The 72,089-nt window shown below is 38.5% G+C and overlaps 1 protein-coding gene and 1 long non-coding RNA gene across 7 annotated transcripts; one reads left to right on the top strand and one right to left on the bottom strand.

Annotated features, from left to right (window-relative positions):
• Window positions 1-13,136: 13,136 nt before the first annotated feature.
• Window positions 13,137-56,314, top strand: LOC141597001 (MADS-box transcription factor 23-like). Of its 4 annotated transcripts, none has more exons than XM_074417286.1 (10): window positions 13,137-13,322; window positions 13,508-13,724; window positions 47,356-47,434; window positions 50,679-50,792; window positions 53,861-53,922; window positions 55,245-55,344; window positions 55,422-55,463; window positions 55,552-55,635; window positions 55,751-55,908; window positions 56,025-56,314. In XM_074417286.1, the coding sequence occupies exons 2-10, from the start codon at window positions 13,543-13,545 to the stop codon at window positions 56,038-56,040; spliced, it is 837 nt and encodes a 278-aa protein (XP_074273387.1). In that variant the 5' UTR covers window positions 13,137-13,322; window positions 13,508-13,542; the 3' UTR covers window positions 56,041-56,314. The 4 variants fall into 4 exon arrangements, with proteins under 4 accessions (XP_074273387.1, XP_074273389.1, XP_074273388.1 ...); XM_074417287.1 differs by lacking the exon at window positions 13,137-13,322 and adding an exon at window positions 13,331-13,402; XM_074417288.1 differs by lacking the exon at window positions 50,679-50,792.
• LOC141597003 (uncharacterized) lies at window positions 48,846-61,139 on the bottom strand. Of its 3 annotated transcripts, none has more exons than XR_012522658.1 (3): window positions 60,707-61,130; window positions 53,853-54,013; window positions 48,846-50,960 (listed from the first exon to the last, which is right to left on the bottom strand). It is a non-coding gene; the product is annotated as an uncharacterized LOC141597003 (long non-coding RNA). The 3 variants fall into 3 exon arrangements; XR_012522657.1 differs by having other exon boundaries at window positions 48,846-54,013; window positions 60,707-60,769; window positions 60,959-61,130; XR_012522656.1 differs by having other exon boundaries at window positions 48,846-54,013; window positions 60,707-61,139.
• Between the last annotated feature and the right edge of the window lie 10,950 nt (window positions 61,140-72,089).

The raw sequence follows: 72,089 nt of genomic DNA, 5'->3' as shown, positions 1-72,089 counted from the left end.
AAACTAGGGCGTGATGCCACTCCCGCAAGTGACTCCACTCAGCCGAGAACGCATCTCGAGAACCAGAGACAAACAATCACAATCACAATACAATATAACAACCGTCTGAATCAATCAACAACACTAACTACAGCACAATCACCACACGTTATGTAAGTAATACTGAGTAGGGAAACCCTACATGGAAAGCACAACAATCAGACGATCTCACAGCTGTTATCAAAAAGCTTCCTCTACGAATCCTCCTCCTAATATACAAACACATAATCACTACCAATCATACAAACAACAAAACCCCCAAATCCCCCAAACTAAGCTTTAACCAACTTTAAAAAAACATCATAAAAATGGTATATAGGTCTTACCCTCGACGCAAGGATCACAACGGTATAAAGGAAAGTGAAATCCGACCTTCCAAGCTCCGGGATTTGCCAACAATGCGATTAAAGCTAATGACGTAGTTTGCTTTCTCTTCTCACAGTGATTAGGTTTTGAAAAGTGATTTAAGAACAATGACGGAAGTATTATATACTCTAATCGCATTATTAACAACACCTGAGAAAACAGCCCCCGTAAACCGGCTACTCGATCGAGTAGCTAAGGTACACAATCGAGTGCCCCCTTACTCGATCGAGTACCCACGTTACTCGATCGAGTACCCAACAGGTCAGAAACTATTTTAATACGCAACACGCTCTTACTCGACAGAGTAAGGCCTACTCGATAGAGTACCCCAAGACTCATAAATACGTAGTATTACAGTCTTCCCTCCTTAAAAAGAACTTCGTCCCCGAAGTTCAAACCACAACAAAACAAAGACACACATTACGCATGCCCGACTCAACGACCAAAACAAACTCAACATAAAACATGTTACCAACCCAAACTCAACCCGACTCAACGACAACAACTATACCGACACAACATAAGAAGGGTATAAAACTCATAAAAACTCTTTGCGATCATCTCCTACCCCCCCTAAAAGAAACAAGGTTATGTCCCCGTAACCACACATACCTGATCAAAAAGGAAAGGGTAACGCTCTATCATGGCATCCTCTGCCTCCCATGTAGCTTCCTCAGTCTCGTGGTTAGACCAAAGGATCTTAAGCAAGACTGTCTCGCCACTCCTAGTCTTCCTAACCTTCCTGGTCAAGAATCGCTTAGGTACCTCAAGATATGATAAAGACTCATCTAGCTCTAAGCTCTCTGCCTCTAACACATGTGACGGGTCACTCACATACTTCCGCAGATGCGATACATGAAACACATTATGCACTCTCTCTAACGCAATTGCCCGGTAAAGCCGCGATAAGCAACCTTCCCAACTCGCTCTAAGATCTCATAAGGTCCGATGAACTTCGACTCACTTGCCTTTCTTCCCAAATCTCATAACCCCACGCATAGGAGACACTTTCAGAAGAACCTTATCCCCAACCTGAAACTCTATATCCCGGCGATGTAGATCTGCATAACTATTTTGCCTATCCTGAGCTGCTCTCATCCGTTCCTTGATCATCTTAATCTGTTCAACCATCTCATGTACCATCTCTGGTCCTAGAACCACTGCCTCAGCACTATCGTCCCAACAAATCGGACTCCTGCATCTCCTCCCATATAAAGCCTCAAACGGTGCCATGCCAATACTAGTGTGATAGTTGTTGTTGTAAGAAAACTATATCAAATCCAACCTCTGTTCCCAGCTACCACCAAAGTCCATCACACAAGCCCGTAACATATCCTCAAGAGTTTTGATTGTTCTCTCAGTCTGACCGTCTGTCGCAGGATGAAAAGCTGTACTCATCTTCAACGTTGTTCCCAAAGATTCCTGCAACTCTTTCCAAAACCTAGAGATAAATCTCGCATCTCTGTCAGACACTATGTCCTTAGGGACTCCATGTAACTTAAGCACATTCTTCCTATAGGCCATAGCTAATTGTGCTTTAGTCCATGTATCTTTCATTGGCACAAAGTGAGCTGACTTGGTCAGTCAATCCATTATTACCCATATCATGTTGTTACCATGTTGACTCTTTAGCAAACCCACGATAAAATCCATAGAAATGGATTCCCACTTCTACTCAGGTACCTCTAAAGACTGAATCTTACCTTGTGGTCGTCGCTGTTCCCCTTTAACTCTCTGGCATGTCAAACAACGGGCCACAAACTCTGCTGTTTCTTTCTTCATCCCAGGCCACCAAAACGTGTTCTTCAAATCCTTGTATAGCTTGTCACCACCTGGATGTACTGAATATGGTGTACAATGTGCCTCTGTCATGATTGTCTTTTTCGGCTCCTCATCATTAGGGACACACCACCTACCATTGAACCTCAAACTAACATCTGTATGAATGGAGAATCGAGACACTCTCCCTTTCTCTACTCCAGCTCTCCACTCAAACATCTTAGGATCCAAAGCCTGTTTACCATGAATATCCTCATAAAGATCAGGCTGTACTGTCAAATCTCCCACAACATCTCCTCTTTGCATCATATGTATACCAAACTTCCCCACCTCATCTCTCAACCTCATAAAAGATAGAGCTGTACACAAAGATTATACACTCTTCCTACTCAAAGCATCTGCAACAACATTGGCTTTCCCTTCATGGTAGATGATATCCATGTCATAATTGCCAATCAGCTCCATCCACCTCCTCTGTCTCATGTTCAAATCCTTTTGAGTGAAGATGTACTTGAGACTCTTGTGATCTGAAAATACCTTAAAGGTCGCCCCATAAAGGTAATGTCTCCAAATATTGAGAGCAAACACTACTGCACCCAACTCTAGATCATGTGTAGGGTAATTCTCCTCATACGGCTTCAATTGCCTAGAAGCATAGGCAATCACCTTACCGTTCTGCATCAACACACATCCCAACCCATTCTTTAAGGCATCTGTATAAACCTCAAAGTTCTCGATCCCTTCAGGCAATGCTAAGATAGGAGCTGTGGTCAAACGCTCCTTTAATGTTTGGAACGCCTTCTCATAACTCTCATCCCAACGAAACCTGATTTCTTTCCTCATCAAAGTTGTCATAGGTCTAGCTATCTTGGAGAAATCTTTCACGAACCGTCTGTAATATCCAGCTAAACTCGAGAAACTCCTAATCTCAGCAACATTCTTTGGTGCTTCCCACTTTGTCACTGCCTCAATCTTCGCCGGATCCACAGCTACTCCCTCCTTAGAGATCACATGCCCCAGAAAAGCAACTTTCTCTAGCCAGAACTCACACTTGGACAGCTTAGCATACAACTCATGCTCCCTCAGAGTCTGCAACACAATCCTCAGATGCTCCTCATGCTCCTCCTTAGTCTTAGAGTAGACTAAGATGTCATCGATAAACACCACCACGAACTTGTCCAAAAACTGTCTGAAGATTTTGTTCATCAAATCCATAAACACAGCCGGTACATTAGATAACCCAAACGGCATCACCACGTACTCATAATGACCATACCTCGATGTGAAAGCGGTCTTTGGTATGTCCATCTCTCTAATCTTCACCTGATGGTATCCCGACCTCAAATCAATCTTGGAAAAGACTGATGCACCACTTAACTGATCAAACAGGTCATCTATCCTTGGCAAATAATACTTATTCTTCACTGTCACTCGGTTCAGCTCTCTGTAATCTATGCACAACCTCAAACTCCCATCTTTCTTCTTCACGAAAAGAACTGGTGCTCCCCACGGCGATACACTAGGTCTAATGTATCCCTTCTCTATCAGATCATCTAACTGTTTCCTGAGCTCCTCCATCTCTTTAGGACCCATCCATTACGGTGCCTTAAAGATTGGCCTCGTCCCCGGTTTCAACTCAACGGTGAAATCTATCTCCCTCTTCGGTGGCAACCCCGGAATCTCCTCTGGAAAAACATCTGCGAACTCTCCCACCACCGGTATCTGATCAACTATCGGACTCTCTATCCGGTCATCTCTCACATGGCACAAGATCAAAGGGCACCCCTTCCTCAGATAAGACTTCAAGGTGACAGCTGCAATCAACTTAACTTTGGGTTTGACTAGAAACCCACGATAAGACACACTAACACCCTTAGGCCCTCTCAAAGACACTTTCTTTTGATGACAGTCTATCTTAGCTTTATACTTTCCTAACCAATCCATCCCGACTATCATCTCAAAACCGTCAAAAGGAAACTCTAGCAAGTCTACGAGTAGATCAACTTGCCCAACTATCATAGATACATCTCTAAACAACCTCCCACATGATACGGACTCACCCGAAGGTATAAAAAATTTCTCACTTACAGACTCATATACCCTCAAACCCAACCGTTTAACATGACTCGAAGATACAAACGACTGAGACGCCCCCGAATCAAACAAAACAAAGGTATGAATACCGTTAACAAGAAAAGTACCGGTGATAACATGTGCATCCTCCTCACCGCTTTCTTGTCCATCATGAACAACTTTCCACCGGTCTTCCGTCCACCTCCCCGAACAAGATCTTGGTGATGTGGTCGGCTTAGCACCCGACCCCTGATTGTTGTTGTTGTTCGTAGCTGGTTTCTGATAAGAATTACCGCCATTGCGGTTACCTCCACCCTGATAGCTCTGACTTCCCCGGTTAGACCATGACCCACCTGGTCTGTTGCTCGCATAACTCTGTGCAGGTCCTTGATAATAGCTCCCCCGAGCCGACCCCTGAAAAGCTCCTGGTGCACTCGTGCACTCATGTCTCTTGTGGCCTACACCGCCACAGCCATAGCAGGTCATCCCCCAACTACCACTACCACTCACACGGCCACGCCCATAGGAAGCCCCAGTACTGAATCCTGACCCAGAAGAAAACCCCTTAGCTTGATTGTGGTTGCCTTTCTTTTGACTAGATTGGCCTCCACCCTCACTCTCAGCTTTTCTTTTCTCACTCACTCTCTCCTGAGCCATCTCAACCAGCCTCTCAGCTCTCCCATCCCTCTCATAAGCTTCCTTAACATCGGTAAGGACTCCCACGGGTAACTTATCCATAATCTTGGGTGTCAACCCTCTCTCAAACCTCAGCGCCAGGTTCTCCTCACTCAAACCCATATCCTCAGCATACCTAGACTTCTCATTAAACTGCTTGTAATACTCAGCAACTGACATATCAGATGTCATCTTAAACCCATCAAACTCCTCTCTCAGCTTACTCCTCACATGTTCCGGTACAAACTCCTTCCTCATAGCTCTCTGAAACTCGTCCCAAAGTATAGCAGGTAAGCCCTGGTTCGCATACATCTCCCTAGCACTCACCTTCACCGTATCCCACCACTTGTCAGCTGCGTCCCTCAGGTAGAACGCAGCTTGTTCTACTCTCATCTCATCAGGACAATGAACCAGGTCTAGAATATTCTCCATCTCACGATGCCAGTTGTCAAGAAGGTTTGGTTCCCCGGTTCCCGTGTACTCTTTTGGGTTAAACCTCGCTATATAGAGACTGATCTTAGAGTGATCAACCTCCTTATCCTTATTCACTTTCTTTAAGGCCTCAGTGAGAGCATCTTGGTGCTCCAACATCTTAACGATATCATCCATATTCATGGTCTCAGCTCTCGCATAATACGCGTTTCTCTTGGGCGGCATCTTGAAACTATATAAGAAAGGGTAGACATAAACATACGCACTAAAACCTCAAAACACGAAAACAGGCTGCCCAGAACACACTCGATCGAGTGCCCAAACCTACTCGATCGAGTAAGAGGCTACTCGATCGAGTGCCCAACATACTCGATCGAGTGCCTCGACTCCAGAACCCAAACAGACCTTCTGACCTCTAACATACTCGACCGAGTAGCCCGGCTACTCGATCGAGTGACCCCCTACTCGATCGAGTGCCCGAGGTACTCGATAGAGTGCCCCAAAAACACGATTCTGGATTCAAAATCGTCAAATACCCACTCGATCGAGTTAAACCCACTCGACCGAGTATCTCACCTACTCGATCGAGTACCCACCTACTCGATCGAGTCATGCTGACTCGCATAAACTACCCGCATGTTATCTCACATCTCCCAATATACTAAGCAACATTATAAACGCAACATGTGATATAGCTAAGCATGCAATTCTACCAAGCTTTTCATATAATCAACGAAATAGTTATGTCATATTATCAAACGCCACATAGTAATCATCCAACATGCTTTTCTATTCCAACAACAGTTGTATATACTTCACCAATCTTTCATTCATAAACTCAACCTCCTACTCCAAACATCCAACAATTACGACATACTTCATCACATCCATACACAAGCTAACAAACAACACATACGACTTGACATACACCTCCCCCATGTGACCGGTTCAAAATTGTAGGGCGATTTCGCGACTTTAGGACGTCTCCCAAGCCTTTGCATTAGCTCCTACAACCTTTACCCCGGATTCATTTTAATTGACTCCCTATATTCATTAGGTTCAGTGGTTACAGGTTTCAGGATCGTTGCTCTGATACCATTTTGTAACACCCTCATACTCCAAGTACCTTACCAGGACCACCCAGGTATAAGGATGTTACCATCTTGGTTACCCGACGCAATGATAATCAAATAAACAATAATGAAACAACGTTTAAATAGAAATACTTTAGTGAAAGGTTACAATCTCAAAACCAAAACCAAAAGTACGAATACATGTTCTCAAACTAACTGTCTACTGATTTAACTGAAATGTTTATGAAAACTACTAAGCTACAGCGGAAGACTCCTATCATCAGACCGTGGCACATCCCAACTATCCCAAGACTCAACTCATACCTGCTCAATATCTCGCTCACCATCCCCGAATGGATCACCGCAGTTTTAAAACAATAAACGGGGTCGATTATTTTACATAATTTATATAACCAACAATACAGTAACCAATACAGCTCAAACAATCATACACAATCATCCACTCCACTCCATCTCCGTCATCGACTATCCACTGGACCAGCCCTGCCAGTGGGGGACCGCAGCCGTACCCACCAAATCCCGCTCAACATACCGAGCGATAATCCTGTCCCATTAATGTGCACATCCCCTTCCGTGGCGGGTTCCACGAAGGGAAAAACTAGGGCGTGATGCCACTCCCGCAAGTGACTCCACTCAGCCGAGAACGCATCTCGAGAACCAGAGACAAACAATCACAATCACAATACAATATCACAACCGTCTGAATCAATCAACAACACTAACTACAGCACAATCACCACACGTTATGTAAGTAATACTGAGTAGGGAAACCCTACCGGAAAGCACAACAATCGGACGATCTCACAAACAAGTTATCAAAAAGCTTCCTCTACGAATCCTCCTCCTAATATACAAACACATAATCACTACCAATCATACAAACAACAAAACCCCCAAATCCCCCAAACTAGGGTTTAACCAACTTTAAAGAAACATCATAAAAATGGTATATAGGTCTTACCCTCGACGCAAGGATCACAACGGTATAAAGGAAAGTGAAATCCGACCTTCCAAGCTCCGAGATTTGTCAACAATGCGATTAAAGCTAATGACGTAGTTTGCTTTCTCTTCTCACAGTGATTAGGTTTTGAAAAGTGATTTAAGAACAATGACGGAAGTATTATATACTCTAATCGCATTATTAACAAAACCCGAGAAAACAGCCCCCGTAAACCGGCTACTCGATCGAGTAGCTAAGGTACTCGATCGAGTGCTCCCTTACTCGATCGAGTACCCATGTTACTCGATCGAGTACCCAACAGGTCAGAAACTATTTTAATCCGCAACACGCCCTTACTCGACAGAGTAAGGCCTACTCGATAGAGTACCCCAAGACTCATAAATACGTAGTATTACACCAGACTTCATCCCCTTTATTAAAAATATTTTCTCAACAAAACTTGTCCCTCCTTCCATCAACCAAACCATTATCTCCCTTATCCCTAAGATCCCTTCTCCTCAAAAAATCACGAACTTCCGACCCATTAGCCTTTGGAACACCACTTATAAGATGATAACAAAAGTTATTGTTAGCCGTCTTAAGCCTCACATGCATAACCTCATCTCCCCTAACCAAGGAAGCTCCATCCCTGGTCGAGGGACTGATTCCAACTATATCATTGCTTCGGAGATTCTCCATTCCATGCACTTCTCCAAGAGTAATTTGGGTTGGTTTGCCCTTAAACTTGACCTTGAAAAGGCCTTCGACAGACTTGAGTGGGATTTTATTAGAACCTGCCTCTCTGCGGCCAACATCGACCCTGACACTATCTCCCTTATCATGAGCTGTATCACTACGGTCTCCGCTCAGGTTAACCTTAATGGTTCCGCTCTTGACAATTTTCTACCCTCCAGGGGTATCCGCCAAGGCGACCCCCTTTCTCCCTACATCTTCATTATTTGTATGGAGGCCCTCTCCCGTCTCATACATCAGTCTTGCCATGACAATGATTGGACCCCTTACCCCCTCGGGAAAGGGGGAGCCACTTTCTCCCATCTTCTCTTTGCGGATGACATCCTCGTCTTCGGAAGAGCTTCTGAGAAAAATCTTTGTGCCCTCCAAGATACCATTCTTTCCTTCTGCTCCTCCTCGGGCCAAAAAATAAACTGCTTTAAAAGCAAAATCATTTTCTCTAGGCACGCCTCCCCTTCAGATGTCCATCTCTTTGAGGAAGCCTTAGGCATCAAAAAACCAACAACCTTGGTACCTACCTCGGCTATCCTCTCCACGGTAAAAAACCTAAAAGAGCTGATCTCCACTTCATCCTCGACAACATCCAAACCAAACTTGCCAATTGGAAATCCCGCTTCCTCTCTAAAGCTGGGAGAATCTGTCTCATCAAATCCACCCTCAATGCCATACCCAGTCACACTATGCAGTGCATTCGTCTCCCCTCCTCCATTCTTCGCGACATTGATAAAATCACAAGAAGCTTTCTTTGGTCTAGCCAATCTTCTAGGAAACTCCATCTTGCCAATTAGGACCTTGTTACCCCCCCCCCTCCTCCTTTGGTGGACTGGGTATTAAGGCCGCCAAGCCGCACAATGATTCCGTTTCCGCTAAATTGAGCTGGAAAGTCCTCCTTGACAAGTCCTCCCTTGCCGCCAAAGCCTTACACAGTAAATACCTCACCCCCCGTCCTCGCTCCTTCTCCTATGGCTCCCATATTTGGAAAAATGTGGGAATTGGGTGGAGATTTCTCAAGAATCACCTCACCTGGTCTATTGGTGATGGCTCCACTATTCGGTTGTGGGATGATCCTTGGACCAGCCTGGGGCCTCTCCGGGCCGCCATCACTGGCCCACTTAGCTTTACTTCCTCTACCGCGAGACTCTGCACCATTATTACTAATGGTACGTGGTCTTTTGACTCCCTTGACTTCGAACTCCCTGACCATATTACCCAAGTCATTCTCTCACTCCTTATCCCCTCCTCTCCTAGATGTGACATCCTCTCCACCTCCCTTGCCCCCAAAGGCAAGTTCTCTGTTGGGGACACTTACCATCACCTCTCTGGACCCCCAACCAACCCCTTACCACCCAGCCCCTCCCTCCCCTCCGACTTGTCCTGGTTGTGGGATCTTCATACTCAGCCAAGAATCAAAGTTTTCCTTTGGCTCGTGTGGTGGAACAAATTACCGCACAAGGCTTCCCTCTTTGCCAGAAACATCATCTTTAGTCCTTCTTGCTCTCTCACACGATCCCTCCCTCCCTGAAACATCTCTTCACGTCCTCCGTGATTGCAGCTTTGCCTCTGATTTTTAGGCCTCACTTAATGTCCCAAACTCTTTCTTCTCCCCTGACCTTCACTCCTGGATCTTCGATAACTGTAATTCCCCTTCCCCTAGCTGGAACACCCTTTTCACTTTTGCCACCTGGCGCCTTTGGCTAACGCGCTGTGACCTGACCTTCTCCTCTCCTAACCCTCGCCCATTTTCTTCTTTCTATGCCTCTATTTTCTCCCAAGCCTTTACCTGGACTAGAGCCAATGACCACACCCCCCATTGCCCCCTGCACCGTTACCGCCCCCCTTGATGCCTTTAGCTTTCCTATTAGCTGGGCCCCTCCGCCGCTGGGTTGGCTCAAAGCCAACGTTGATGCGGCCCTTTCTCCCTCTTCTTGTTTAGCCACCAGGGGGTGTGTCATTAGAGACCGCTTCGGTCTTGGGTTTTAGGTTGGTCACTCCGCTTCCCTGGGAGCGACCCTTTCCTGTGTGAAGTGCTTGCCATCCGTGATGGGCTTTTACGTTCTAGTGTCCTTGTGAACAATGTCTTGATTGCGTCTGATTGTCTGGATGCCGTTAACTCTATCTTGCGCTCATCGCCCTTGTGGTCCTTATACTAACATCATCCTTGAGTGTAGGGCCCTCTTGCAGAACTCACCCCATTTGAAGCTGATTTTTGAGAAGAGGACTGCTAACCGTGTGGCGGATGCTATTGCTCATCACTCCGTCCATGATATTAGTTCCCTTTTAGGCTGTTTTGAGTGGGCTCTTGCCCCTCTTTTTGTTGTTGAACTTTGTACTAGTGTCTCTGTTTTGGCCTCTGAGCCTCTATCCCCCGACCCGCTCCCGTGATGTACTCTAAACGCTTTTCTATTTTTTAATGCATGTTCCCTTCATCCAAAAAAAAAAAAAGATTACAACTTGTGTAATCTAATTATAGTTATTGGGTCTAATTTATTTGCAACTCGCAAATTGTTTAAGTTATTAGTAGTACAATAAAACCCATGCTACTTTAGTCATTTTCAAGTTCCAACAGTACGAAGACATCAAAGTGACATGTTATTTCCAGATAGCCGTTGAACAGTACCCACTTGTAAACTTAATTTTGCAGAAAAAACAGTTGAAGAAGAAAAAAGTAACTTATCTGAAAGTATCAAATTTAGGGTTGCTGTACTCACACTTTCCAGATATTCCTGTTTTGGAAACCTTAATAGCCCTAAATTGGAAATATTACCTCGTTTTAGCATTCCAACTCTTTAATACTGACACTTTCACAAGTTTCCTTAATATAGTCTGCTTTTATCAAGATAATATGTCGGCCAATACCTTTAATCCCTCAATACCTTTAATTTGCGCATTATTTTTAAATTGCTTTTACAAAGTTGCCAATAAATATACTCCAAATCTCTAACCAAAGTTTGAGTTGCCAATAGATATGTATGGATATAAGTCTAAAATGCTCCAAATGCTACTTCAAAACGTTCAATTTATTCTCGGGCAAAAGTTGTTAGATTATTATGATCCAAAACATTCCATAATACTAAGTCAAAGTTAGTTTGATAGTTTTAGTTAGTGGAGAAGGGTAGTTCACATATGGAGCTAAGGTTATACGGGGGATTGATCCCACTTATTCCTAATTCTTAGTTTATGGTTATGTAGGTTGTACGCCTATAAATAGGCAAAATTAATTTATTAGTAATTGAGCAAGTTTATCGTAAAACTTCTCCCTTTTCTCTCAATTATATATTCCCCTTAGAAATTCTACAAAATTGTTATCAACCTTTTTTTACTCTACCTTCTTTTTTATATCTCCTTTTCTATTTTCTTGACTGGGTCTCTCACAATTGATTACCAAACAGGGCCTATAAGAGCAATAGCAATAGAAGAATTTTATATAAAGTTCTTTCTATGTCATGTCATATTACGTCAATTTCAATACTTAAGAACTTTTGTTTACAATGGAAGAACTTAATATAAAAGTTCTTAAATGAAATTTACTTAAAAATAGACAATGTTGAAGTGTTTTTCACATTTTACAAAGCTAATTTATTGATTATACATATTCCCATATTTAAAAACTTGGTTCTTATTTTAGAACTTTATTCTTAAAAATAAGAACAACTTTTCAATGCAATAGAAGAACTTTAAAAACAAAGTTCTTAGTGATAACCCCAATATTAAGAACTACTATTGCTATTGCTCTAAAGTATTATATTTTTGCCTCATTCATTTGCCCTTTTGACTGCACACAATATATATTAATTAATCAATTGTGATATGGTAAGGAAGAAGGTTATCCATAGCAACCCTAACTCATTCTTCGGTATATGATGTCATACAACCTTCACCAAATCCGGCCATTAGTGTATGTTACAAGTCAATTTATTTACTTTGTATTACTCTCTCTTTACATACAATTATTTGCTCTGAGTTGCATAAATTTACTCAACACAAGTAACATATAAGGCAGGGTCATTTTCTTTTATTTGCTAACTAACATTATTCGTTTTCCTTTTGTTGACAGGAGTATATGCTATACTGATAGATAGGAAAATCTCTATTAGATACAACTATAAAAGTAAGAACGAGGTAAGAAATGTCATAAGGAATAAGGATAAAGAAGTTGGCTTGCTCATGGTTTAAATGAGAAAAGTAGCTCATCGCAGTGGCGAGTCCAGGATTTTGATTTCGGTGTAGCAAAATATGTACTCAAGGTAAAATGTATAGATAATTAGTGCGAAAGTAGTAAATTTCGGTGTAGCAAATCACAAAATTCTAACCGAATTTTTCGCCTTTGGTGTAGCGGCTGTGACACCGAAGACCTTAGTGGCCTCGCCCCCTGGCTCATGGTATACATGAGAAAAAGTGCTACTAACAAAAAATTTTATCTAATATGATTAAAAGTAAAAATATTCTCAATTAAAATACACTATAGAAAACAAAAATATACATTTTTACTATTTGAAATCTGGATAAACATTTTTTAGCAACAGATCTCAAATCAGCATTACTTTATATAAAGAGCACAACACAATTACACCTGTCAAATGAGAATCAAATTTCACGAAATGAATTCATAATACATGTCAAGATCAAAATAACAGTGAAATCACCAAATATCTGATCTCAACAATAGATCTGAAACCGGTATAACTTTCCAGTATAACTTTATAAAGAGAGTACATGACACTGACATTTGTCAAATAAAAATCAAATTTCACGAAATGAATCCATAATATATGACAGATACGAAATGACATTGAAATCACCAAACATGTGGTCTGTAAATGACAGACAAATCGAATCCAACCAGGTGTCAGCAATCTATAAGTCGAGTCATATAAAAACCCTACCAACACCAAACCAACCAATCACATAATTTCGTACATTTTGAATCACAAGAGCAAGCACGAGAGTGAAATAATTAGTTATTTTTTCTAGAGAGAGAAAATGAAGTTTCCTATGACATTGAATTCGAACAACCATGACCAACACCGTCAGGCCTCATCCTATAATTTTCCTAATATTTCTTTCCCTATTTATACATAGAAAAACTTACCACAAATAGACATGTGCCGCGAATCATTAAACGTCCTCTTTGCTACAAAGGACAATTTCCTCTCTCCGCCTTTCCATTCTCAGTAAGCTTCTCCTCCATATTTTTTCTCTCTCTTCCTATTTTTGTTCTTCATTTTTCCTCCTAATTTAGTTTCCTTTTCCGGTAGTTAATCTTTTCTCCGATCTTCTCATCCTTCGTCTGCTCTTTCCATTCCTTTTGACATTAATTTTTTTTTCGGTGTTTTTTCTCTTCAAATTGAGAAATTAGGTTTTCAAGAGGTCTAACATTTAGAGAAATTGAAGATGGGGAGAGGCAAGATCGTAATAAGACGGATCGACAATTCGACAAGTAGACAAGTGACGTTTTCAAAGCGTCGCAGTGGTTTGCTGAAGAAAGCCAAAGAACTTGCTATTCTTTGTGACGCCGAAGTCGGCGTGATGATCTTCTCTAACACTGGAAGACTTTATGATTTTTCTAGCTCCAGGTATTTTTGTGTCGTATTTTCAGCTATTTTTAGTGGATTATTGGTAAATAAATATATACGGAGTATCTGATTTGATTGAAAAACATTAGGGATTTTTTTTTTTTGTTCTTTTTTGTGCTGTATACTTTTAAGTCAACGGATTAACAGTTAATTGATATTTTTTTATTTGCGCTACATGAACCACAAAATAAGAAAGCTAGGGTTTGTGAAATTTATAAATTAATAATGAAATTCTGGAGCAAATCACACATAATAATCTTGGTTGTTAATGAGTATACATACGAGTAATACTTAGAGATCGATTAGGGTTAAGCTGTCTTCGATATATTTTGGATCACTACGAGATCTTATCATTATTTGTTTTCTAATCTCCCAATACTCAAGCTAAAATTCATGGTAATTTAATTGAAATTTTGTAAGTTTTAAAATACAGTAATAATATTAAGAGGATAAAAAAGTGTCAAATTCTACATGGAAACTCATCAGATTGTTCTTTGTTATTTACATTGAACAGTGGTCATCTTCAGCATTAAATTTAGGACATTATGAAATAAATGGTATGCAAATGTGATAGAGATCTCTCACTTTTTATGATCGTTTAGTACTACTAACGAAGGTTTGTTTAGATTACCTTTTGATTCTTATTTTGTGTAATAGAAGGGCATTTTTCCTTTCCAAAATAGCTTTGGACCTACGTTGTAATGGTTCATTAATTTTCAGTTAGCATGAGTTTAATAGAAATGTTGTATGTTTTCAACACGTTTGTGGTTGGTATATAGGAGTTGAATGGACACATGAGTTTATAATGACTAGGCTAGGTAATCAAACTTCTTTAATATGGAGGAGTTGACATCCTGATAATTCATGGGAAAAAGAAAATCTCATGATTTAGGGTAACCAAACATCTTTTATTATTCGAAATCACGAGATTTTCCAATTCATCACTTATATAGTGGAAACCAAACAAGACCTAATTTGTAAGGTGATTTTATACAAGTACTAGAATAGATCCCGCGCGAATGCGCGGTATTTTAGATAGAAACATTAAAGAAAATAATAATAAAACTGATATTTAACTCAATTTAAAATTTAATTGTAAATTTATTATTATTAGTATTTTATATTAACGGTGGAAAAGGGAAAGTTCAGTATTATCCTGATGTAAATATAATATAATGAAAGCCCAGTAACATATATGATATAATAAAAGGCCAATTATAGCCAAATTCATTTAGGCCGGAAATTTTTGAAGAAGTCTTATTCTTTTAGTATAAGGGGGATTAGGATAAAGTACAAATTAATTGACCTAATAAAATCTTAATTAAACTGACTATTTTCAATTACAATGGAGCATCTAAACATAGTTATGTTTGAGATTTAATGGAGTTTTATTACTCCCTCCGTCCCGGTCATTTGTCTACGTATTCTATTTAGGGTGTCTCGTTTATTTGTTTACCTTTCTATAATAAATAGGTTTTTATGGGTAATTTGATCATACAAATCAATTATAGTCCAATTGTCATCAACTAACAACCAGCACAAATAGTCTCCTCCCATTTCCTTAATTTTTCTGTCAAATCCAAAGGTAAATAAATGATCGGAACGGGGAATAGTAGTTACATGTAAAATTGTTTTACTAGAGAAGTCTGGCTTTTAAAATTACAGTTATAGGGAGTATGTACTTGGAGGCATTTGGGGAATATGGATAGGATTAAGCTTGAGCCCTTGAGGTGAATAGAAATTGGTTGACTGCTGATACATACTACAAAATCCACATTTTTGAAGACTGTGAGCTAGTTAAAGCCATATATCTAGTCTAAATTAAATTCCATGTTATGTCTTCACTTCCCTCTCAACACCTTTTTTTTTTGGCGAAAATAAGACGTTAAATTAAAGAGAAATTAAAAAGTTACAAAAGTACATTAAGGGGGCGGGTTCGGGGATAAAGCTACAATTGCAACGTCAATTTTACAAATAGAGTCAACAAAACTTGGTGCACTATTCCAGCAGAAATTTCCATTTCTCTGTGATTGGTCGTGAAGCGAGTAACGGGCTAGTGAATCAGCAATCAAGTTTGTTAATCTTCCTTCGAATAGGATCTTCAAGAATGGTGAGGCTCTTAGTTGTTCCCTACACTCCATGATAATATTAGCTAAAGGGCACAAAGGGGTTAAAGCGGAGCAAATAATTGTTCATACTTATTTATTTATACTTAATGAAATACTCTCTTCTTCTTTCAGTAATTGTTCATATGTAGTTATGTACCCAACTTAGTTGTCTAGGTTGTGTCCATCAGGGGCGGTTCTGAAAGGGTGCAGGGGATTTACCTGTATCCCCTTTGTTCCGAAATATTTACAATTTAATTTCAATAAGGAACATCAAATGTTTAGTGGTCTAGCGGTTTGATACTTAGAGGTTGTTTGGTTGCCTTTCAAATTCATAGGAATTAGAAAATCATGGGAAGTAGCTAAATAAAGGTTTGTTTGGTTGCCCAATTCATGGGAAGTAGAACTTCCTATGGAACTCCAATTCCTACATCATGTAGAAAGTCACTTACCTAGCCCCCCCCCCCCCCTAGGTAAGTGGGAATTCCAACATGAATTCAAGTTCCTACATCCAACCAAACAAGATTTCTACAATTCACGTGATTTTCAACTTCACATGAATTTAATCTTCCCGGGAATTCTATCTTCCCATGGTGAACCAAACGACTCCTTAGTTTGTGATCATGGTTCTTGAATCCGTGGGATGGACTCACTGTATTGTAGTTGCACATAACCCTTTCGTAAGTCAGCTGTTTATATTTACTCATTAGAAATGGAATTGCTTTTGTAAAATGGTGTAATGGTTTTCTATTGTCACTTTCAATTGTCTTATTGTCATACACAATACTCCATATGATCTCTTTATTTGTTAATAATATTGTGGAATAAAGGGAATACTTCAAAACACTCACCATCTATTAAGGTACTAGTAGAACATCCCGCGCATGTATACGCGGTATATATATAGATCCTTTACTTTTTAATGTACTCCCTTCGTTTTAGTCAATTGTTATTTTTTTGTTTTTGTAAAAAGATCAAGCAAAGAGGAGAGGGCCGGCCAATTATAAGATGACAAGTAGATCAAATTGAGTGTGAAGGATCAAATTGTTCATCAAATGCAATAATCCTAAAATAGAAAGGACAATAATTGACTAGAACACCCCAAAATGAAATAGGACAACAAATGACCGGGACGGAGGGAGTATTATTTATATATTTTAAATTGACACGTCATTAATTTTTCATATTTTAATATGAGAATAAAAAGTTGAACTGGAAAACTAATCAAAAGAACTACTTATAAATAATTTTTCGTCATGAAATGTGTATTTTTAATGAAAATATTTTTTGTCAGAAAACTAATGATTTTAATTTATAAATTTTTAATTTTCTCAAATAATTTTAATGAATTTGTTTTGTCATGAAACTAATAATATCGGTCTATACTTTTTTTATATAAGTATGTGTTAGGTCATCCTATAATATAGAATAATAGCATAATAAAATATTTAGCAATTACTAATTTTTAGATTTATATCAATTTTGTTTTATTTTAACTAAATGATTATAATTTAGAGTTTAGAAAAGATTATGCTGATTAAAAGATTACTACATCTTAATAATGAAATGATATTAATTTAATGAAAGAAAGTTTTGTTTCCTTATTTAACTGGATTTTTTTTGGAAGGAAATCTTTTGTTAATTTTTATTCTCATAGTTATATAGGGGATTATTAGAAATAAGGTCGACTAATGTTATTGTTAATATCATTACAAAACACTATATGGAGTATACAATTTATGTCATGGAGAATTGATTTAGGACTTCTTTTTTTTTTTTTTTTGAACAAATGAACATAAATTTAATCAACAATAATTCGATTACATCAATGGGGTGGGTCGGGATAAATGACGTAATTGTCATTACAAAGTCAATCGCACAAGCCTCAATTACAAAAGGGGGAGCATGATCCCAATCAAAGTGACCATTATGCAAACTAGTGTCTATAATGGCAAAACGAATAATGGCATCCGCAACACGATTTGCGGATCTCCTCTCAAAGACGATCTTTACATGAAGTGAGCCCTCTAATAGTTCCCTACATTCAAGAATGATGTTAACAAAGGGACCACAAGGAGTATCCAATTTCAAAAGAGTATTCATGGCATTGATACAATCGGAAGCAATCAAAACATGGTTCCCAAAAAGACTCGTACGACATAACCCTTCCTTAAGAGTATTCACAGCATTGATACAATCGGAAGCAATCAAAACATGGTCCCAAAAAGACTCGCACGACGTAACCCTTCCTTAATAGCAAGCACCTCGCAAATGAATGGGTTAGGGCCCAAAAAACGGATAGACCAACCCCTAACCCAAGTACCAACAATATTTCTAACAACACGTCCAACATTAGCAAGGGATGAGGGAGGAGAAAGACGCATCAACATTGATTTTAAGTCAATCATGTGGAGGAAGGGCCCAACTACTCGGGTAGCAAGAGGCAAAAAAGAGGGCGATAGGAGAAAGAGAAGTCGTGGGAATGCGTTGGTTAGCATACACCCAATCAGAGGCTTGAGCGGAGATGGTGTCATAGAGAGTCTGAGGAGATAGGATAATAGGAGAGGAGAAGATAAGATCACAACGACGAAGCAAAATGCGCCAAATAATAAAGAAAAATAGGGTACTCCATAAAGGACTAGTAGAGTTACAACTTTCATGGATCCAGGGTTGGAGACCAAGGGAGAAGAAAGAATCCTTTACATTGAAGGTAGCCCACAGGCTCCTAGCCAAGCTACTGTGACACCCCCACATACCAAGGTGCCTTACCAGGACCACCCTAGCATGAGAGACCGTCACCATCTCGGTTGCCCGAGGTTAGTATATCAAAGTTACCAATCCAAAACACAATTATTAAAGTATAACTGATAAATGTTTACATGTTCCAAAATCCAAAACCAAAATAAAAGTTACTAATGTTCAACAACTAAAACTGAATGATAAATCTCATGACAACGGAAGCTAGACTCGAGTGATGACTCCCCATCTCGTCCCAAAGGTAATGACCAGCCATCATCACCTGTCACAATCTGCTCACCATCCCCGAATGGATCACCACAAATTTACAAAACAACAACGGGGTCAGTTTACTGCATAATTAACATAAGACAAGTACGGTAAGATAAAAAGTTGATCATCACCACCTCCACTCCCAATCACAACATGTAACTGACTATACACTAAAGTATGTAGCCCTGCCAGTGGGGGACCGCAGCCGTACCCACCTAAGCCCCCGCTCATCAACGAGCGATAACCCTGTCCATTAATGTGCATATCCCCTCCTGTGGCGGGTTCCACAGAGGGCGAAACTAGGGCGCGCGTGAAGTCACTCCCGCAAGTTACTCCACTCAGCCGAGGACGCACCTCGCGAACATCACCATCAACCATCACAACTCCAACACACAACTCCAAATCCAAGAACAACAGTTAATCACAATATCAATCGTACAACAATTACAATACAATCTTAAATCAATTAATAGTAAACCGAGTAGGGAAACCCTACCTTGGCACAAACTCACAAGCAAGCTAGAATGGCTCCTCTACGAATTCCTCACCTGTCATCAATCACATAATACCAATTACAACATGCCAAAAACCCCCTTTTCCCCAAATCATAACTAGGGCACAAACCCTAAAAGGCAAATCAATAGAACTTATGAAATCAAAGGCTTACCGATGCAATCGACGCAACGAAGGATGAACTAGACTCACGAACGATCCGCGTACTTGAGAGAGATTTGGAGAGGATTAGAGTTACGTAGTATTACTTAGGTTTTGTAAAAATAATTAGAAACTGTAATCGAGTCTTTAAATAACTGTAATCCATTCTAAATCAAACCGCGGAAATAATACCCGTCAGACCGGATACTCGGTCGAGTATAGAGTATACTCGGCCGAGTATCCTCTACTCGGTCGAGTATTCCCATACTCGGCCGAGTATTCCTGGGCAATAAACTATCCAGAAACACACGACACACTTACTCGGCCGAGTATGCCATATTCGGTCGAGTAACAGACTTAGAAAACCGTGGTATTACAGCTACAATCTAGAAGGATGTGAAGAAAGGACTCGGGAAGGGAAGGATTAAGACAACGTGTACAACTAGAAGAAGGAAGGATGTTTCGTCTATGAAGGGTGAGATTATGAGGAAGTTTGTCTCACCACAAGAGCCAAAAAAAACTCTAATTTTTGGCTGTATAATGACATCCCACAGCCACCACATATCAATAGAAAAAAGGGAAAGGGGGGGGGGGGGACAAGGGTTAAAAAAAAAAAGGAGTAGGCAGAGCCAAGGGAGAATCTATTTTTAAGTGCGAGGGAAGTAGTTAGGATGTCAAGTTTCCAATGATTTAGGATTCTAACACCCTTTTCCCCCAGTATTAAACTTGGGAATGCTAATACGACACTCCATATTATTAATTTATATTTATGTTACTTTAAAAAATAAAACCATCACACCCATTACATGTTAATTTTGTTTCAAAAATCAAATTTTTTATTAATATTATCCGTTCTTTTTCTATGAATAGTAACCGCATACAACAGTTTTCAAAATAGATAACGTTTAGGAATACTGTTTTGTAAAAACATTTTTCATAAAGTATAATATTATCATGTCTCTTTTGAAATTTTTGCATATCATGTTAGAACGGCCTTGACGACAATATAGTCATATTTTAACATACATTTAATATAGATTTTAAGTGAACTTTATATTTCTTTTATTTTTCAAGATAATAATCCAAAATATAGTATTTTAAATTTTCGAATATAAGTTATTAGAAGTACATCTTATTTTATAACTAAGAGGATATCACTTTATATAACTATGTGTTAAATATAGGATATGTCACACCATCTTCTATTACTGAGTCATAACAGCATTCACATTAAAGTAGATGGTGTCATCCTCTTATTTCTTCTCTTTCATTCTATATTTCTAATATATCATACTCTCTTTCATCTACCCCACTTTCCATTGTATTCTTCTTCTTTCTCTTTTTCTGTCCGCATGAAAGATGGTTCTATCTTTCTCTCCTTTTTCACCATTTAAGTAGACCACACTACAATTTTAATCTCTAATTTGGCTCAAAGGCCAGTACAAGGACATCCTTCATAAATGATGTCTTTCTCTTCCTCTTCAAAGAGGATGCTAAGAGGATATACCCAAATTGAAGAGGACATCCTCTTAGATGAGAGAGAGTACTAAGAGGATGGTCAATCCTCTTCAATGTGGGTGCTCTAATGCCGAGCATCCACATTAAAGAGGATTGACCATTCTCTTAGCCCTCTCTTTTATCTAAGAGAATGTCCTCTTCAATGTAGCAACATTCTCTTTAGATTCTCCTTGAAGAGGAAGAGGAAGACATACTACATTTGTCTTGGCCCAAGTGCCATATAAGAGAGGAAAAGACTAGTGAGATCTACATACAATGTGGAAAAATAGAGGAAGGAAGCATCCTCTTTAATGTGGAGAAAAAAGGGGAAGAGGATGAAGAAATTGGAAAGTGGGTAAAAAACAAACAAAATATTATGTTCAATGAAAAAATTAGAAGAAATAAAAGAGAGGAACCGAATTTCCTCTTCAAAATGCATCGTCTTAACATAAGACTTCAGTTTTTAAATCGTATTCATGAGCATTATGAATCGAAATATTAGGATAGCACACTAGAAAGATTCTTACCAATTTCGTCCGAAAAAGCTGATCGGTAATATATATGTTAAATCAGTCGGTAAATATAGCTATACCTACAGACTAGCGGAACCTGCTGAACCTTTCTCGTCGATAAACTTGGTCGCTAAATTTTTATCACCGACCGTTCTCTATCCGTCCGTAATTTAATGACCGATATAGTAGTCGGTACTGGTACGCTCGATTGGGACCTAAAAGTAAGGAAAAGAATTTAAATAAGGAGCAATTATCTTGTACGATGGTTTTTTCCGCGTATTGCTTTTCAAAAAGTGCACTATTTGAAAATTAGTGACCACTTTACGTAATAGTGAGCACTTTTGAAAAAAATGGCATTTTTTTGTCATAAAAATTGGTCAATATTTACTCAAAAGTGGTCATTATTTACCCAAAAATGGTCACTTTTTTCTCGTCACACGTACAACGATCTTATAATAGAATTTGTGTTAAATAAAAGCATCGGTCGGTAATGTCGTAGATCAGTATGTAAAAGATTAAATGTTTAGGATTTTCATTCATATATAAAATTGATACAACAGTTTTGTATTTAGACAAGGAACAATGAAGCTAAATCTAACCTAAATACAAGCTTAGGAAATTACAAGAATAAGGTAACTACTAAAAATACATATAATAAACTACATACAAAAGACAGAAATAGCGGAAATAAGGAAATACGCAATTATTAGGAAATATATTTAACAGGCTCCCACAAGATGGACGAGCTAAGAGTGAGCCTAATCTTGGAGAGCAGAAATCGATGACGGGAACGAAGGAGCACCATAGTAAGAACATTGGCCGATTGATCTTCATCAGAAATGTGTTGAACTCGAAGAGTGCCTTGTTGTACTTTTTCTCAAACAAAATGAAAGGCTAACGCCAAATATTTCATACGAGAGTAAAACACCGGATTAACGGAATATATAATGGGTAGCACTAAGTTATCACAATAAATGACCGAAGGCTCCGGAAACATGAGACAAAGTTCAGTAAGAAGAGATTGCAGCCACGTTAACTCAAACGTAAGGTTAGCGATCGCGCGGAACTCAGCTTCAGTAGATGAACAAGCTAAGGCCCGTTGTTTCTTGGACGCCCATGAAAGAGTATTTCGGCCAAGATATGTATTATATCCAGAGGTCGATACAAAGAGTCTTTGTCCCCAAGCCCAATCAACATCACAAAATGCGTCAAGACGAGTCGGACATGACAGAAATAGTTGTAAACTAACATTTGAAGTGCCTTTAAAGTAACGTAAGAGGCATTTAATAGCGACCAATGAAGATCAAGAGGTTCTTGCATATATTCGGACAATTGTTTTATGCTAAAAGCGATATTTGGCCGTGTAAAAGATAAGTATTGGAGGCTACCCTGGATTGCTCGATAATCAGTCGAATTAGCAAGTTACTTGGCGTTTTCACATGTGCGGCATAAAGGAGGAGAAGTAGCCATGGGTGTGGGATACGGTTTTGCATCAAGCATGTGATATTTTTATAATACATTATGTATGTATTTTGATTGTGTAAGAAGTAAACCACGAGAATTTTGGGTAACCTCGACGCCTAAAAAATAAGATAAGGCACCCAAATCTTTGAGTGAAAACGGGATGCTCAATAGCAATAAACGAGTTGGCATGGGCAACATTTGGACCGGTGACAACAATGTCATCCACGTAAACAAGAAGCTAAATTTTGTGAGTTTTTGTAGTTAAATAAAAATGAGAAGAGTCAACTAACGAGCCAATAAAACCCGAATCAAGCAAGTAACTTTTGAGCGTAGTGTACCAAGCACGAGGTCCTTATTTAAGGCAATAGATGGCTTTAGATAGTTTGCAGACAAAGGACGAATTCATGGGATTAATAAAACTCGGAGGTTGAGCTATGTAAACACTATAAGTGAGGACGCTTTGAAGAAATGCATTATTACCGTAGCGGGGCTGAACTATAAGTTCCAAATAGTCTAACCTGGGTCACTATAAAAATCCTTTCGCGATAAGACAAACTTTGTATTTGTCGATACTATTATCAGACTTGTATTTTATGCGAAAAATCCATTTGCATCCACTCACATTCATGGTGGGTTCCAGAGGGATAAGGGTCGATGTTTGGTTATTTTGAAGAGCATCATACTCTAATTGCATAGCATGACGCCATGAAGGGTCAATCAAGCCCTGTTTTACTGTGTTAGGTAAGTGGGAGGGAATAGTGGCTACGTGAGCATATATGAGGTTGAGTTTGATAATTATGGAATAAGCGAGTGTCATGCGGATGGGGGGTAGAGGGGAAGGGATAATTAACATGGGACTGGTCAGACGACGAAGTGGAAGTAAAGGGAGTGGTTTTGTCAATGGAGGATGAGGTGACTGGAGTAGTAATGGGAGGGGTAAAATAAAGGCTGGTGAGGAGACCGAGGGGCAGTAGGTGGGGTTGTGATAGTAGTGGGGGTCGCAGGGGCATCGCAGCAGATGGCAGAGGAAGTGTGGTCAAGGTCCAATCTTGAGCAATAGAGGGAGTAAAAGGGCCGTGGTAGAGATATCGTAGAGATAAGATGAGAGTGTGGAAATTGAGACTCAACAAATTTGACTTGATGCGAAACATAAATTTTGGATGTGACAGGGTCAAGACAATAATAAGCACTTTGTGTCAGCGAGTAACCAACAAAAACACATGGGGTAGAGCGAGGTTCGAGTTTGTGATAGATGCAGAGATGTAATCACTGGTAGCATAGGCACCCGAAGCAACGTAACTTGGTGTAATTCAGTTTGAAGCCAAAAAGGTGAATGAATCAAGATAGGTTTTTATGAGTAGGCATGGTTAAGCGATTAATTAAACAAGTCGCGGTAGCAAAAGCATGAGGCCACAAAGAAGTCGACATAGAGACGTGAGTGAGCAAAGTAAGACCGGTTTCTACTATATGACGGTGCATACGCTCAGAGTATCCATTATGTTTGGGTATATAAGGGGGTGTGGTAAGATGAGTGATGTCATTGTCAACCAGAGTAGTAGACATTTTAGTGTATTTTCCACCATTGTCGGATTATAATTTTAAGATGGGTTTGTTAAAACATTTCTCAACGAGTTTTCGGAAGCGAATGATTTTAACTTGATAGGGGTAAAACCAAATAAACTTGGTAAAATGACCAACAAAAATAATGTAATATTTAAAACCATCAGACGAAATAATATGAGATGACAATACGTCAGCAAAAAGTAAATCCAAAGAAGAATTCGTATTTAAGAGTATTTTTGCGAAAAAACGCTAATATATGAATCTTGTGAATATCACAAGAATTACAAGAATGGGAAAACGGAGAAAAAATATTTAAAACATAGTTGCTATGTAAGTATTTCAAAATAGAAACGGAAGGATGCCCGAGTTTGTGATGCCATTCAGACGAGGAAGTGACTTGACAGAGGTGCGCAATGGTGACAGGTGAGTGCCACTCTTATACACCATCTTTAAGTCTGTTGTGAGAAAGAATGCGCCCCGTTTGAGGATCATTAATAAAACAAAATAGAAAAGAAAATTCACAACGATGTTATTTTTTGGCAAAGTTGGGGTATCACTACTACAAAAACAGACAAAGAGGACGGTTAAAAACCGTCCTTAAATCTTAAAACAACCGTCTTTAATTCACTCGTCCTCGTTGCCTAAGAGGACGGTTGACATAAAGTCAAACCGTCCTCTTTTGCTTTTTAAAAGAGGATGGTTGTGGTTTTGAACCGTCTTCTTTGCATTTATAAAGAGGACGGTTTTGTGTCTCAACCGTCTTGTTTTGGACACATGGCGTGCATAATTTTTGCGCCAACTTTATCACGCTTAGTCTAGGAACCGTCTTCTATACATCTTTTTTTTTTTTTCAAAAATCAATCTAGCGCGAATTTATCAATGTAACCCGCCCAATTTTTGGCACAAATCCATGCTTTTTGACAACTACATTTTTGAAATAAAAATTATTTCATTCATAACCTATACGACAATAGTCGTATAGCTTAAATATATCCTCCTACTTTTCGTAAAATCCAAAGAAATCTTACATTTATACTCTAAATCCAACCAAACAAAACGGAATCAGTTTAACACAAGCACTAACACGAGTTTTCCATTCACACACCATTACTTAAGCTATTTAGATAACATCCAAGTGTCCAGCCACCTAAATACTTTAAACGTTGTGATCCAATACTTGCGCCTTAAACTGCGATGCATATGTTGCCCAAATGTCCCGCATCTCATCAATTTGCTCAACCGAATATGTCTTTGGGGCTTTAATCATGAACTACATACAAAGTAACAAAAAAACACAATCATAATTATTTACATATCAATGCGTGTAAGTTATATAAAATGAAGCAAATAATGAAACCAAAGAAACAAATTAAAGGACGTACACTTGGAATAATATTAGTATACCGTCCTTTGATGATCTCCAACACAACATATAATAGGGAGACGTAATATCCACATAAGACGCTCCCAAAAGGCTGCGTAGGACACTAAAATTGAAATCATGTCAACTACTGTAACACCCCGATATTCAGAGGAGCCTTAACTAGGCCTTCCCTAGCATATAAGGGCGTTACCATCTCGGTTGCCCGAGGTAAGTAATTATCAAACGTCAATAAAAGAACTATTAAGTTACATTACAAGTGATTTAAACCAAAAGACGATATAAAAGGTACAACTCAGAAGCTACTCTACACTACAAACAATCTCGTGAGGACTCGTCCCGCCTGGACTCACTATCATCAACATCAAGACTGCTAAGACCGATCGCTCACCATAAGGGATCACGGCGGACACATAACAACAAACAACCACACAAGGTCGATCGAGACAAGATAAGGCAAGACAACTACAAACAACGATACAAACAATGACACCAAACATTAAACCGCAAACACAACAATCCAACCAAACTCACATCGATCGTCCACTGGACCCAATTACCACGCTGGGGGGACCGCAGCCGTTCCCACCTAAGCCCCGCTCATCGTACGAGCGATAACCCCGCTCATTAATGTGCACATCCCCTTTCGTGGCGGGTTCCACGAAGGGCGAAACTAGGGCGTGAGATCACTCCCGCAAGTGACCCCACTCGGCCGAGAACGCATCTCGAGAACCATCAACAACGATCTCCATCACAAATCACAACACAACCAAATACTACACAAGCAAGCACACCACTACTACAACGACCGACACACTAGACCGTCAACGTAAACCGAGTAGGCGAACCTACCTTTATGCAATCGCAACCAATCCACGCCGACGACAACATCTCCAAATGACCAAGCAAAGCCTATTACCGACATACAAACATCTATTACTAACGAACAAACCCTAGCTATAGAAACAGAGGCACGGATGATGATTATGACATACCTATTGGGAGAGACAAGGCAAAAGACCGCTACCCGACTCAAGAGACGCTCTCCTAAGGCTCCAGAATCTTCAAAAGGCATCCATGGAGGTTTTGAGGTGAAGGGGGAAGGGAAAGAGGCGGCCGAAGGATAGGGGAAAGTGGCGAAAGTGATTTGCGGATTTAACAAAACGCGATATATAACCCTCGCTGGAAACCGGGCACTCGATCGAGTACCCAACATACTCGATCGAGTAACCCCCTACTCGATCGAGTACCCTAGCTACTCGATCGAGTAGCCTCTACTCTATCGAGTATCACTCTTACACGCAGCTCAAACAGGTTTTGGTATACCTCCCTAAGGTTACTCCCGCTCCCAAGGGCGCCAACGCTGGTCAAAGGTATCCCTAAAAGGGCGGGTATTACGCCTTCCCCCTTAAAAAGAACTTCGTCCCCGGTTCACCTCACCTATCTCCCGCCGAGACACGAAAACTACACGCACTCATCCATTTTCCCGCTCAACCCACTATTCTCCGGGAATTAACACTTCCCCCCCCATGTCGTCATCATCACCGTCTATACATACATCTAAAGACTCTTATTACTATCATGCAAGCTTACTCACAAAACCGACCTTTATTTTGTATATATATATAAAACATTCAACGCGCAATGCGAGTCGTCACTCATGATCTCCCAACGTACCACAACAACTATCAAATTGTCAATTTAGAGCATATCCCCTATCAACTTTCATGTGGTGTGACCACTACCGCCATGCTATTTGGCAATGTGATTCCATCATAACCAAACATACTATTACACTCGCTTTAAAGGACTAAGGTAACTCGTTAAGTTAAAGCAGATCATAACATCAACAACATTCTGACAACTACCGACAACGTTGTAAACGAGTGAACATTATTCATACATGATACCAACAGCATTACAACCAACTACTAACCATATTATGAACAAACAAAGCATTATCTAAAACAACCTTTTTATTTCGCGACATTACTCTTCCCCTCTAAAAGGAACTTCGTCCCCGAAGTTCACCACCCAAATTACCGCGCATTTTGTATCTTAACTTAAAAAGGAACCATACTGTTTATTATGGACATTACTCACTAATTATACACTCGTTAAGTTTAAATTATACACACGTCACCGGAATAGCTAGCCACCGATTGATAACATGTATTAATATGGTAAGCATAAATGTACGAGAAGCTACCACTCCGATAAATAGATCGTAAAAAGGCGCATACAACATAAAAGCAATAAGAAATTATTATCGCCTCACTAATCGTGACAAATACGCTTATAACACTTCAATCATGATTTGTAACATACGAAATTAACGATTCAAAGGTGTTACTACAAACTCACAACTACTTTAAACATTAAAATCGTAATTTTAAAACAATTGAACATTTTAAATTTTGAAAAACCCCCTGTAACAGTGACACTCGATCGAGTAAGTGTCGGTACTCGATCGAGTGCCATGCTACTCGATCGAGTGTGTTGGCTACTCGATCGAGTAGCCCTAGATCAGAATACTTCTTCTTATGTCATCCTGCAGCTACTCGATAGAGTACGGGCACTCTATCGAGTACCTACAGCCAACTCCTCATATATCCTCATCACGAGCTAACACCCATGCGCATACTTGACATACAAAATCGAGTCGGGACGACTCCCGACTTCTAATACCCCGCACACCGGTTAGAATATCAAATTCGGCCTTATGGCCAATTATACAGATCCAACTAAGTCTCAAAACAAAAGGAAACAACTATCAAAGTCTAACAACAATACCACCATCTAACATCAGCTACTATCAACAATCACGAACGAAGCTAAAGACAAGGAGTATCACTCCTGCTGCTGCTGCTGCTGCTCGAACATCACCTCATCATCACCGCCACCACCTCCAGATGAACCTATTCCCGCATCACCCCCTGCTCCTGCTCCCGGCCCACGTACCAAGGCGTCAAGCCTCCATAAGGGAAGGATCGAGGTGCTCCCATGTGGACCGATCCACCCCGTAGGCATGGAAAACCCCGAGTAGTTCCCAACCCCACTCCACCAAACCGGATGCGGTCCCTCGGTCCCTATCCCCGAGAGTACGCCACCTCGTGCATGTTCAAAGTGTCAAGGTAGATGACACTCTCTCCGCTGTAAATCGGATCGCGTCTCCGGGGTATCCGTGGTATGGGTAGCATGGGAAGGGCTGCTGCGGCCGTGGGCGGTACCACCGGCCGTGGTCTAGCCTCCGAGGCCCTCTCCCTCACTCGACGGGGTCCCCTCACCACTCGGGTCTCTCCGCCCTCGAACTTCCGCATTCTCGCCCTTCGTCGGCTCGTCTCCTGGAGGATCGTGCCATCAATGAGATAGGTCTCAGCACGGCGGGGTGTGTCCTCATCCTCCTCCTCCTCCTCCTCGTCGTCCCCATCCACGGTCACCACCGCCGCTCCAATGGCTCTGTGGCCGGGAGGTGCTCGGGAGCTGGAATCTTCATCCAACTCATGCCAAGCACCCTCCACGCTAGGCTACCGTCAACCAAGGTTCTCAACCATTTCAGGTCGAGATAGTACTCACGATCCATGGTAGGCACAGGGGTAGCTAGAGGCACGTATGTTTGAAGAAGCCTCAAAGGAGGTTAGCTTTTCACTAACCGAGTGGCAATGGCACCACAAACTCAGTACCGAGAAGTAGAGGAAGCCATCAAGGCAAGAGCAGCACAAACTATGGAAGGAGCATTAAAGACCACTTTCTTGGCCCGCTCCGGATTGAGGTACGACATCAAAAGTAAAACCTCATGGTTATTCAACTTACTGATATCTTTCCGGTCATAGAGGAGGTTTGAAAGAGAACGGAGAAAGATTCTCAAGGTGATGTCTTTGAACGTCATTAATCAAAGATATTGCTCGCGGTGGGAGCTTGCTTCCCGATCAAGCAAGGCATTAGCGCGTGACGCCGCACTCACCGGGATGTCGGTGATGGAGTCCTTGGGAGGCTTGGCCAACCCAAGGTGAGAGGCAAACAAGTCCATGGTCAAAAGGAAACTGGTATTCATCATCCTGAACTCCACAATCCCCCATGGGTCATAGTTAAAGGAACTCATGAATTCTAGGGTAAGGAAAGGGTAAGTGTGCTTCCTCAGTCGGTACAAACCAATAAAACCCAAGGTCTCGAATATATGACGGACATCCGTCTCTATTTCCGACTCCTCTAGCACACCGGTGTCTATACACTTTGTGGGTCTCATCTTGCGTTTTTGTAGAGCTACAAAACGCTCTCTTTGCTTAAAGTTAACAAAGACAACAGAAGGGTACTCGGGGATCGGGTACTACCGGTCCACTAGCCTCCCCCCTCTCAAGTGGATCAACCCTTCCCCGTTTACTCTGACGGGTCCCAAGGTTTAGTCTCGGCATCTGCTTTAGACATAAGCCCAAACAACTTGTATAAACATCCAAACACTTATATCATGTAACTTGAATTCACATATCCAGCTAAACACAAAGTTTTTCAACAATTTTGGCATGTGAAGCACATAATTCATGTTATTAAACTTGAATATTAAGATAAGTGCACATATTTATCAAATGGTTTCAATTTTCGACACATAAGCTCAAGCAATTTGTATAAGACATGTGAGCATATACATCATGTAAATTAGGTTCTATATACTTAGTAAGTTTACAAATTCATCAAACAATTCCATGTCTAAGGCACATAATTCATGTTACCAAACTTAGTTGCTCACTAGATACACACCAAATTTCCAACCATTCTCAAAGATGTGAAGCACGTATTTCGCGTTGTTACTCTGGTTATGGAACTAAGTGTACATGTTCTTTAGCAGTTTATACGATTTCAACACACTAGTTCATATTATTATTACTCATAAGGCATAGTGGTGTAAGTAATTATCGTGATGGCCGATATGTTCAAAATTTGACTACCCTATCATGCTTCTAGGGGTTGTTCCAAAGACATTGCTAGATACATGTTACTAGTTCAAGAGAATGTATAATTTATGACAAATCAATATCACCTTCACTATCATGTAAAACAACTCAATCAAAATTTTCGACATTTTTACAATTGTGAGAATTGTGGCCTGTATTCATCAATCATTGTTTCTTTTATCATATTGGAATTCTATTCATGCTTATATTGTCAATTACAACATAATTTTTCAGTTATAAGTCACGAATTTCCATTTAAGGCACTTTTAAGACGGAGTTTTAAGACAACTTTCTAAGGTGATAATCATCAAAATTCATTCTTCCACATGATATAAACAGTGTATAGTACTTAATTTCATCATCTAATCGATGTAAAATAATCAAAAATCAATTTCAAATTTGTAACCCTAGAAATTTCGGGTTTATCTATTGCAATTTCTAATCTAATTTACAGCATATAATCACCAACAAACACGATTAGGAGGCATGTGAATCATGTTTCAACAACTAAACGCACCAATTTGCTCATTATAATCGAAAATTTCAGATTACTACACTATTTTGACATATTTAAAATAACAAATCACATAAATTGAGAAGAAATACATACCTTGTTTGATTAGTAAGATAAAGAAACGAATTAAACAAGAAGAATCAACCCAAATAATTACTACTAACCCAAGAGAAAGAGAGGATTTGAGAGAGATTTAAGGGATTTGAGAGCGATTAAGGTGATTGTGTCGAAATAAGGAGGAATAAGAAGGAGATATAGAAGGTTTAGGGGTTTTAAGAAAACCCGTAGAAATCACTGCACAGTAACCTACTCGATCGAGTGCCCGGGTACTCGATCGAGTACCACCCTACTCGATCGAGTAGGAGCTAAATCATCGAGTAACTGGGGGATTTTCCCTCATTCCGACGTTATAGCCTCCTAACTGGATCGAGTGAGGTCTACTCGGTCTAGTACGCACTTGCACTCGGTCAAGTATAGCTAAGTGCTCGATCAAAAGGACGGAGTCACTTGAAGATTCCTGCAAAAACAACACCGCGTGTCGATTCCAACTAAGTTCGGAATTCGGCACTCATTATCAAATTCATTCACGTATTACATAAATGCGTACTTTTCTAAACAAACTAATCTACCATGTTTCACGTTCAATCACAAGCAATTTATTTTGCCCAAATCAAATATTACGCAGCGGAAAATTTCAACTGAATAGCAAGACATAAACACATTACCACATACTTGATGCGGGTCATTACTTGTCTACACTATAATTATCATTATAGTCATCGCGGTAGGATGTATAACTCCCCCGTACAACTCCCGTAATCATAAATTCTATGGCAACTACCCACGTGTTCACTATTCCTATTACACATTTGCCTTCACATTTTCACGCATTTCCATGACGAGAAATTTCGTCACGCATCACATAGCTATCATATAAGCTCACTAATCATCCTACGAGCTTCAATAATCTCATCAATAATTACCATACTCGGCCCAAACATTACTATCACACCTCTACTAATTCTAACAAAACTTAACCGGAGGTAGCTCCGGCACAATTAACATACATAGCACACATAGACACACGGACTCCACATTCCCATCCCATGTGACTGGCTTAAGTATCATGGGGCCAAGATTTTGAAATGAGGGCGCCTACTCACCCAAAATCTAGCATCAGCCGGGGCTCCCATTACACATACACCAGGTTCATTTTATTAGACTCTCTACGTTCATTATGTTCATTTGTTACAGGTTCCAAAATCGTCGCTCTGATACCACTTTGTAACACCCCGATATTCGTAGGAGCCTTAACTAGGCCTTCCCTAGCATATAAGGGCGTTACCATCTCGGTTGCCCGAGGTAAGTAATTATCAAACGTCAATAAAAGAACTATTAAGTTACATTACAAGTGATTTAAACCAAAAGACGATATAAAAGGTACAACTCAGAAGCTACTCTACACTACAAACAATCTCGTGAGGACTCGTCCCTGCCCGGACTCAAAGACTATCATCAACATCAAGACTGCTAAGACCGATCGCCACCATAAGGGATCACGGCGACACATAACAACAAACAACCACACAAGGTCAAGATCGAGACAAGATAAGGCAAGACAAATACAAACAACGATACAAACAATGACACCAAGGTACCAACCGCAAAACACAACAATCCAACCAAACTGTCATCGATCGTCCACTGGACTACGCAAAGGGGGGACCGCAACCGTTCCCACCTAAGCCCCGCTCATCGTACGAGCGATAACCCCGCCATTAATGTGCACATCCCCTTTCGTGGCGGGTTCCACGAAGGGCGAAACTAGGGCGTGAGATCACTCCCGCAAGTGACCCCACTCAGCCGAGAACGCATCTCGAGAACCATCAACAACGATCTCCATCACAAATCACAACACAACCAAATACTACACAAGCAAGCACACCACTACTACAACGACCGCACACTAGACCGTCACAAAACCGAGTAGGCGAACCTACCTTTATGCAATCGCAACCAATCCACGCCGACAGACAACATCTCCAAATGACCAAGCAAAGCCTATTACCGACATACAAACATCTATTACTAACGAACAAACCCTAGCTATAGAAACAGAGGCACGGATGATGATTATGACATACCTATTGGGGAGAGACAAGGCAAAAGACCGCTACCCGACTCAAGAGACGCTCTCCTAAGGCTCCAGAATCTTCAAAAGGCATCCATGGAGGTTTTGAGGTGAAGGGAAGGGAAAGAGGCGGCTGAAGGATAGGAGGAAAGTGGCGAAAGTGATTTGCGGATTTAACAAAACGCGATATATAACCTCGGCTGAAACCGGCACTCGATCGAGTACCCAACATACTCGATCGAGTAACCCCCTACTCGATCGAGTACCCTAGCTACTCGATCGAGTAGCCTCTACTCTATCGAGTATCACTCTTACACGCAGCTCAAACAGGTTTTGGTATACCTCCCTAAGGTTACTCCCGCTCCCAAGGGCAGTCAACGCTGGTCAAAGGTATCCCTAAAAGGGCGGGTATTACAACTACAACTTATAAACAACGAACTCACAACAATAAAACATAGACTATAATTTAGGAGATAAAAATATTAATAATTGAAGAGGTAACTTTATTGTTTACCATTCAAGTTGTTCAACAAACTTCATTAGTTTGGTTTGATATAGGCAGGGGCGAAGCCAATTGGTAGCAAAGGGTAGCAGCCGCTACCCCAAATAAGAAAAATCGGTATCGATATTTATGTTCTGCTACCCCAGTTTCAGTGTATGGATAAGTAAAACAAGAGAATAGTTAAAGCACAAAACAGATGTAGTTCTGCGGTAAAGTTGCTGGTACTTCTATCTTGTAGTCAAGGGTTCGAACCCTGTTAGGCGCATGCTGTCTTTTTATTTTTTTCCCCTTGTTTTAGTGTCCTTATTAAATGATTATTTTCGGATTAATTTGTTAGGCGTAGACTGCCATTTGATTAATTTATTATTTACTGCAATTTTTCGGATTATTGTTTCCGTCATATTTGTGTATTAGGGACTTTATTTTCTATTTTATAATGATTATGTTTATTATAATGGTTAAATTTTTCTACGTAAAGTATCAAAATTTTATTGAAAAATAAAATGAAGATAAGTTGTCGAATTATAATGTGAAAATTTTAAACCATAACGTAGCAATGGTTAAGCAATTTTTATATTACAAAATCATATAATAATAAAAACTATAGTTGAAAATTAAAATAAAGATAAGTTGTGAATTATAAATGAGAATTTTAAATTACTATCATGCGTCAGTTTGATTATTGATTAACACATTGTTTTTGTGAGGTCCCGTTTTCACGAATAATTATAATCTTAATAGTTTCGCTACCCCATATTTGAAATCCTGGCTTCGCTCCTGGATATAGGGGTGGTGGTGGGAGGGTAGCTTAAGTAGTTAATATTGACCCTTTTACAAGAAGCATCATAGCAGTAGTTTAAGCAACATAAAAAAAAAAAGATTAATTAGTTAGTATGAAAAAAGTCGTGAAGTTTTGTGCAAGCACAAAAAACTACGACAACAAGGGAAAACAACTAAGTTTACTGCCTTCTACTTAAGGGAAATACACACATAAATTAAAACAATAGCATACATCAGAGCACACAACAACTATCAAATTGAGAAATCATTGTAATGGAATGAAGTACTAATAGAATAACTATTGTCAATTGAGCATCTGCTAAAGGATGTGCTTTCAATTATCATTAACATTCAAGTAAGAAACATAGAATCAGCTACTTAGTAAATAATAGAAGATGTTATTTATACATTCACACTTGTGTCGTCATAACAAATATATAATCAATAACCGTGGGTTATAGTTTAAGCTAGATTCTTGAATCCTAATCTCTATTGTGTATAATAAACTTACATCTGTAGTACAGATATCATAATCATTTCATATTAGCACACACAATTGAGTGAACTTATATGTGGATAACGTCCCTGATATCATGTTAAGTGTAGAATTCTAGAATGCAAACTTCAAAGTCCTGCCCAACCTAATTTTCATCAGCATCACAAATGTTATTTCATAGGAAAAGACATTCAAGACCAATATAGATTTAACTCAGATGATTACCCTATTTAGCAACAAGACCGTCACAATAAACCATAACAACTACCCATGTTCAATTACAATAATAGCACAATCAGCCAAAGTTTGATCAATCATAGCTAGCACAATTTAAAATAGGTCGGAATTAGAAATAAACCACAAATTGGCATACTTACAAGGTAGAAATTTACGCTCTAAGTAGATTAGATAACTATTTGCCCTATTTCCACTGCTTTTGTTCTACTCTTCTTCATAGCTTCTTAGCCTGAGAAAAATAAAAGCAAGAATGAAATTTGAGAAACTGAAATCATAGCATCAGTAACTCGTCAGCGGAAAACAGTTCTAACATAACACATGATCAATGCATCTTAAGCCTACATGTGAACAACAATTGAAAAAGAATTCTTGTAAATGTCACTTGTTGATCCTCTTTATCTCTTCCTCCCCTCCTCCCCTGCAATATTATACTTGTAGATTATCGATTAAAATAGCAAACATAATGGTCATAGTCCCAAGATTGGATAAATCGATTTCCATATCCATGCTCTCAACATCCAAAGCCTAATTTATTATTAATACAAAAAGATTAGTCAGAGTATAAGAATATAAAGATAGTTATTATATCAGTTTAAAAAAAACAATCAAAAGATAGCTACACAATGTATAACAAACATACTTCTTGCTAGAATGAAACCAATCCACTCCATAACAAATTAAACAACAAATTTAACCCGAAATCGAATTACCCAGTAACCCCCAAATATTGCAAACCCTAACTTGCTTAACCCTCAGTTTTACATCAAATAATCAAATACCGGATATTATAACAACAAAATAAGTATGGTTTAAGTATATATTACCTCGGTAAGGAGATGAAAGAAGGTGATCGGTGGAGTTGCATTGGTGCGATGATGAAGGAGAACGCGGTGGTGGTGATTTTCGAGGCGCTCTGGTGGTAACGAGAGGTGATGATGGTGGATTGGTGGTTATGCTAAGGTTTAATGAGTGTATCTGTGTGTGTGTTTTAATAAGAAGAGGGGAAGCGAGGATAGAATAACGTTGTGGGGATTCCGGCCTGGGAATTTTAATCATTACTATTAAAAAATAAGAAGACGGTTGTAGTAAATAACCGTCTTGTATATTAATAAGAGGACGGTTTTATTGACCAACCGTCCTTGTTAATTTTACAACGAGGACGGGTGACTCTATTAACCGTCCTATTTATGTGACCACTAAATAGCGCCAAATTTTTTGACTGATACAAGATGGTCCCCTCTCCAATCATACTCTAAGGGGCGTCCTCTTAACCTAAAATTGTAGTAGTGTATGGAAATAATATTACGAGAAATATGGGGCATAAATAAAACAATAGAAAATTTTAAAACAGAGGAAGAGGAAGAAGGTTTACCGATAGTCAAAGAACCTATGTGAGTGATAGGCAATGCGGACCACATGAATATAGAGCTCATTGCCACCATCACAGAGAGAGTGAAGAGCCAGAGTATCGAGGTCGTTGGTGATGTGGTAAAAGCGCCACTATCAAGGATAAATTGAGAGGTGGCACCGGATTATGGTGGTGACAGTGTTGGCTTAAGGAGATGCACGGTTGGTGCGACTTAAGGTATGGGTTGGCCAGACAACTTGAGGATGGTAACATTTGAATTTATAGTAGGAGAACAGCACATGGCTGGTCATGCCACAATATTAACACTTCCTTTTAAAGAGATCATCTTGTTTTGGTGGGACAGAGTCGAGGTTGCGAGTATTGGTGGAGGACGAAGGGCGCGAGTTGGATACAAGAGTGGTCCAAACGTCACGCGATGTAGGGGATCTTGCCGTTTCCAAATCATGTGGGTTTGGTTGGCTATATATGGTCTTAGTTTTAGTATCATCGGTGGGATTAGAGATGGTGGCCGAAGGGAATGGATGGGTTCAGTCAAGGAATTTGAAAAGGTCGTAGCAAAAGAGAATGTATTCTATTTGGTCTTGGCAAGACATGTAGGTAAGTGGGGTGTATTTGTCAACCATAGATAGATTAACAAGGAGAAGGGAAACATTCGGTTCATAGGCGTTTGGGAGGGTGACGGCAGAAGACGTCGTGGAGGAAGGATCGAATTGGGTCGAAGGGTTAGGGTCGGTTGTTGGCTAATACCATGTATAAGATTGAATGTTTAGGATTTCCATTCATATATAAAATCGATACAATAGCTTGGTATTTATACAAAGGGCAATGGAGCTAAATCTAACCTAGATACAATCTTAGAAAATTATAAGAATAAGGTAACTACAAAAGATACATAGAATAAACAATATACAAAAGACGGAAATAGTGGAAAAAGGAAATACGCAATTATTAGGAAATATCTTTAACACAGTAACCACTGGTTGGCAAAATTTCATTACGATCATTAAATTGCATATTTCGGTCGGTAAAGCTATAATATATACAAAAAGCAGAATTTATTTTGACATCCCCGTAAGCTTTTTCTTGCAATCTAATTAAATCCACTGCAAATGCCCTGATTTTGACAAACACACACCATGAAATAAAGTAAAATAATAAACAACCAATTACTACCAACTAAACTAAAATAAAGTATACAAATACTCATCATAAACTTACAAATTACAATTCAAAATATAAGCAAAATCATAATATAGTTCTTTAAACATCAAAATTAGGTTTAATTAACTCACATCTTCAATAAATAACCATGCTAAACAACTTATGTCATAAAACTACAATTAATTTATTACATACTATTAATTTTTGTAACGCCCTACGTTAATTAAAGAGGTACATGATAAGTATAAATAACTAGTCCTTAAATGAATTGAAAGCTTTAATTATATTAACCAAGTACACTTTCTTTTCCTAGAATCCCATGATGAGACCTTCACAGTTTCAACCTAATATATATGTTACCATTATAAAATTATATGTTATCATCTATAAAGAATATATTAACATTTCAAAAATTTTACTATCAATTGACTAATAAATGTAAAAAAATATTTTCAACATGGTAACATAATATATTTTACAACAGGTTCATTTAGTTGGGCAATATGTTACCAATTCGGTAGAATTTTAACATGGTAAAAATTTTTACTAGAATATCAGCATCATTTTTTGTTTTCCTTACATCGGTTTAACTAATGGCTGATAAATTATTACATATCCCATAAAAACGAAAACAAATATTTTCACTAATAATATGTTAGCATTTCAACTTAATAAGTTTCCAAGTTGTAACTAACATGTGTCCATCTCAAAATAATATGTATTCAATTACTTGATTATCAACTGACTAATGAATATAGACAAATAGCTTGAACATGCAAAAAGATATAATAACCCTTTTTTATAAAAGAAAACATTTATTAAACAAGTCACTTTCTTTTAATGAAATTCCACACATGAGCGGAAAAGACAATATTTCAGAAAGCGTATCAGCCTTTTCTGTTGAAAATTATTATAGGTCTCAATTGATTGACCAACTTGATCGTTAGAGTTATCGGCAACATAATATGTTTTACAACATGTTCACTTAATTGTGCAATATGTTATTAATTCAACTAAATTTGAACATGGTAACATATTATAAAAGATATCAACATCATTTTTTGTCTTGTTACATCTGCTTAATTAATGACTAATAAATCCATAAATAGGTGCAAATAATGGCGAAACTTAGGTCACATAAACAAATGTAGCAATTGAACAAGGATTTTCTAGAGATAATTTGAATTTTGTTTGAAGAGTATGAGAGAATATGAGTTTACATCAGAACTTAGAGAGAGAAGTGAAAGACGAAAGCTTTTGTTAGTGAAAATGTGAATTAGAAAAGGCACTTTGACATTTTTCATTATAAACAATCATCCTACATCATATGTACACATAACCTATTTTATAGGCTATTAGTATATTAGTTATACCATTTTCCAAAATCAACCATATTTTATTACATAGTATCCTACTTACCCCATCTAAGCCTTAAGATGGATACCGGACATCATAAGGGAGGCTTATCGAAGTTTCAGAGGCAATCTACGGTATTAAAAAGTTTCATATCCATATTAATGAATCATGAGTGAGCTCGTTATTCGTTTTCAACTGCCAAGGTTCATTTGTATTCAATTTAATATTTTTTTTAGGGGAAAGATAGTATATTGATTATTATACGAAATAAATTACATCACCTAGCACATCTGGAAACCCATCAATCCAAACTCGGGTCAAAAAATACAAGAGAATGTAATGAGTCATACAATGAGCTTCCTTATTACCGCTCTGCTTAAAAAAAACTAAAAATAAAAGACTCGAAATCTTTGGCCAACCTCAGGATCTTGGAGACGGCATTACCAAAGTAGTTATTCGGAGCTAAATGATTATTGAGCGTGATGAGATTTAAAGAGTCAGACATCAAATTCAACGTCGGGTCCGAAAGCCTTTGCAGATGCATTTGCTCAAGTGCATATCTTACTTCGTTCGGTGAAAAAGGTTGCATCAAGTCGGCATTAATTTCATTAGTTATTCTAATTTGTACACTTTGAATATCTTCAAATTTTGTTTGGTTTGTCGAAGTAATAATTCAGGAAAATGGCTAATTACTACACCTTCAATTTCGCCTTCACTATGAGCCCACTCGCCATTCTCCCTCATAATCTTGGTTATATTATTTCTTCTTTTGCGATCACATGTTAATTTTATCACCTTTCGATTATTTACTACTTACATCGCGTTTTTGGACTTAAAACCATTCTTTTTGGGTTGATATTTTAAATTCAATTCACACTCATTTTTCTATAAGTCCAATTCTAATACATTCAGATCTTATAAGCTAACTTCTGAAAAGTTCATATCCAATTGACGAAGGGACTGTTGCGCTCCCCCTCAATCAAATAATATTTATAACTCAACTGATATAGTAGGGTAGTCGAGGTCCGTTAAGATCAATCTATAAGTCTCGGTCTTGTTTTAATGTTAGTCTAACAAATGGCTGATTTTGATATAACTAATAAATGAGAAGACGACTATCAAATAAACAAGTGAAAATGAATTCAATAAGAGGAGGGTCAAGGGTTCACTAATGTCATAGGAAATGAGTCGGACAATTGAGTGTTTCCCAGATTAAGCCACGTCTTCTCGGACCGAGGGTTTCCTTAGGGTGATTCTAACGGGCTTTCGCTCTTATTAGGTCACCCTTATTAATCATGTATAGTATATTCACTATTCTAAGGTTTCGCTCGTAAGACAAGCATACAACGGTAATGAAAGGCATGAAATTTCACTTAAACAATTCATCGAAAATGTACAATGCACAAGATTAAAGACAAAACATCCAACAATTTCCCAATCATCACAATAACCAACTCAAACCTATAACCTCACATAAGATTCCCCGAACCCTATGAGAGACTACTCAAACATAATTAATACAAACACTATAATAAATATAACAATAACAATGCTAAACATGATTAAATATGAGATTAACTAAAACATTGCAAAAGAAATGAAAACAAAGGGGAAAAGATTAGACATTTACTAACATTTTGAGACTGGATAGAAAAGAGATGAAGTTGCATTGAAATGAAAAGTTGAATGTAGAATACAAACCCAAATTAAACTAGCTATTCATGATTGACATAAATTAAGAAATTAACTAAAAAAAGTGACGGGGAAATAAGGAAGGATGAACTAAAACTACTCCAAAACTAGACTTAGGGTTCTTTAATATTATAAAAGATGCCCCCATAAAAGTTCTAAAACAAGCCTATATTGGCAGCTAAAAACAACCGAGAAAGGAGTCTCCTCTAATGAACCTGGGTATGGGCAGCCTACTTTGGCAGGGACCAAAATAAAAATATGCCAAAAATTTAGCTAAAATATGGGCAGGTGGCCTCATCCGGTGGGCATGAGCCTGCCCATCCCAACAGGAGGAAAGGGGCTAAGGCTTCGTTTTGCTTCTTCTTTGATCAACTTTGAACTTTGAACTTTGTTGCTTATTTCTTGTTTCGTCCTCTTTTATAGGCGGGAGTGGTATTCCCCTATGTCAACTTTTACTTGCTCCTTTCCGCATGAGACTCCGTAGCTTGTCCAGATATCTCGAAAATGACTTGAAAATGTAAAAAACTACATCACAAAACAAAGAAGTATAAAGTAACTACGCGAAGTGAAAAAAATAAGTATTATAGCTTAAATAACATATTAATCATCATAAAATGTTATGGAAGTAGGGGCAAAAAGTTTATGATGGGGTAAAACAACCGTAAAATAATACTTATCAAACCTCCACACACTTAAACTTTACTCATCCTTGAGTAAGCTTACTAAACTAACTAATAGACCCTTAATGTAAAACATGAGCAACTTGTGAAATTGGCAATTTATAAAAATCTGAATCGGATTTAGTTATGTGTACAACTATTTCAACTCCCAACTTGACAGTTATGAGGTAGAGTGTCCTTTTGCAAGGCAAGTGAGGTCTTGCTACAAAATTATGAAACAATCAAACATTAAGCACAAAAATAATTAAATTTATCACTTACAATCAAAATACGTCACCTCCCCCATCAAGGCAACTAATTAAATTCTCATTCAAAAGTCACAATTCTAAAATCCAACTTAAGCATGAAGGATAAAGGTCAGTCACTAGATCGGTTGAAACATCGTATTATATACATCCCTTGTCCTCGATCCAGGCTATTTTAGGGGTATAAGATGGAGGTGGACCAAGTTCTTTCATGACATTAGTGGTGTAACACCCCCATTTATCCATGAGCCTTGAGCAAGACCTTTCCAGATAAATAAAGGTGTTACCATCTCATTTAGCCGAGGCAGTGAATAACAAAGTTACAATACAGAGGTATTTTAGTAATAAACCGAATTAATACCGAAGCTCTTTTATTACATAATTCAACTGATTAACTGAGTTACTAATAAATACAATACAGCGGAAGACTTATTAAAACTGAGTAAAAACTAATAAGATAAACTAGACTCCGTCGTGAGACTAGGTCCGTTCTCTCAGCCACACGCCCCATGCCCCGTCAGTAGCACAACATCCAGTTCATCAACTTTCTAATATGTACCCGCTAAACTAATTGTTCCCCATTTGAACGGAAATAATAATTGAATCATCATAGGCCACCACAATTAAAGATGGTGACAGTTTTGACACAAGACACTCACACATCAACCAAAAGTTGAGTAGAGAAAACTGATAACAAGTACAAAGTTATTAAAACAACTCAGCTCAGCTCATCTCAAACAAACATACAACATCTTATTCTCATTCACAATCAACTCCGTACTCCTAACGACCCCCTCGATCCCGCAAGATCGGCATCAATACTCCGAACTCCTAACGACCTCCTTGGTCCGCAGACCGACATCTCAATCAAATATGATAACAGTGGCACAAATACAACACATAAAGCAACCATAGCAATAGAATACACTCAGTACAAATAATCATACAGTCTCACGCTGACATCCAAACCATCAATAAAATAGCTAACATTCGTCACAACAACAACAACAACAACAACAACAACAATTGATATACTCTCTCCCATCCAAACCAAAGGTAACTGGGACGGAGCACAAGTTTTAGGAAAAGATAGAAAAAGTAAGGGTAGTCTTGGAATTGAAGTAGGACCACTTGTAACCTAACTAAAAGATGGCCACAAATTTGATGGCATTGTATGTAAATATTAAGGGTGTGTGAGGGGTCTTTAGTAATGTTTTTTTACCAAAAAAATGGAATGGGTAGTTTGATTTGGATGGTTCAAATAAGGTAAGTGTTACCTTTGTTTTGGATGGGAGGGAGTATAATAACAATAATACGAGTTGAGTAGCAATTCCCTAACCTTTCAGCAGATCATCACGTGACAAGGTAAGCAACAATAAATAATGTTCCTCTATAAATCCACCACCTAAATTACACATAATAACAAGCAATCAACGAATAATCCTACGCGAATAACAATGATAACGAACTACCCCAAAACCCTAATCTAGGGCACGTTTCCCATGGTCATCAGCCCTCAACGCCGATTAAGGTCAACGGCCATAGGTGATAATTGTCGAGTATCGTAAATAATTGATTGCAAAATAAATCTAAGGTGACTTACTATGAGAAAGTTACAAATTGATCAATCTCGCTTCCAAATTCGTGCCTCCCTCTACTCTTCTCTTTCTTATGAGATTTAGGGTTTTGTGTGAGTAATTAGAAAAAGTGTTTAAAAGTTGATACAACAAGGTATATATAGGTTTAGGGTAGGCTTAGGTCAATTAGGAAACTGATTAAGAAATTAGGAAACAAGTTATTAACTAGTCTCACTTGTGTCTAACGACTTAGTCGATCGACATAGACTTAGTCGATCAACATATTCACCCTCTGTCGATCGACACATACACACTGTCGATCGACAGTCCTCAACCTTGTGTCGAATTACATGGTCGAATGACATTTCACCCTATGTTGATCGACACATCACACGTATACACTATCGAACGACGTAACACACAACGCCCACAGGACAAACACACCCATCGTCCCGCTCCTCATTCCAAGCATCCAAAACAGCGGTGTTACAAGTGGCAAATCGACACAGACAAGTCTCAACTTCTTCACATTGGCAAATAAAAGTCAAGGGTCGTCCATTAGCTTAACTACGAGGGAAGGCACAAAAAAAAGAAAAAAATTGGAATGAATGTTCAAAACAATACACAAAAAAGGATCCATCACATATTTGAATTTGACCTCTTTCTAAAACTTATACTCATCACAAAAACTTGTGATGAGGCTTGTCCCCACGCGCATTAATGCCCTTTGATTTTGTCAATCGCTTATTTACCTAACCTGTTATATTTTAGACATAAGCGATTCAGGGTGTTTGTCACTCTTTAATCCTTAGTTAAAATTGAATTCACGACCATTATGGGGGCCTTAATTAATTGATCCCTTCCAAGGGCACCGAAGTATTAGTTCTCCACCAAAATTTCATTTCTCAACTACACATTTTTCACAATACAAAACAACTGGAGGCTTTTTGACAAGTGAAAACATTCACAAGACAAAATTCTTTCAAGTGAGAGCTTTAAACCTTATTATATAAAAATTGCATTTTGTGTTGCCAAATCACCAAGTCAAAACAAGGTCAACGAAACAAGTTAATCAACTCCACATAACATCACGAGAGGTGAGAAATGGAAACAAGTGAAGCACACCCCCAAGCGAAATATAGTAGGTCGATCTATACATAATATTAGATTGTAGTAATAGTTAAGAGTTTAAAAATCACTATTTTTACAAAAGTTGGAAACTTGAAGTATTAGTTCTCCACCAAAATTTTATTTCTCAACAACACATTTTTCACAATACAAAACAACTGGAGGCTTTTTGACAAGTAAAAACATTACAACAACAGCAACAACATCAGAGCCTTAATCCCAAAATTGATTTGGGGTCGGCTGACATGAATCATCTTTTAGAACCGTCCATGGGTGAACGCACACCTCAAAATGCGAAAATATAGAAAAGAAAAAGTGAAAAACAAAAGGAGAGTGAAACATAATACAAAAGAAGGTAAACTTAAGATTTTAAAATCGAGGTCCGGATTTCTTTTATAAAAACTTAGAATTTAAATCGAGAATAAAGATTAAAACGATTTTAAAAATCGAAGTAAAACTTAAGGTTCTGAAAAACCTTAAAAGTGAACAATGGTATAATAATGACAACATTTAGACAAGTAAAACATTCACAAGACAAAATTCTTTCAAATGAGAGATTTAAACCTTACTATATATAAAAATTGCATTTTTTGTTGCCAAATCACCAAGTCAAAACAAGGTCAACAAAACAAGTTAATCAACTCCACATAACATCACGGGAGGTGAGAAATGGAAACAAGTGAAGCACACCCCCAAGCGACTTTTAATAGGTCGACCTATACATAATATTAGATTGTAGTAATAGTTAAGTGTTTAAAAATCACTATTTTTACAAAAGTTGGAAACTCGAAGAACATCTAAATCAAAGATAGCAAGCCAAATTATGAAAAAGAAATTACATTTTTTTCGAAATTTTGAAAAAATTCCAATTTTTAGGGTTTGTTTCAAACTGTTAGCACAAGTAGAATTAAATAAGAAGCTAATAAGTAAAGAAGCACACTTCTGACTACAAAAACACATAACCACAACATATATCCACAGTACAAAGGTACCACATCCAATATCCATCCACAAAGCCAACATAATTCTCCAACAACCAAAATGCGCACTAAATATTCATAATAACCTCCTCCAGTCTCAACCATGTATATCACATTATCCACCCTTTTCATTATGGCATAATCCGAATTTCAGAACTCTCACAGAATTTCTATATAAGAAGCTCATAACATTGCTTCTCTTCATTTTCCATAGTTCCTTTTTTTTTCTTTTAACCGTGATATTACAAGTTTCAAATGACCATAAAAGTCAATTAACCTCAAATCATCAGAAACAAGGTTTTGTTGAAAATTTCGGGGTATAAAAAGATATAATTACTAGATTTTGTAAAATCAACCCAAACCTGAAAAACATATCGAAATTATCTGAATTGATAGTTGATTAAACATCCAATACAATTAACCTAAATAGTACCTGAAATCCGACTCAATCCGAATCAAACCAAATAAAATAATAACTCAATGATTCCGAATTTGAATATATCTGAACCAGTAAGAACTGAACCGATAGATCAAAGTCAAAAGTATTTATTTTCTTATAAAACACTCATATTTTAGGTGTTTTTTCATTAACTCTTTATGTATTAACTATTAATGGTATTATGAATTACTATATTCAAATTGAAAAGTATGAGTTAGATTTAAACTAAATTTTAGACAATTAGCTTAGCAAAATTATGGCCCAAAACATTGATATTGACCCTATCTTAACCGGACATTCGACTTGAATATCACGAACCGATTATTGTGGCTAATTGAAATGCACCCGGTCGAAATCAAGCTACAAACGATACTAAGAACAACATGATTTAATCGAACTGGTTTACCTTATCCGAAACTAAATCGAATAATAGGTCTAATAATTATGCTTCATCCTAATCCTTATTTAAGTGTATGAGCTTTTTTACCTTTTTGTTTTAAGCATAAGTTGACAATCTAGGACGAGCTGCCAAAAAAACAAATGTACATATTTTAATCTTACATAAAGTAATAATTCTAATTATACTAACTATGCATTACTTTTGTGTATCAAATTAATTATATTACAAATTCAAGTGGGGCTAATTTTTCATTGGTTTATTACATAATTCTACAAATTGCATAGCAAAGGAGGTTGAAACATGTTCTTCGCGTTGATTCGACAATATAATTGAGAGCAAATTGACATAACAAACAAGAGAAACCTCATTTTTTCGTAAATAAACACCTAAAAGTTGATAGCTTTACTCATTAAAGGAAAATGTAGTGGGCATGGTTCAGCAAGTTATCTCGATGTTGGTTAACTTGATTTTTGTGGGTTCTTGCAAAATTGTGTAGAATGTGTGGAAGAGGGGATGAAATGAAAGAGAGAAAATGGGTAATCATGTACATGATTAAGTAAATTTCGTAAAGAATTCATCTGGATAGAGCCATAGAGGGAGTACATCTTTTCATGTCTTTATCTCTAATAGCATCAGATGTAAACAGACTAAATTCCTTGCACAAGCACATCTGCATATACTGCAAAATGCTGTTTCACTTGCACATATGATGTAACAACTTTGTGTTTTTCCAAAGCTACTGTACAGAACCTGAATGAGCTTGCTTGCTGTCAAAAAAAAAAAAAATGAGCTTGCTTCCTCCCTTTGCAGTATGAAATCAGTGATTGATCGATACAACAAGATGAAAGAGGAGTATCAACTGACGGCAGATCCCACTTCTGAGATTAAGGTACGGTCCAATCCCAATCTCAATTGTACATGACCTGCTGTTCGCCGTTAGATTTTGGAATTTATGACAGCCATTGTACTCAATGGTTAGGCAGTTCTCCGAAATGTAGACCTGGAAAACCCCCAGAATTAGAAGTATATATACAGATACCCGACTCTCTCTTGAAAATATTAAATAATTTGGTGCGGATGTCAGCATATATAAGCTCTTGCTGAATCCTTGCTGCGACAAGAAAATAATATTAGATCAGTAGGATATGATGTTGATACACGAAAAAGACAATGCCATGTTTCATGAACATCAACTCTGTAACGGTTAACATTATTCTCCCTGGGCTATCCTATCTTCTTCTGTACTTACAAAGCTACATCACCAGCCTGAATCAGGGGAGTGGCTTAGCCTCAATTTTAGAATCAATTTCAGCCAACACTTGGAGAAAATGAGTATAAACATTTCCGAGATGGAAATCATGCTTAGTGATTCAATCAACACACAATAAACATATTCCACACCTTTAAAATACTCCGAACAGTCAAACTTGTCCCCTATACTCGTGTCACCACTTGTCTTCTTCAACATGTGTAGAACCGCACCCAAATCAAGGACTAGTTTGCAGTTGTACCAACATAAAGTAATGAAAAAGTTGTGCACTGAGATAACGAAATATACCTTCAAAGGATGTCACGTGTGCAAACCTGCACTGTGAAGAAAGGATGCATCTTTTTCATGTACTGCAGCAACTTTGATAAAGAAATGTTCCTTTGCTCTATTCTCTCTCACTCCCAAGAGTCTCTATCAGTAAATGATGTCAACAACTAACACAACTTCAAGCTATAAGGTTGATGTGACCTCTGGTTTGACAAACAAATGAGAAGAGTTCACATCGGAGGTTAAAAATACACCAAGAATAACTTGAGTCTTTTCCACCACCACCATGGACTTGGACTCGTCCACTACAGCCTCTTCTTCTAGTGTTTCACTCTTCATGAGTTTAGAAACAAGAGAGGCATGCTACAGCCTCATCCGTTTGCTTCTGAACATCAGCCTTAAGAGCTGATTCTTTTCTTTTCATTTTGTTGAGAAGAGAAGGATCTCTTTATTTTGTGGGTGTAGAGAGAGAGGAAAATAAATTATAAGGTTCCAAAACCAGGTTCCACCCAAATAGCTAACCAAAGCTCTGAATTTGCTGCATAATTATCGGGATCTTTAATGTTTTGGTTGGTTTATAAAAGGGAAACAAAGATTAGTTGCTTTCCTGAAATTTTCTATGTTAGATGAGCAAATAAAAAGCACGAGATCAGCCTTGAGCATCAAATGAACATGGTAGACTAAATTTCCCTTCTTAATCAAGCCACGGAGGTCTAGATTAAGGGTGCTCCACGAAGGTAGTAAAACAATCCAAGAAGGAAAGGGTTTTGCACAAAGCAAAGTCTTTTTCATTCATCAAATTCTCCTTCTTACAATGGATAAGCGTCTCTTATACAGAGTGGATACATGAAAGACTAGCAACCCTACATCTGACCATTGAAAGCTAATGCTATAAAGACAAATGACAGCCAAAGGAAAGCATTAAAAAAGAAATGCAGCAAAATAAAATGCAAAAAATAAGCTTAAGGACTAGTACAGCTTATAGCAAAATGAATTGGCTTCTTGTGAGTGTAGGCAGCTCACCTCGCCCTTTATGTCATGGTTCATAGAAGGAGAATGAAGAGAAAGGTAGTAAGTGGTAACAGTCCAAGTGAGGACCACAAAGGATCGCTTTCATGGTTCAGACTTTGTTGGCTGCATTTCTCATTTCAGAAGTCTTCTCCATCTAACTTATCTTCATTACATTACACCAGAGCTCTTTTAGGGCCATGTGCCACATTTAATCGAGCTATTTTAGGCAAGTGAAAAGTCGCAATTTCCCTTGCTGCACTGAAGTATCAAATGGACATCTCAAAGTAGCATTGTTGCATCGAACCCCGACTTGCAGGCATCATAACTCTTGGCTCAGGATGTGATCCCATGAGACAACTTGGAAGCTATGGATGTTAGATTTCAGATCTATCAAGAACTAACCAAGATTGTTGTTTGAATATTAAGTTATTCAACTTTCACTACAAACTGGCGTGTTCTGAATTTCAGCAGATTAATCACAAAACAGCATCAACTTTAAGATGTCATAACTTCCTGCTCACAAGGAACTAACATTCCCTCCAACTCTCCAAGTATCAAATGAAAGCTAAATGAGTTAGCTTTATTCTTCAATTGGGATCATTCAAAATATGGCCCGGATATTGAGTAATGTCCCTTTGAGTCATGACAGGTCAGAACTGACCTGTGCCGTTGCATTCACTAATCAACCCTGTTTTCAAGTCTTCATATCTCCCAAATTAAGATGGAACCAGAAGGACCATCATATACCATTTTAAAGCTAGTTGAGCTAGACTTTACTTGCAACTTGAATCTCAAGAAATAGGCTTCTGGAATGTGAGATATGCTAGCATTCTTATGCGCAATGCATTTGTAACGGCCATATCTGGAGTTTCAGAGCAGATATGGACATGATTCCGAAACCCACCTTTAGCCAACATACCAAGATTTTCATGGAACAAGTATCATGTGATGTGACCAAGTAGGTCTTGAGATATGAATTTTTAAACATGACCCCTGTCCTGCCCATAACTCTCCGTTGAAATCACTTCCTTGGTCTTGATTAAGGTCTAGACATTTGTTACGACCCTTCTTGGCATAAAAAGTAACTGACCCCTACCCATAGCTACTGCTGCATTTTCATTACGAGATCAGGTCTCTGGATGTTACACTTACAATCAAGCGGTTAAATTCACACCGTCGTTTTGAAAGGAGCTACTGAATTCATGGTCAGTGAGGAAGGTAGGATCCAAGGGACAAAGAAGAGCTGAATGTAACAAAGATCTATGAACGTGTAAGTGGTTAAAGATGCTAAACATTCTCAGGAAAGGAATTCAGAGGTGTCATGACCATGTCTGTGAGTGTGACACAGATAGGAAATGAGCGTAATTCCTAACAAATAGTGTATCTAGTTTCACAATTTCTTCCAAGATATGTTCTGCAATCACAAATGACAACACATGAAAACACATGATGTACTATATGCCTTGCCAGGAACAAGAATCGCAGGTATCAGACATGAAAACACATGATGTACTATATGCCACTTGCCTTTGGTATATACTTCAGCAGCTCAATGATTTTTAATATCATCTAATCGTATTTGCAGAAGCTATCAAGTGATGAAGAAAGCAATGGAATAATGCACAAACCGCAGAAAATTCCATTAAAAAATAGTTCGTTTCTCTTGATAGGTGGCAAACGAAGGCGGATTACAATTCAGGTATGACACCAATGGAAGTTGTGCCTGTATTCACAGGCACATGAATACTCTGGATTTTTCCCAAGTGCATGAATGAAGCATTTCGCCAAGGTGTGACGCAAATAAAATGATTGCCAGGAGTGGAATGAGAAATTAGGCTACAGGTACAATACAAGCCCGAAGGCTGAGCTGTAAAGAAGCCAAAATTAGTCTAATCAGGAATTAAATGTCCTGACAAAACTGGACACACAGTTCATGAATACCAGGGAGTTAACTCACAAAATAATCAAGTAACCTCGCTGAAAAATTTGAATCCATAAAATTTCTCAGCACCTCAGTAGCACGTAAGGAAAAAGAAAATCATTATAGAAGAAAGAAGTACTAAATCTATGAGACTATAAGTCTAAAACCAATCTTTCATTATACGCCAACATAAGTTTATCGCATGTATTTCCTTCCGTCATTTTTTCTTCCCCGTTGCATTTGCACATGTTTTAAGGTGCAGGTGGTGCTTGAATTAAAAATCAACCATTAGATTAATAATCTCAATACAACCACCATCAATGCCATCGGATGTACTCTACAGTTTACCAGTAATTTTCCGAGCAACCAAAAAAGTCTTTAAATTTCTCCGGTTTTTTAGAAGCTTTTCAAAAAGGAAAAAAAAGTAATAGGTTGCAGATTTTAGAAGCTAAACATGGAGTTTCAAAATTAAATGTAATAGAGGTTGGGGAGGGAAAAGGTTTATGAATCAAAATTAGAAAGTTTAAGATTGGTTAGTTATGGAATAATTGTGTTTCTAACTTTTAAGCATGGAAGTACTAAAAACATATTTAAAAGGAGAAGTAAAAGAGAAGTGGAAAAATATTAAAAATCCAAAGAAGGCTATCGAAGAAAGTACATGAATGGAGGGAGTATATAACAGTTTTAGCAATCAATGGAATCGCTATATCCACAAGCATCTCGTAAGTCGTAAGTGTATATGAAAATGGTCGTGAAGGAAGAAACAATAGTAGTGTTGAGCGGAAAAGAGAATTACTCGCTCCATCCCAATTAATAGTTTACATAGTCCTTTTTTGATGTTTCAGTCGATAATTTACGATCTTTTGTTTTTTGGTGTTTCACGTATAACCAGAAATAAGTGTTCCTACTCACCAAATCCACTACCGCAATACCGCCTGAGTCACTCTAACCACAACCACACCTACGACTCAACAACACAATTATTGTTCCAATTATCTCATCCAACCTCACCGTTCCATCTCGCAACCACTGCTCTCCACCCTAGGTCTCTAGGTTTGTGACCATACGACTGATACAAGCCTCTTCCTACCTCTAACTTGCCTCCACTAACGTTTCCACCCTGGATTGGCCCATAAAACCGCCACTTGTATCGAAACTCGACCACCGCGCATGACGAATAGAGAGAAAAACAAGAGGTATATGAAAGCCATGAAAAATGGCAAGAGGAATAAGAGAAGGGAGAGTTTATATAAGGAGTTAATTGTTTGATTTTTTTGGGTTATTTGATTCAATGATTGATGATAAAGAACATAAGGAGACCACCAACACACCACCCACATTCTTCCTTCCTTCACCAAAGCAGACCCTTTGACCTCCATACACAAGTGAGCTCTAAAATTCAACCTCAAATAATTGAGCACTGCACTTCATAATCTTGTTAATCTCGAGCAAAAAGCAAGCCATTAGTAAAAAATAAACCCCAACTGCATGCAGAAAGTTTCCCCAAAATTCCAAGCTAATTACCCCAGGAAAATTTACCCAAATTACTATAGTAATTACCCCAAATTTAAACCATATAACGACTCTGCCACCATCATTTAGCGCAAAAACGCATATTATAACTCTAGAAAATACAAGCAAGTGAGGAACACTAAAAACCAAAAGTTACATATCGGTTGTTGAGCTATACTAGGAGCAAAATCAACTCAGAATTTTCAAGAATAGCTTGAGACTGGTCAAATCTAACAGTCCTCGAAGAGAAGTGGATGGGAGGAGAGAAGAGAAAAAGAGGATGTTATGGTGTCGATACAATGTCACATATGATTATATGAAGTGAAATTATTAGGAATCGATGAAAAAAAAGTTAACGGACAGAAATGACTCCAATTGAAGCAGAATTTCAAACAACAAATAGTACCTCGTAGATTTTTAAGAAACAAGGAGTTTTAAGTAGTATTTGAGGAAACACAGCTACCCATAGAAAGCCCTAAACTAAATAAATAAAACATTAAGACGGCATGTAAGGAAATACAAAATCTCATCATCTACGTTATTTCGTTTTGGCTACCATTATTACAGGTTAATCAGTGTCGTCTCTTTATATATCGTTCCATTTCAATAATGAAATTAAAATTGCATTGCTAAGAATGGAAGTTAACTAATGAAGTTAAAAAGACAATCATCCAGCAAGTGAAAAGTTAATGTTCATGTGACAACCTCCATCTCCTCAACTACGGAGTATGTAAGTATTCAATCTTACAGATCTATTTCATCCATGCTCCTATCCTCTAACTTAGCGTAGCCTCTATTACTATGTTTTGTTTACCTTTACCTGAAATATTAGTCAAAGGAGAAGATGGGTAGAACTAAAAGTACTAAAAGGCCCCTGAATCTGGAAACAGCCATTATGTGTTGTTAACATGAAATAAGGCTGTGTACATCCAACCACCCGTTATCCCGCAATTTGCGGGAGTGCTTATGTAACGTTGCTGTTGTTAATTTGCGGGAGCCCTTAGGCACATGCGTAATGTTGTTGTATTAAAGGCTCTTGATTAGGGGCGATATTAATATGGGAATCTCAAGTCTCAATCTTCTGCAAAATTGTGGTTACATGTCCCTTCTAGAAATGATTGACACAAAATTAATGGAAGGAAACATGATATATAAGGGAGAGATGATGGCTAGCTTTTGTAAGATAAATGATGTAAACAATTTTCCCACAAAAAGAAAGTGTTCACTGCCGCTAGTGCACATATACCAGATGTCATACAGAATAATTGTGGTATGTTTGTTCATAAATGTTAAAATGCATTTTAGCGTGCTAAAATTTAAACTTACTATTGCAGCTCTGGCAAAGGGAAGCCGCTATACTTCGGCAACAACTGGAGAGTTTGCAAGAAAACCATAGGTAATTCTTCTGACAATAAATAGCTTCCACATAGTGTATTAATCATGGCTATTGCTTGTACTTCTGTTCATCTTCTCAACAATCAAATACCCTGAATAATAGTAGAGAAACATCATGACTAAGATAAATGCTACTCCGTGAATGAGAAATAAATAAATAAAAACAATGTATAAAATAGCTGAAAACAAAAGCTTATCATTTCATATTGTAATGTTAAGTAACTATTTCATAAAAAAACACGGGGGGGGGGGGGGGCATGAATTCCAATCTCAACAAGGGATTCCTTTTAAAGAAAAAGGGGGACCAACATCGTGACAAAGGAACATACACAATATAACAGATCCATGGAAAAAGCTTAGAAAATCTTAATTTTAGGGTTGTTGTACCACTTCCAATTTTGGTATTTCTTTCTAGGTGTAGTACAAACAACTCATATAACAAAGCCACAACGAATTCTCGTAATGAGTTGGAAGGGAGCTAGTACCAGTCAGAAAAGTGTTTCAGTGCTTCACCCCGGAGGTCGAGAATCGTTTCAAAAATTCCGTAGACAAAATCAACCCTCCAGTAAGTGATCAGTCACGACTAATATCCCGAGAACATGGGTACAATAGTGTTTAGATTAAGGGCACAAATGAAAGGGCACAAAAGAAATCTTGCTGGTATTAAATCTTGCTGGTAATAGAGGTAGATGGAAGATCCTCAGTAATTGAGATCCTTGGATAAAATGGTAACAAAATTCCGGTTCTTAATTGAGTTCACCCATGAACAAATGAGTACATATATATAAAATAGCCAATGGATAATAAAATGTCTACGAAAGCTTGTAAAATAAATATCATCGCGATAACCGCGACTCTGACTCTCTGAGCGCGACGGCCTAGTCGAGGACGATTTCACGACACTGTTACCACAACTGCGCATGCGACCGATACTGCGATCTATGGTTCAACTGGAGGACCATTGACAAGTTCAGCTTGGTACCACTAGGACTAGAGCTTGGGGTAGTTCATCTAGGAAACAATAACAATCAACCCGACTATAAATCCTAATTTCTGGATGAGCGAATAAGTTTTAAAGGAGTACGTTATGAATAAGAAAAGATGAATATTCAAAACATCGGTGACACAGCTTTTTATGCATTCTTTTATTTTACAATGCCACCAATCTGCAAACATAATCATATATTGGGATATGATTGCTCACAGCTTAGTAACGAACTGATAATGTGACGCAAACAGTGGTTTTACCCCTCTCATGACCCCTTCACTTTACCTAGTGAATGTTGAAAATATATATCTGACGCGTCTATTATGGTTTTGCAGGCAGATGATGGGTGAAGATCTCTCGGGTTTAAGTATTAAAGATTTGCAGAATTTAGAAACCCAGTTGGAGATGAGTCTACGTGGGGTGCGCTCAAAAAAGGTGAGAGTATACGTTTCATAATGTTAGCATATTGTTTTGATTTATAAATCATGTTAACATAACGACTAATTTTCCAGGACAACCTTCTGGTTGATGAAGTACAAGAAATAAATCAAAAGGTAAATGAAAGAACTTCTTACCTACTCTTCTTTTTTAGTAGTCACTTTCAGATCAATTTACTATATTTGACCACTACTATTGTTATAGAATAATCTCCTTCAACACGAAAATTTAGAACTGTACAAGAAGGTGAACCTTATACGTCAAGAGAACATGGAGCTACAAAAGAAGGTGCGTCCTCTGAAAGAGTCAGCAGTTTGAATAAGTAGGTAGTTTGAAAGAGTTTTACTCAGTTAGTTCCCAAATGAAATATAACTCACAAAATATAAGTTGTCTCCACTCACAGCTAAATGGGACAAGGGAAGTAACTGGAACAAATAGAAATTCCTTCCTGACGAACTGTCTAGACATAGGAGATGATACAAGTGGGCCGGTTGTCTGCCTACAACTTTGTCAACCACAGCAGCAAGGCAATGAAGCAACAGAAAGAACAGCCAAATTAGGGTAAAATTCTTCCAGCTTAGTTCATTTCAGTGCTTTTTTGAAATTTTACGGAGTACAGGACCACATCAACTTGTTCCTTTTTTCTGATCTCTTTATTATCATTTTATCCACAACAGACTACACCTCCCCTAACAACGGAGTTTAATCAACAGTATTGGTGGTACTCACAGCCAGCACAATTCTACAAAAGCTCGAGTTGGTAGAATGTAGAACCCAAGACTACTCCACAATACTGTGTTAACGTAATCAGTGGAACAAACATTTGCTTGATTTGTAGTGATTGGAATAGTAGATGAACAAATGAAATCAAGATTACATGTAATAAGTTTTATGCAGAATGAGATATTTTTTTAGTACAGAGTGTTTTCAATGACTTATCCTTGAGTTTTAACATGAGTTGAACAAAGTTTCGTTCTTTTCAGCACCTTTGATCAAAATTATGGCAAAAGTTGAGATATGCAAACTTGGACTGCTTTGTCCATAAGTTTTTAAATCATAAAAGGATATGCACTGCTTCAGCAACTACATCCTAGTCCTTAGGTTTAAAACTCAAAATTCAGTATTACACGTATAATATTCCCAAAAACCATGAAAACATTGTAATTCAAAATCTATTAATATTCTACTCATTAAGAAGAACTTGAACATGGTTATCATCAACAAAAAAAGCAAGCAGCAGCAAAACTTGGGCGGACATATATTATACCTTGCAGTACGGGCTCTTGAAGTACGTAGCAAAAGGCAAGCACAACACCAAGTTACGCTAAGAAACTAGGCACTCCTAGATATGATGCAAAAAGACAATTTACTGCTGTTCACTTATAAAATCAAAAATTCAAAAACTATAGAACTCAGTGGAGAGGAATCTGATGATAGATATTATACACTTGCCATAAGCATCAATCTAGCACACCTGACTAAAAGCAACATTGTTGTTCTTCAAAACCAGCTTTTGCCTCACATGATAACACTAACTCAACTTAACAAAGGCACACAATTGCAACACCAAGTTAAGATTGACAAAGTATTCATCTATCCACGTATCACACTGGATTGTGTCCTCACTATAGTTTATATGAAGCAAATCTGGAAATGTAGGGAAACTTGGTTTCAATGGTTCATTAGCACAACCGAAGTCGTATCTAAAAAAATATCTCGATGCATACATTACATAGGAACACCAAAGATTAGAAGCAGATCTGGCTTTGTAGAGAATGAAAGCCTAACTGATACGACGGAAAAAATGTTGTTAACAGATAATCAGGCATCAAGGCATATTCCTTGATACAAACTTTTGGAAATCTAAGATTAGGATGGCTAGAAAATTTGTCTGCCTTTCTCGATTTACGCGAAGCTAAGAACCTTAGAAATTCTTGGAAGGCAAAGTTAAGAATCACATTATTGATATAATAGTTGAGGTTGTATTCTCACAATTCAAAATAAAAATCACTTTATAGACGCTGCTCTCTAGTCTCCTTCAAGAAAGTCTGTTACAAGACTGAGTTCATTGCGTGGTATGGGACATGAGTCCCACATCAATCAGAAGAGGAGGGGAGGGGAGGAGAGTGGACCCTTTGAGCTAGCTTTTGGGGTGGGTTCTCCTTTGTCCAATATCAATGGTATCGGAGTGGGTGGCCTTGAAGAGCCGGCCGTGACCCAACGAGGACATTGGTCACCAAGGATAGACGTATGAGTCCATTGCATGGTATGGGACATGAGCCCAAATCGATCAAATGGGGGGTTGATGTGGGGTTTATATAGGACAGGGCTCTACCACCCTTTGAGCTAGCTTTTGGGGTGGGTTCTCCTTTGTCCTATATCAGTGGTATCAGAGCCAACCTCGGACCACTCCCCTCGGAGTACTGGAAGAGCCAGTCCTGACCCAATGAGGACGTTGATCTCGAAGGAGGGATGAATCTTACAGGACTAGGACTCAGTCCATTGCATGGTATGCGACATGAGTCCCACATCCATCAAATGGGGGGTTGATATGGAGTTTATATAGGTCAAGGGCTCTACCACCCTTTGAGCTATCTTTTGGGGTGGGTTCTCCTTTGTCCTATATCAATAATGTTACAGGACTGAGTCCATTGCATGGTATGGGACATGAGTCCCACATCGATCAAATGGGGGATTGATGTGGGGTTTATATAGGACAACGGCTCTACCACCTTTTGAGCTAGCTTTTGGGGTGGGTTCTCCTTTGTCCAATATCGTCCCTCCTTCGATACCAAAGTCCTCATTGGGTCACGGCTGGCTCTTCCAGGCCACCCACTCCGAGGTTGGCTCCCTTTTATCTTGGCTAGTAGAAGTGTCCAGTTGGTAAATGTCGGGAATGGATTTCATACCCATAAGTGCATGTCAAATACAAGTATGGCTCAAAAAGTGACATTAAAGTAAAATGAAATTTAATATATAAATGGAGAAAAATATTGTCCAAGTGTGGTCTTGGAGATTGCACAATGTGAATGAATATATTTGATTTCCATCGTATGTAGTCCCACACCCTCCATTTAAAGCAAAAATAAAATCTTGGAAAATTGAAATTGCTCACCTTTAAAACTAATTTCAAATATATAGAACAAAAATCGATTTGAAAATAGTTGGACATTCTCTCATATCTATAAAGTACACTTCTATTTTCTACACATATCAACGTATATTGGTGTCAACGGTGTTATCCTAATGTTCCGAGGAATAAAAAAGTATATGGATAATAAAATGGAATAAGAGATATACAAGGTCTACCATATACGGTCACCATCAATTATTGCTTAAGGCCGTCTTAACTTAAAACGGGTCTTAAAACCGATTAAAATAGAGGTGGAAATAAAAGGGGCTGTGAGATATCTTAAGTTAAAACAGTCTTAATCAAGACTACCTCTACGGTCACTGTGCGCCATAATCAATCCAACCGTACCTATTTTTGCTAGCCTCAAGAAGAATGAGTAATGACCTCTCTAGAATCTCAAAATCCCTTATAATCAAACTAAGTAGTGATACAACACACAAGTATCTTTTTAATCAATTTACATAAGAGGGGTACACAAAATAATATTATATCAATGCTAAAAAATGTGTATATGGCCCTCTCATGCTATACCTAACCAATTATCACTAATAATACCAATTTCATTGTCCTTTTTCCATTTTGGGATGATATAAGGGGAAAGTAGTAAGATAACAATTCTAGCCCCCTTGAATTTATGAGAGTAGAGAGAATGTCGCTCTGATGGAGTGGTAGTTAATTATATCTAGGGATAATACTGGATATTAAGTTCTTTTCGTTACTCAGTTTGGAAATGGGGCAATTAAAATTGATATAAACTTAGGGGACTATAGATATGGGGCAATTAAAATTGATATAAACTTAGTTGACAGGATCAGGGCCTTAGGTTCCAGGAAACTCTCATATGCTGGACGTTTAACCTTGATCAAGTCAGTATTGAGCACATTACACTCTTACTGGGCTAGGATTTTTATTCTGCCTTCATGTGTAATGAGGAAGATAGAGTCCATTTGTAGGAATTTCCTGTGGCAGGGAGGGATACATGCTTCTTCCCCTGCACTGGTTTCTTGGGAAACAGTTTGTTGGCCTAAGAAACAAGGTGGGCTGGGCATAATTGATATAATGCAATGGAATAAGGCTGCCATTGGAAAATATGTATGGTGGGTGATGTAGAAAAAGGACCACTTATGGGTCAAATGGGCTCATAACATCTATATAAAACATAGGGATTGGCTAGAATACATTCCTAATGTGGGTGCTAGTTGGGCCTGGAGAACTATATGTAGAGTGAAAGAGGAATTGAGAATGGGATATAGTGAGGGCTGGTGGCTTGAAGAGGATGTGGTGTATACAATCTCTAAGGGTTACCAGTGGTTGAGAGGAGACAAAGCCAATGTGGAATAGTGTGATTGGGTATGGTCCAGACTGGGGATCCCTAAACACAATTTCATCACTTGGCTGGCTGTTTTGAAACGATTACTCACTAAGGACAGGATGTGTAAGCTGTTTAATTGCACAGAAGAAGAGTGTGAAGTGTGTGGCAATGGAAAAGAGGATCATCAACACCTGTTTTTCACCTGCTCATACAGTAAGAAGTGCATTCATCTAGTGTCAAACTGGTGTCAGTGTTTTTCACCTGCTCATACAGTAAGAGTGTGAACTGTGTGGCAATGGAAAAGAGGTTATCAGTGAATGGTGGTCTAGGAACCAGTTTCATTCCCAGATTGAGGCTGATAGTATAGCTGCTGTTCTAGGAGCTTTATTTTATAACATCTGGTGGGTACGAAACAATTGCAGATTGACACGGGCTGTGATCAGACCTGAACTTGTTTTGCAAAAGATCAAGGAAGACGTTAAGCACAGGATCCTAGCTCATAATCAGGGTCCTCAATTGACATGGCTTAATACGTAGTGTTTAATATTAGCTTATGTTGGAAATTGTAATGTAATCTGAAAAGTGAATGAGGGATGTAATTCGCCCAGTTTGTTTATAATATAACTTACATTTTACCAAAAAAAAAATATAGATATGGGATGGAGGGCAACATTTTATGAATCTATAGTACTCCGTATTTGTTTAAGAAAAGCCAAATGATCTTCTTAAGTAAGCTTCATACTAAATTGCTAATTACAGAATATAACATTGTACAAGGATAGTGGAAACCACATGAATGTGATTGTATACGAAATGCAAGCATAGCATGACCAGAATAATAGACATTTACAAACAAATGGAACACCAACAAGATGTAATCAACAAACTGTAGTTGAAGCAATAAGTGTAGTAACCTTAGTGATAACTGGCAAATGAAGCCTCCTAAATTCTGAAATAAAAATCGCCAACAGCTGACTCTGCAAGTTAATGGAATCATGTTAGTTCATACAAGAAAACAAAATCACAATTCTACACCCTACTAGATGGAGAAGTAATTCATAATTTAGGTCAAAGGAGCAGGATTTAGTTTGAACTGTTAAGCGAGAATTTAAAGTTGATGATGGAATATTGCCAAGAGATGGAACAATGATGGAGATGACAAAAACCTAATTGTACAAGTATATGAGGAAAAACTGAAATGGCGTCAAATACAATTTTCTTTCATTTCGATGGAATGGATCAACACAGCTTTAATGGTGATGCTTCGTTAAATCACAAATTCTCATGCGACCGGCATATCCAAGGTAGTCACGGTCAAAATACTACCACCGGGTAGATAAGATAAGACAAAAGTAAAGTGTATGGTGAATACGAATTTATTTTGTACTCCCTCCATTTTACAACTAGTTTTTGAATCCGTGCACTGCACGGGTGGCAATATAGAGTGTTAATCAAAGTATATTTTAAATATTTACTTTTTCCGTTTCGATTATTTGTTTACCTTTTATATTAAGAATATATAAATATTTAAATCAAAATGTAAACAAACGATTGATTTTAGAGAAAGATCTTTTATATCTTCTAATTTTGTTATCGTAGTTTGTGATTTTTTTCTTTTCATTTTGTTAAATTATGCGAGTTTTAAAGAGATTTACTGTTCTAGGGAGATCAGACTTAGTGTTATTATATTTGTCTTCTCAGATAAATATCTTATTTTATAAATGAGTTTGGCTAAATGTTACACTGATTGCCTCACACAGTCACACCTATATGAACCAATCCCCTATTTACTAAATGAATAGGCGAAACTCCAAATTTTCCCGCGTAAAACATGTTTCTTAGAATAGGTTTTGTATTTTTAGCATATACTATAGGTATTTACATGACGTGTTATAAATGGGCATAATCTTTTAGATTTGAATATTTATAACATTCAATATTTCACATTCTGCATAAATTTATCTCCGACTTTTTATGATAAAGAAATTATTTATTTCTTTCTTAAGAACTTTATGATAAAAGTTCATTGATTATTTATGATAAAAATTTGCCGCTAAAAAAATATGATATTAGTAAATATTTATAAAGTAACGTCATTAATTTCTCGGTAAAAAAAAAATAAAAATAAAAACAGTCATTTCACGACTTCTTACGATTTAATTTTTTATTCCTCAAATCAAAATACAATGATGAGAAACATGAAAAATAGATGAATTGTCAATTTAAATTTCCCAAATAATAACTGAAAAGTAAAACGCTATAAATACCGTGCATACATTGCACGGGATCTATACTAGTTATTATCATTTCAACAAAATATAACCTTTTAATCAAATAATAGTATTTTCTTTAAAATCTAAATTATAATATTTTAATTAAAATAAGATAAATTCACTATAATTTTATAAACTGTAAATTTCTAAAATTTTGTTATGTATTATTATTATATATGAGAGAATGACTTGACACATTTTATATAAAACAAAACATTAAACTAATATAATTAGCTTCATCATAAAAAAAATTCATTAACATAATTTGAGAAAATTTATTATTTGTAATCATTAGTTTTATGTTAAAGAAAAAATCATTAAACATATTTTATAACTTTACTAAATTCTCTTGATTAGTTCATAGTTCATAGTTCATTTTTTTCGCATATCCAAATACGATGAGGTATATGACAAATATGACAAATTAATAATGTATCAATTTAAAATATTTAAATAATAACTAAAAACAAAACCTCAATATATACCGCAAATGTGTGGGATCTACACTATTAAATAACAAAAGTATAATTGTTAAATTTTCTAATATCCCTGTCTAAAAAATCGCGCATTTGCGCGGGATCTATAATAGTTGTAATTAATTTTTTAGACGATCTCTTGTTGTAAGACAATCGCATTATATAAAAATCACCCATTTATTAATCCCCGACCCTATATGTTATGTTTTTGACGGTCCTTGGGATGCGCATAACGCCATAACCCATCTTTTTCGAGCCTTGGTGGTTTATGTAATGTTGTTCTTTGACTCGACCCCCACCTATCAGGTCCTTGGGATGGGCATATTCCATCTTATTCGAGGAGTTGTGTTTTATATATTGGTTTTTTTTTATTTGGATCGATATGGTGTTCCGCTCCCTTTCGCCCCTCCCTCCACTTATCAACGTTAATGGAATGATTGAAGTTTAATGCTTGAGTTCAATATTATATGGATACGTTGTAATTCCCATTCTTGAGCTACCCTTCATTACGGAGGTACAGTATTTAAAAGTTTAAAACCCTTCTCCCATTACTCTCAAAAAAAACTTTCTTAACCGTATTTAGCAAACTATATATTATTTTCCAATACATCAAAATTCATCTGGTTGCTTGACTAAGGGGGTGTTTGGTTGAAGGGTTTGGAATGGATGGGAATGGATTTGGGCAAATCTAGTGTTTGGTTGGCTTGTTTTGGAATGGAGTTAGATACCTGATGGATTCTAACTCCATTCCACCCCCTAGAATCTCATACCTAAGTTTTCACCCAAGTTTCCAACTCCATTCCCCCTTAGTGTAAAAAATAAACATACCAAACAAGTTTAGAGTGGTATGGGGATCTCAATCCATACCTCTATGGTATGAGATTCTAATCCATTCCATTCCACCTTCTTGAACCAAACGACCCCTAATTAGCTTGTATTTGTCTCAAATCATAAAGACCCATTTATCTCGGCATGTCAAACTCATATTACATATTTGATATTATTTTATTAACAATATACATGCTTTATAATTTTATTCATCGACCAATTTCATGTTATCGCATTAGTTGTATTCCCAATATTTTTTTTATAGTGTGTTAAAATAATAATAACAAATTTGATAAAATGTGAAGAGTTAGGCTCCGTTTGGCACGACACTTCAGGTAGTTTATTTGACCAAAGTAGCTTATTTGACCAAAATTTCAGCTACCTGATTTTTTTGCAAGTGTTTGGCAAGTAGCTTATTTGGTCAAATAAGGTACCTGAAATGAAATGCTACCTCGGGTAGCATTTGAGAAATCAGGTACCTGAAATGACTTATTGTAGATACCTCATTTCTGCACCTCTCGCAAACCACCCGGTGATGATTGGGCCGCATGCTTGATACGCGGAACGATTTGTGACAGTTTGTAAGATTATCGTCAAGTGATTGCTCAAATATTAATGTCTACCTCTTAGTTGTCATCTACGTCCCGATACGGTCGTTTTGACAAGAATTAGAGTACATTCGAGTCCGGCCTAAAACCGTCTCCATTTTCTCACAACCGTTAAATCCCGAGTCGAATGTTCTGGAATGTTCCGGATATTTCTATTCCATATTTCATAAATTTTATCTTTTAGCAAACAATTTCCCGTAATATTCACATAAGATATTAAGGAAAACCGAATTATTTCCGTCCTACCATAACTCAAACACGGAGATCTTTCTTCCGCACGAGGAAACCCCTTGGGAACAGACGCAGCAGGTGCTGCGCCTCTTACAAGAGACGCAATGGCTGCTGCGCCTCTTCCCAGGCCCCTTTCTGCATGTTTCTCGTATCTTTTTCATATCTTTCCGAGATTCACTTCCAAAGAGTCTCCGAAACCCTAATTCCTCCACGTGATTAGTATAAATAGGAGCCTTCGTTCCTCATATTTCTCACGCGAGTGTCCGCCCTTCTCTTCTCCCTTTGCATTCTAGACTTTGTTCTTACTTTTTGGCGTCTACGTGCTTGAACTTTCGACCACGTAAGCTCGGATCTTTCTGAGTACCAGCCTTCCCGTTGCATGACAGACCAATTTGACCAACTACACATCAATCAACTTAATTAAATTAATCGTTTTCCTCTTACGAGGGCACTTTCTTTGCATTCGCGTCGAGCATCACTAATCGATATCTTAGTCCTTCTCGTTTCGTCAACATGTAAGTCTGAGGGTGTATAATCCTTATTTATTTATTGTATTTTAATTATTGTATCGCAATTGTAAGGTTTATGTCGAAAATACCTCGTTAAAACCGATTTCTAAAACCTCGTTCAAAACTCTTTTTACGGATTTCCAGTAGATAACCGTCGAGAAAGGACGCAAGAATCGCCCTCTTTGCCTTTTGAGGGCCGCCAGCCTCGCTTCCTTTCTTCTTCGTTCGTCCTCTGTTATTCGTCCCAAATTCCTCTTATTTGTTTGTTTGTTTGTCGATCTTTCACCATCATAGCATATAATTCACATGTATATTAATCATAATCATTAACATGTTTTATCCATCATAAATCCGACTTAAATCCCTAATAATCCAATATTTGCGGGTTTTCGTCATTAAATTCAATTCCGGGTTGTAGAGATTCAATTCATCAATATTGGGTTTCTGGAAATTCGTCTTTGATATAGTTTTCATCTGTCTTTTATTGTATTCATCGCATATTCGTCAGTAATCCATCGTATTTAACTTAATTAATTGATTTAGTTTGTTGACTCATTAATATTTTTCACTTCTATCATTATTCCATCTCATGTTAATTCATCTTAATTCCGTCTCATCCATGTTTTATTGCTTTCACGACCCATTCGCATGTTAAATAACCTATTAATCACTTTCATCCGAGTAAATATCACCAATCAATCATTAAATCACCAATTAACATTAACGGCTTGCAATTACGGCTTCACAGCCAGAACTGAGCCAAGGAACAGACGCGCGGCGTCTGCTGCGCCCTATTCCAAAGGACGCGACTCTGCGCTGCGCTGTTCCTGGTTGAGTTCTGTCCCTGAACTCCGTCTCTGCCTTGACGTAGTTTAATTAGCTTACATATTAATTAACTATTATTCGTATTATCACCTTCTGGTCTAGTCGTATTTTTACTCTCTTATTCCTTTTTCTCAAATTATCCGTTTTAAAGGTATTTTCCACATAAATCGCCTATTCCAATGTAATTATTGTAATTTTCATTATTGTAATTCATAATTATTGCATTTCTTTTACCATTTGTATGTTCTCACATGTAATCAACCTTAATTCCAACTTCGACCCAATTGTATGCTAACTAATTGTCAACCGACTTAGTACTAATTCTCACATGTTAGGATTAAAATTTGGATGTTGCATTGCATGCATATAGCCGACGATATATCAAGTACGAATAACTCCCCTAATCATTAGTAGAGGCCGCTATCGAGGCGGGCGGGATTAGGTGTTCGATCAAAAGAGCTTCCTAATACGTACCCTCACCCCTTACTCCAGATATCTGTGAACACCCGTGTTCATTGGCATCCACGAGAGTCATTCTAGACATAGAATGCTAAGGGTAACGATTGCTTGGTGTTCATGTCTCTACTTTGTGTCTTGACATGACACGAGGTATTCGAACGGTTCCAATTTCCCATAAAAATTGGTGGCGACTCCATACAAAAATGCAAACGCTTGTTTCTCTTTTCCAACCCAAGCGCCCCCGTGGGCGGCCCGCTGTCCACAGTTTGGCGACTCCGCTGGGGATAATACACTTACGTGTAGCAAGGGTGAAACTTGAACAAGGTTAGGGAATAATTTGTACAAGACAATTGTCGGTTTTCATAACTCGGTCTTCCTAGACCGTTTTATTCGGCCTTCCTAGGCCCAATCCAACCCGTTCGACCAATCGTCCCGTCTAAACGGTCCTAATTCTTATTTGGGCCTAAGGATGGATAGCGATTGACGTCATCCATACCATGATGCTTACTCTTGTTTGTATCAAGGGCCTTCACTACTTGAGGAAATGGACTAGGAATCGGCCTTACTCTTGTTTGGTACGAGCCTCTCCACAGACTTCGGGTTTGATGGTTCGGTATGGCAACCCACCCTTTAAGCCAAAACCCTTTTAAATGCACTCAGCATCCCGTTATAATGCTTGTATAAATGTGTATACCTTACGTGATCACCACTTCTAAACAAAACCATGACGATTTTTTCAAAAATCAAAACCCGTTTTCAAACAAGAATTTCGAAATAGGCTTCTAATTAGCGCAAAATCCGGTCAAAACTCTGTCCGTTTGTCGTGTCAAAATTCGGGCCACAAACCCTTTTCAAAACCTCACTTCGAGTCCACTCCTACAACTACACTATAGTTGGCTAGGACACACATTTTAAAAAAAAACCTTGTCTTTCTTCAAAGCTCACTCAACACAAGTGGCACACACCCACTTCACGAGTCAAAACATTTCTTCTTTTAGCAAGTGTGTTAGAATGGTCGATCGTGTTTTGATTCGTCGCCGATCTCTTATCCAGTTTTCAAGATGCCCGGATCAAGTGATGAAACAAATCTCCACCAACTTCAAGATGGTAATGATCGAATCCTAGCCGCGCTAGCCCAAATGCAAGCTACCCAGGAACAAACCTATGACCGCCTTGAGCTCATCGAGGGCCGTATCTATGCCGTAGAGGGAAGGTTGCCTCCTCATGAAAGTGAAGTACTACGTGACTCTGACAACGAATCCAAGGATGAAAATCCTCTCATGGGGGTGATCAGAAGGCGAGAAAAGACTCCAATACCTAGAGGAGCAATTGATGTACCTTAAGGGTGATGACATTTATAGGGAGAACAATCGCAAGTATGAGGCCGTCAATTCCAAATTGCCAACTAACTTTAGTATGACGGATATCCCTAAGTTCAAGGGACACGAGAACCCTTTGAACCACATCCGTGCCTTCAAGGATTACATGTCTATCAAAGGCATCAAACCCGAGATGTTCTTAAGGATCTTTCCTTCATCTCTTGATACCATCCCGAGACAATGGTTCTACTCTTTAGATCACAAGAAGGTCGCTACTTGGGAAGATGCCGCAATCGAGTTCTCTAAACAATATGCGGATAATGCCGAGATCCAAGTCAACATGCGTACTCTAGAGGTTCTTACCCAAAATGACAAAGAAGGATTCACCGACTTCCTAAGTAGGTGGAGGAAGACTAGTACCGAACTAGTTGAACGCCCGGATGAGGCTACTCTTGTGGAGAAGTTTGTGGATAATCTCAAACCCATCTATGCCAATCATTTGAGATACCAAAACATCAAAACCTTCAAGGACCTAACCATACTAGGGACAAGGATTGAAGATGACATCCGTAAAGGACTCTTGTCCAAAACGGTAGGCCGAGGATACCAAGGTTCCACAAGTCGTTCATACGGCTCCACTAGCAAGACCGATGAAGTTAACCTTCTTGAGCCATCCAAGAAAAGTACCCCACCAAGGAAATTCACAAATCTTGGGGACACTTACTCCAACGCCCTAAAAAGGCTAATGAAGCAAGGAAAACTCCAACCCATTGGACCTACTCCCGAACCCGAAAGGAAGTCCAAGTTCTGGGACGAGAATTCATACTGTGAATACCATAGGGGCAAGGGGCACGACACAGAAAAATGCTACAAGTTGAAAAACGTGCTTCAAGACATGATTGAAGATGGTCGACTACCAATACCACCGGGAGGTAAACCCAACAACACTCAGAATCCTCTTGGAGTTCTAGTGATCACAAGTGACGAATCTACCTTAGATTGCTCACACCTCATTTCTCCAATCGAAAATGAAATTCATGCAATCGAGAATGAAGGGTTCTACTCCACTATCTCCCCTACCATTTCCGACTTCATCACATGGGCAAGGAGTGTAGATAGGCAAGTTTGGGAATTAGAAAATATGGTGACAACTTTACGCAAGCCCAACGCAACACCCGAAGAACATGTGCCACTAATCTTCCCTCAAAATGCCACTATGCAAGAAGTAGTCACCGTAGTTGATAAACTAGTCGACCAAATCATACGACTAGAAGATGATATCATGAGAATGAGGGAATTAGCTGCAATCAATGGAGTTTGGGCCGACGATGATGAGGACGAGTATCTCATTGAAAACTCCCTAGTCAAAGAAATAGTCCAAAATGGTGAAGACCAAGATGTGGACCACCTAACTCGTTCGGGTCGTCCATATCAAAGCACTACTTAAAATGGTCCAACCAACGTCATCACACCAAATGACAACGAAGATGACTCCACTGATCATTTGCTCAAGCAACTACAAAAGACAAAGGCTGATCTTTCAGTCTGGTAATTAGTAGCAAGCTCGTTCCCACATTGCCAAGCTTTACTGCAAGCTTTGGCCAAGCTAAGTGTAGCACATAACTCCACTCCTGAAGATGTATTCAACTTGGTCTTCCAAGAATCACCAAAGCTAAGTAATCCTATTACTTTCTCAGACGAAGATTTGCCACCTTTTGGCGCTAGTCACAACCTTGCTCTATACATCACTGTCATTTGTCTAAAGAAGAATGTGCCAATGACCTTGGTGGATGATGGCTCCGCAGTCAACGTCATACCCCTCAAAACGGCATACAAGCTAGGCATGAAAGAGTCGGATTGGACCCCTACCAATCAGGGTGTGCGTGCATATGACGGTACACGACGAAAGGTGGTAGGACTTGTTAACTTAACCATAGCCACAAGGCCAATCGAACGAAAGGTTAACTTCCAAATAGTGGACATTGAAGCTTCATTCAACATACTTCTGGGAAGGCCTTGGATTCACGCTTCCAAAGCGGTAACATCCACCCTTCATCAAAAGATCAAGATCCCACTAAATGGCAAAGTAGTGACGATCACTTCGTCACCCATAAAGGCAATAATCGAAAAACAGTCAAACAATCAAGTCCTTGCGGATCCCGTATACGAACTTGGGGGCTTCCAAAGTGTAAGTGTCATAGAAAGTGAGTTGGCACCCTTATACTATAATCCCTACTCCAATTTGGTGGTCAACCACATACTCAAATCCCAGGGATACTTCCCTGGAATGCCTTTGAACCCGATTCGGAAGAATACCTTCGCACCATACAAGGAAGGCAACTCAACGAGGATACCACTTGGACTAGGGTACAAACCCACGAAAGAGGAGGTTCTTGAAATGCTTGCCCAAGTCCAAAACCGTAAGCACGTAGGAGTCCAAATGCGACCCTATCTCCCTACTTTAAATGGGTACTTTGTTTAAGAAGGAAGTCTAGAACTCTTTCACGGATTTCCCGAGCCTTGGCATTATCTCGAGAGGAAGCTAGCCGGAATCGAGATCTTTCACGATTGCTACTTTATCCCTCTAGAAACGGTTCCTACCGTCAAAACCCGTCAAGCACCTTGCTTAGACGAACAAGCTGTTAGCCTATTGTTTGGAGAAGATCGATTCGTTAGGGCCGCGCAGGATGAGATCATTACCATGATACTTCAAGACGATCGCTTCAACCCCACCGCGTTAATCACAGAAACCGACGCAAGACAACAGAAAGGATGGAGAAAATCAATCAAGTGGACCAACAATCAAGGAAGACTCTTCAAGCTCACCACTGGAGAAGGAGTGATGTTCAAAGGAGAACCAGAAGACGATGAGTTCGAGTCGGAGTCGGAGTCGGAGTCGGAGTCTAGAGAAGTCATTAGAGAGTCTACTCCTGTCGTCATCCCCACTCCCTTTGTTTCTCCTAGCTTAGCCTCGAGTAGTCACAGTAGTTTGGGAAATGTCCCAACCACTGTCCCTTTGCCGCCACTGACCATGGATCAGTTGGCTTCTTTGTTTCAACTCTACTCAAATTTTAATATGAATAAATCAGGTTCTGCTTACTCTTTGTGTTATCTTGAGTGCAATTCTATTTACGATGATACTGAGGATGACCAAGACCCAGACTCGATCGAAATACCTCCCCACGTACCCGAAGAAATACTACAGGAAGGGGAAGGGGGACCAGTAATAGAGGACACTGAACCCATCAATGTAGGAACCGAACTAGAACCCCAAGAACTTAGGATAGGGACTACCTTGAGCTCTACCGAAAGGGCCGAAGACCTCCTAAATGAATTCAAAGACGTTTTTGCTTGGTCCTACAAAGACATGCCAGGGATCGACAGGGATATCGCTGAACATAGAATTCCGATTAAGCCAGGTTTCAAACCTGTAAAACAGAAGCTTCGACGAATGAGAACGGAATGGGCTCTAAAGATTAAGGAAGAAGTTGACAAGCAATTCAAAGCCGGGTTCATCAAAGTTTCCGAGTATTCCACCGGGTAGCTAACATAGTACCCGTACCCAAAAAGGATGGGAGAATCCGCGTTTGTGTTGACTTTAGGGACTTAAACAAAGCAAGTCCAAAAGATGACTTCCCTCTACCTCACATCGACATATTGGTGGACAATACCGCTGACCACGCATTACTATCCTTCATGGATGGGTATGCGGGTTATAACCAAATCAAGATGGCCATGGAAGATATGCATAAGACCGCATTCGTCACCCAATGGGGAACCTATTGCTATACGGTAATGCCGTTCGGATTAATCAACGCCGGAGCTACATATCAACGCACCGCAACTACCCTCCTACATGACATGATGCATAAAGAAGTTGAGGTATACGTAGATGACATGATTGTCAAGTCCAAGGAAAGAGAGGGACATATCGCGAACCTTCGCAAGTTCTTCGCATGGCTACGAAAGTAAAACATGAGGCTCAATCCTCAGAAATGCACATTCGGGGTAACATCTGGCAAACTCTTGGGATACGTCGTTAGCCAACGAGGTATAGAAATAGATCCTTCCAAAATCAAAAGCTCTGATCGAAATACCACAACCTCAAACAGAAAAAGAAGTCAGAAGATTCCTAGGAAAGGTGCAATATATAAGTCGATTCATATCGAAACTTACAATGATCTGTGAGCCTATCTTCAAGAAACTCAAGAAAACAGACCACACCCTGTGGGATGATGATTGTCAAAAGTCATTCGACCGAATCAAGGAGATATTGGCTAAACCACCAGTGCTCATGCCACCACAGCGAGATCAACCTCTTGGTTTATATCTCACAGTAACTGAAACAGCCATGGGTGCCATGCTGGCTCAAACTGTAGGAAGTGAAGAAAGAGTTATCTACTATCTTAGTAAGAAGTTCTTGGAGTACGAGTGTAAATACTCACAACTCGAAAAGACATGCCTCGCTCTTGTGTGGGCAACGAAGAAGCTACGCCATTACATGCTTAGCTACTCCGTCAAAATATACTCCAAAATGGATCCAGTCAAATACCTCTTCGAGAAACCCGTCCTCAACGGACGTCTAGCAAGATGGACCCTGATGCTCTCAGAATTCGACCTCAAATACGTACCACTGAAAGTTATAAAAGGTCGCGCCGTCGCCGAATTTTTCGCAGAAAATCCTATCAATGACGCACAAACAATAGATACTTGGTCATTTTCAGACGAGGATATACTCCAAACTGATGTAGACTCCTGGGACCTGTACT

The sequence above is a fragment of the Silene latifolia genome, chromosome 8 (genome assembly GCF_048544455.1).
Source record: "Silene latifolia isolate original U9 population chromosome 8, ASM4854445v1, whole genome shotgun sequence".
NCBI classification, from domain to species: Eukaryota; Viridiplantae; Streptophyta; class Magnoliopsida; order Caryophyllales; family Caryophyllaceae; genus Silene; species Silene latifolia.
This window is presented reverse-complemented; position numbering and strand designations above follow the sequence as displayed.

Bases quoted from the DNA above. Each gene is read 5' to 3' on its own strand.
- LOC141597001 (XM_074417286.1), top strand. From the start codon at position 13,543: ATGGGGAGAGGCAAGATCGTAATAAGACGGATCGACAATTCGACAAGT. The intron at 13,725-47,355 runs GTATTTTTGTGT...CTCCCTTTGCAG, and splicing joins TATGATTTTTCTAGCTCCAG to TATGAAATCAGTGATTGATC. The intron at 53,923-55,244 runs GTAATTCTTCTG...ATGGTTTTGCAG, and splicing joins AGTTTGCAAGAAAACCATAG to GCAGATGATGGGTGAAGATC.